Source organism: Erythrolamprus reginae, chromosome 1 (assembly GCF_031021105.1).
Source record: "Erythrolamprus reginae isolate rEryReg1 chromosome 1, rEryReg1.hap1, whole genome shotgun sequence".
NCBI classification, from domain to species: Eukaryota; Metazoa; Chordata; class Lepidosauria; order Squamata; family Dipsadidae; genus Erythrolamprus; species Erythrolamprus reginae.
Genome location: NC_091950.1, coordinates 357910770 through 357982858, shown reverse-complemented (window position 1 = coordinate 357982858; position 72089 = coordinate 357910770). Strand labels below are relative to the sequence as shown.

Sequence of the window (72089 nt, the reverse complement as noted above, 5' to 3'; positions counted from 1 at the left end):
CCTGTTGATGCAGCTTAGGATGGTGTTGGCTTTTTTGGCCGCTGCTGCACATTGCTGGCTCATGTTTAGTTGATTATCCACCAAGACTCCAAGATCTCTTTCGCAGTTACTGCTGCTGAGTGGGTTTTTTCCCAGGCTGTATGTGTGTCTATAATTTTTTCACTCATCTGCAAAATAATGGGGCCAGATGAAATGCACAGCTCCAGTTGAGTCTGATGTGTTTTATTATCACAGAGATGGAGGTCTCTCTCTTCAAGATGGATAAACCCTAGCTGGATCAAGTTGATGGGAATTCAAGAGGAAACTTCAGGAAGATGCTATTGTCCTGGTTATCATGCCAGAATGATATGATATAAAAATCATGAGGCCCCTAGAATTGTTTGAGGTTTTTTCTTCCCTCTCTTAGAACATAATTAGCATTGCTCAAAGAGGAAAGGTTTTGGGATTTTTTAAGATTAAGATGGAAGAGTTTATCTGAAACTTAAGAACTTAAGATGTGTGGATTTTATCTCTTGGAAATCTGGGAGTTGCATCTTAACATTGCCAAGGTTAAGAAACCCTAGAATCGGGAGTACGCAATAATAATTTTCCTTTTGTAACTTCAATTTTGAATAGGCTGTTTTTATTAGAAATAAGTGCTTCTCAGATCTGTTATGGTGAATCAAGTGTTTCTTCCTGGACCATTCCCCACTTACATCTTATGACAGCACAAATATGCCCTGACAACCTCTTTTTTGTCATGTCCTACTAATTACTTTCATCTCATCTCCACCTAAGACTGAGACAGGCTTAAGTTGCCTTTATTTGTGCTGGTATTATGATAGTGTTTTCCGTTTATAGTTTACCGTTATTCAATGTATTATTACCCAAAATATATCAAATCTATTAAGTTTTGTCACTCATCACTTTGGCACTTTGGCAGGTGATTGTAGTGACTTGAAACAGAGGCAATAAACACATGGGATAAAGATTGGCATTGGAGAAATTCCAAGGTAGTATAGTTTTTGATTGACTCAGGGATAGCCCTCACAGAATCATAAAATTAAAGTGTTGGAAGGATCTTGGAGATCATCTAGTCCAGAGTTTCCAACCTTGGCAACTTGAAGATATCTGGACTTCAACTCCCAGAATTCCTCAGCCAGCATTTGCTGGCTGTGGAATTCTGGGAGTTGAAGTCCAGATATCTTCAAGTTGTCAAGGTTGGGAAACACTGATCTAGTCTATGAAGTGCAGGAATCTTCTACTAGCATCCATGACAATTATCTTTTAAATGTTTCCAGTAAAGAACAAATTCACCACCTCCTGAAGCAGTCTCTTCTACCGCTGAACATCTCTTAACCATTACCAAATTGTTCTTGATGTCCAGCTAAATTATACTTTCTTATTTCTTGCTTTTATCTACTGGAACAACACTAAGTAATTCTGTCCCACAGCAAGATCCTAGAGCAGTGATGGTGAACCTATGACACGGGTGCCACAGGTGGCACGCGGAGCTAAATCTGCTGTCATGTAAGCCGTTGCCCTAGCTCAGCTCAATGTGCATGTGTGTGCCAGCCATCAGATTTTTTGTTTGCACAGAGGCTCTGGGAGGGTGTTTTTAGCTTCCAGAGAGCCTCCGGAAACTTCAGATCGTGCAGAATGCAGCTGCGAGATCAATCATGGGCTTCCCTAGGTATGCCCATGTTACACCAACACTCCGCAGTCTGCATTGGTTGCTGATTAGTTTTCGGTCACAATTCAAAGTGTTGGTTATGATCTATAAAGCTCTTCATGGCATCTGGCCAGAATACCTCCGGGACCATCTTCTCCCGCACAAATCCCAGCGACTGGTTAGGTCCCACAGAATCGTCCTTCTCCGGGTCCCGTCGACTAAACAATGTCGTTTGGCGGGACCCAGGGGAAGAGCCTTCTCTGTGGCAGCCCCAACCCTCTGGAACCAGCTCCCCCCAGAGATTAGAATTGCCCCCACCCTCCTTGCCTTTCGCAAGCTCCTTAAAACCCACCTCTGTCATCAGGCATGGGGGAATTGAGATATTCTTTCCCCCCCAGGCCTATACAAGTTATGCATGGTATGTTTGTATGTACGTTTTGTTTTTTAAGAAGGGGTTTTTTAATGATTTTTTAATTATTGGATTTGTAATATATTGTTTCTATTGTTGCTGTGAGCCGCCCCAAGTCTGCGGAGAGCGGCGGCATACAAATCTAATTAATAATAATAATAATAATAATAATAATAATAATAATAATAATAATAGGGGAGGGCGTTTTTACCTTCCTCTGGCTCCAGGGAAGCCTTTGGAGTCTGGGGAGGGCAAACACCAGCCTACTCGGCCCACCAGAAGTTGGGAAACAGGCCATTTCCGGCCTTCAGAGGGCCTCTGTGAGGACGGGGGAAGCTGTTTTCCTCCCCAGGCATTGAATTATGAGTGTGGGCACTCACGCATGTGCGGTAAAAAAGGTTCACCATCACAGTCATAGAGATTCCTATAGAATGACATCTTCCAAATGTTTGCACAGCTCTTCTTTTCCAGCCATTTGGAATGATTTTCACTAACCAGTTTTAGTTTTGCCACCATGAGTTATTTGTAAAAATAATATTGATGGAATATAAATAAAAAAATTAAATTAAGATCAACACAATTAGAGTCCAACACATTTATATCTCTAAACTATAGAAAAGTCTGAGTCTTTGAATATTTTTTACAGGAAATATTTAAATTGAAGAAAATTAAATTAAATTAAATTAAATTGAAATTAAAGGTCTTTTTCTGCCGTCAATCTTCTGTTTCTTCTATGTTTCCATGTTTTCTAAAGCAGATGATAATAAAGAAGGGATAGAAATCAAATCAATCAATGAGTTTTTTTTAAAGTCTACATTCTATTTTGGATAAAGAGTCTGTGGAGAGGGGCGGCATACAAATCTAATAAATAAATAAATAAAGTTCCAGGAGCATCATGCAATAACCTTACTAGGACACATAGCTAGAAATTCCCATGAAACAGTATTTGATAAATCAGAGCAATGTGATTGATTTTTGTTTGTGTTTCACAAATATTTTGACAAGACTAACTTTCCCTTTTGTGAGTAATTGTAATGAAAGACAATAATTCCCTCTAATTCTGTTAGTTCAATAAGTCTCACAATGTAATTTTATACTTTTGCTACCAGACACTTGGCAATACTATAGAAACAGAATTTGCAGAAAAATGACTACTATTTGGGACAGTCAAAACCTTAAATTAATAATAAATAAATAATTTATCTATTATTGGCTCCCAAACAGATGTTTCAAATTCTTTGATTTGAAAGTAAAATATAATTAGCCTTATGGAAGAATATTACCATTAAAGTCTGTATCTTTAAACTTGCAACATCATAATAAATCTATGACTCTATTCACATAGCATGCAATTAAAGCCAAGCAAAAACAATGTGATTTATTGTGTTATGCAAATCCACCTAATCTGTTGTGTGAACACTATCTACAAATCAACAGCAACATAATACATTAGACAAAACCATGCTTTGTCTCCATTATGGTTCATCAAGCCACACTAGACTATTTATTAATAATTGTACCATCTGCACAACTCCAGATTATGTGTTCTCCCTGTCACACCACCCAGCTGCTTACTACATTGTGTATCGTATCTAACCTTGCTATCTGTTTTGACTCCTTGAAATAATTTCTCAGGATTATTTTTATACGTCTGTTTGTTAAAAGGTGAGCTGTGAGATGGTTGAGATTTTATTTTATTTGTGTGTAAAAGTTGTAAAGGGGGAAGAAAACATTGACAACTGTGGGGATTGTGCACGTACAGTGGTCTGAGCAAGCTCTCAAAATGACAAACAGAATAATTTTTAATTTTTAATAATCAATACCCCCCCATCCTGCAAAAGGTCTGGCCAGTTAATCATTTTAATTTCAGAAACGTCACTATTGATTTGCTACAGGGTATCGTTTATTCTTTTTTTATTATTTATTGCATTTGAATAAATCATAGTGGGTGATTGATAACTAGTGTAATGTCACCAGAGATGGGAGGATTAGGAGACATTTAAGTGCAAAACAGAAGTGTCAAATTTTAGTCAAGATTAATAGATCTATTTTGTTCCTTGATAGCAACAAAAATGAAAAATTGCACTGCACAAAATAGGTGGATTTCCATTAGGTTTTGAGAGGATTGGTTTAGAGGGCAGCTGCAGTCCGATATCTTATTTCTACATTGATATTGTCACTAGAAATCCTTCCAATGCATTTAAGATTAAGCCCTGCTAGTCTTGACTTGCCTTTTTTCATAATTTGATTTGCCAGTTTATCCTCCATTTTTCAATGAAAAGCTACCTTTCTCCCTGAGTTTTAGTAACTTAAACACACTAAAACCACTTGCCTTGGTTTTCCTCACCCAAAATAAAATTAAATATCATTGGGGAAAAAATCAACAACAGTTATGTATATTAAATATACAGCACAGTTATATAATGTAAAAAATATAACATAAAATAAAGTTTCCTTGGTAAAATTAGCTGCCTCCCTACTAATTCCCAATTATCCAAAATTATAACACAATACAGATAGTCCTTGACTTACAACCACAACTGAGCCTCAAATTTCTGTTGTTAAATGAGTTTTGCCCCCATTTTATGATTTTTCTTGCCACAGTTGTTAAATGAATAATTGCAGTTGATGCATAAATCAATCCGTGGTTGTTAAATGAATCTAACTTCTCCATTGATTTTGCCTGTCAGAAGGTCGTAAAAGGTAAATCCACATGACCCCGGGACACTGCAGCCATCAGAAATATAAGCCAATTGCCAGGCATATGAATTTTCATTATAATTACAGAGAACTACAAAAGACTACCTCAACAAATCTTCAGCTTATTAGTATTTCCTGTGGCATAGAGGTGGATTTCTGCGGGTTCATTTTAGTACTATGTACATAACTGACTGGGTTTGGCAATATCTAAACAAACTAACAATGTATGCTTAAATGTATTAAAACACTATAGCTTTAAGAGTTAGTGTTACGGATTGCCATAAGATAGAGCCAGAAACGCAATTCTCTTTCTCTGCTATTTCTGTTATGTTCTCTGTAGTAGAAACTATATGTTAAATGCTGGTTTATGTATTTGTAAGCTGAACAAGTAAGACTTATAGAATTGTATATGTATTGACTGATTTAACCCGTGTATGACTAGGACTGTTCTTGACTATGATATTTGCCAAAGTAAATAATATTTTATACACTTAATGTATCTGGTTTATATGACTGAACCATTATTCATATCTCTGGGTTATCAGCTGGATATCTGCTGGAACTCCGTGTTTCCTCTGTGTATTTGTATCTTTGACAACTCAGAGATCACTCATGCATGTCTGTCACTCATTCAATCCAATTTACCTAATGGCTGTAGTTGGGAGTAGGGATGGGGTGGATAAAGAACTACATAGGTTGCCTTGAACTCCTGGACAAAATAAATAGTATATAAATCTAACAAATAAGTAAATAAATAATAAAACTATAATCAATCTAAGCAGGAAAGATGATTATATTCTTTCTTCTTAGATAGTGGATTTAATTTACAATTCTTAATATATTGCTTAAGAAGGAACTCTGGGGATTCAATGAGAGGAGCTGCTAATTAGCTGGTATCAGCCATAGTTTTTCAAGTACAGAAAGTTCTGGTCTTTGTAACAGGAAACTTTATGTTAGTTTTTATAAATATTTGGCTTTCCTGTCTCGAAAACCAGTAATTGTTTTCTATGGAGTCAAGATGGAGTCAAGGCGCTATTCCCCCCCCCCAAAGTTATATAGAGGACGTCTCTTAGTCTGGAAATCATCATTTCTTAATATTGTTAGCATTAAATATAAACAAGCTACCTTCTACTAGAACAGAGGGTTAGCCATGCCAGCCGGTGAAGAAATACAACCAGTCTTAAAAGACTAACAGTTTAGGAGGTCAGTTCATTAGAATCATGAAATTATGAGGAAGACATGAACAACTAGAGGCTTGGAAGGGATAAACAATGAAGCCAGAGGGAAATTAGATACAGAAAATGCAGATTGATGCTACTGCACTATTAACAATTGCTATTCTCAAATATGTAAATATTAACATGGTTTGAACTATGTTAATTACCGACAAACTAGTCTATTGTATGATTTATTTATTTTTTTAAACTTTTTCTGATTCATATGCACAATGGAGAGTTCTTAGATTGGACAAAAGAAATATTTGTGGAAAGTTTTTCCGTAGGACTCAGGGCGGCTTACAACAATAAAAACAATAAAATGGTACAAAACAACAATAAATAAAGCCCCATGACTCTAACAAACCCAATTATAACACACACACACCCAAAAAATCCCAAACAAACATGATTCGGGGATGTCTGGTGTTAAAGTTCATAGTCCCCAGACCTGTCGACAGGTTTTAACAGCTTTTTGAAAAGCCAGTAGAGTGGGAGCAGTGTGAACATTGGGGAGGAGTTGGTTCCGTAGAGCCGGGGCAGCAACAGAAAAGGCCCTTCCCTGAGTTCCTGCCAACCTACATTGTTTATTCGACGGGACTGGAGGAGGCCGATTCTGTGCGATCTAATAGGCCTCTGGGCGCTATGTGCAGAGGTATGTGGCATTCCAGAAAAGCAATTGCAGTCATAATAAAATGGAATATTTTAATACCTATGATATACATGTATGTAAGAGTCTTCGGAGAGGGGCGGCATACAAATCTAAGTAATAAATAAATAAATAAAGAGTGGCATAAATTCATACATATAGTAATACATAGATACATACATACATACATGTGTGTGTGTGTGTATGTATGTCCATATAATTTTACATATAATTTTATCTAAATGATATTAAATTAGGGTCACACAACAGTGACCTTTAAAATAAAAACAATTATTTCTTGCCAGTTATTTTACACTCAATTAACCTCTTGCCCTTTTCTTCTTCATTAGTGCTAAAACAGCACACTAACTAAGAGCTTCACCTCCGTAGGAAAAAGGTTGCGGATTAGTGTTCTTTTTCCTTCACTTTGAAACTCTTGTACTTCAAGGGAACTGAAAAATAAAGGAACAGTGGAACCTTCTTCATTAAGTCCTCAGCTACCTAAGAAAAACAAACTAACCAAGGAAACAAAATAAGAAATCACATGAGCACAACTTTTATATCCAGCTTCCTTTTTGACTTTGCTTGTCGATAGTTGGTTGTACAATGGGCAAATGACAATCTTGTGACTGTGGTAGAGGTGGGTTCCTTCCAGTTTGGACCAGTTCACCCAAACTGGTAGCATCTCTTTGGTCACATCATGGTGATGTCATGAAACTGATCTGTGGCCGCTGCCATCTTGATGTGTGTGTGTGGGGGGAAAACACAGTGGGGTAGTGAAAATGGAGCTCCACCCTAGAGCACCCAATTTGCACTGAAAGATGTTGAAAGAAAATGCAGGGCGTCCTGCATAAGCCACGGCCACAGTGTGGTAGTAAAAATTTTGGTAGCCCTTCACTGCTGTGATGTATATCTGAAAAGAAAGTTAGAGAGAACATAAATATAAGAGACACAATCCAACTTCCCCAGGAGACAAGTTGCAGCCGGCCGCTCAAGGTGGGCAGACATTTGCTGCTGGGCCAGAAGCACACGGCCACAGCCGCAGGCAAGGGAGGAAGGGTGACCGCACGATAATGTGCGCGATCACCCAGGAGACCCAGCACATGATGCTGGGCAGGATAGGCCAGGGCGCGGAGCGGTGAGTCCCTGTAAAAGGGACAGGCTCATCACTCCTCCCCCTTTTGGATTCTACTTGTCGGCCCATGTTGCAACCCCTCCATTGCTCAGCAGGGAGCTTTCACCCATAGTTGCCCAAGAATGTTTGGAACAGAAGTTGGTTTACTCTGCAGGTCCAGATTTGAATGAATAAAGTGACCCATAAAACTCAGCTTTCTGGTCCGTGTGCTTATTACGCGTCCGGCACAATATATATATTTGTACAATAATATACAAAGTTTATGCTTTGTTGAAAGTTCAACTTGAATTTACAATATGGGGAAGCACTGCATGCCAAAAATGTTCATAACTTTTTAGAGGAAGGGATAAACGCAGGGGAAAAAACCTCTTGATGCTGACTGTAACAATGCTGAAGTAAACATTTCAACTATATGAGTTAGAATAGAATAGAATTGTTATTGGCCAAGTGTGATTGGACACACAAGGAATTTGTCTTGGTGCATATGCTCTCAACGTACATAAAATAAAATATACATTTGTCAAGAATCATGTGGTACAACACTTAATGATTGTCATAGGGGTCAAATAAGCAATGAAGAAGCAATATTAATAAAAATCTTAGGATATACGCAACAAGTTACAGTCATACAGTCAACATGGGAGGAAATGGGTGATAGGAATGATGAGAAAAACTAGTAGAATAGAAGTGCAGATTTAGTAGAAAGTCTGACAGTGTTGAGGGAATTATTTGTTTAGTAGAGTGATGGCGTTCGGGAAAAAACTGTTCTTGTGTCTAGTTGTCTTGGTGTGCAGTGCTCTGTAGCGACGTTTTGAGGGTAGGAGTTACATCCCAAAACAGCAAGTAGTTAGCTATAATTTATCAAAAATATGTTTAGAGCTCAGGTTTAATCATTATAAGGTACATGGATTTGAGAAACCCAGCAACAATTCTGAAACTCTTCTGCAAATTAATTGTTCCAAATTTTTAAATAATATTTCCTGCTTCTTCATAGTTTTGTTCATGCTGTTTAAGATGTCCTTTTCTAACTTGGTATTTTCAGTGTCTCTGTAGTCCACCATATATGAAGAGTAACAGAATAGAAAAAGTGGGGGTTGATGTTGCATTTGTTATCTTTGTGTTGATCTTAACCATACATGTTTTAATTGGTAGCAAACAACCATTGCTAAAGTAATCCATCATAGTTTATAACTTCGAGAGTGAACATCTTTGCCCCTGAAATTAAATAGTACCTGGGAACCTTTCAAAAATTTGATTTCTGCAACGCAAGGATTTTGTTCACATGGAATAAACTGCGAAACACTGCTATTTTTAGTTCCATGGCACATTTCTGGCCAGTTTTAGCTTTGACATTTGCAATTCAGAATGATTTAAACCAACATGGAAAATTTCTAATACTCATTTCCACTTTCCAGGATCTCCAAATCCAGCTTAGATGTAAAAAAATGCTTCCTTGTGTATTATATCTTGTTTAACCAAAAACTGTTGTTTCCACTGCAGTTTTACTAGCATCTGGCACCAGCACATTCATATATATTCACAAAAAACAAATAAAACAGATGTCCTTCAATTGCATGTCTCTGACCCTTCACCCATTGTGAAATGGCAGAAAATAATATCTACTGTACAAAAATTTGCAGCTCCCCATCATTGATTCCTATACTGTCTCTGTTGCACAGAATGCCAAGTGGGGACTGCCTTACTCTTTGCCAACATAATTTATTTTATTTGTCAAACAAGTATAGTATTATAGTATATATTAACATAACATAAGTAGAACGTAGTAATAGGAAGGATAATAAGACAGTACGACAGGGACATTAGGCACAAAAGTGCACTTATGCACGCCCCTTACAGACCTCTTAGAAAAGGGGAGAGGTCAATTGTAGATAATGTAAGGTTGAAGATTTTGGGGTTGGGGGCAGAGTCAGGTAATGAGTTCCAGGCGGTGACCACTCTATTGCTGAAATCGTATTTTCTGCAGTCAAGTTTGGAGCGATTTACATTCAGTTTGTATCTATTACGTGCTCTTGTGTTGTTGTTGTTAAAGGTGAAGTAGTCACTTCACCTTTCACAACTTCTCTCAATTGTTCTCTGTGCCTCTCCTTTTACACTCATCCTGTTACAACACAAGTTGACTAAAGTGCCATAGGAATTGCAAGGAGAGAATCAAGTCATTGGCAGATATTCTCTTTTTCTAAAGTTTTATTTATTAATTTTTGCAAATTAAAAATAAATACATCACAATAATTTTTTACAGATCTTTTCCCCATTTCCTTATATTTCTTATGTTACAATATTATTTACAGTATATTTATTTACATCTAGAAAGATAGATAAATAAGTAGATATACAGTATATATATATATACAGATAGATAGATGAATATTTATCTATCGATCTATCTATCTATCTATCTATCTATCTATCTATCTATCTATCTATCTATCTATCTATTGTATTTATATGCCGCTCATTCCAAAGCGGACTCAGAGCGTCTGTCTGTCTATCTATCTATCTATCTATCTATCTATCTATCTATCTATCTATCTATAGATAAATAAAGAGATAGATAGATGATTTTGTATATGCCCATCCATTGTTATGTATTATATATTTCATATTATTATTATGTATTATATATTTCATATTTGTGTGTGTGTCTGTTTTTGTATGCCCTAACACATTGTATCACAATATTTTGTTTCTTTTCTCTATTCACTTGTACCAGTTATTCTGTGTCTCATAGTATTGTTTCCTTAATTTCCATAGTCATTTTATCCATTTCTGCGCATTTATAGATTATGTCATTGGCAGAGATTCTCAAGGGAGAACACTTTTGTCTACTACATAGTCAGAAGAAAGACACCATCTATTGTGTCCAGAGGACAGTTAGGCCTTGTACCCGCCCCTTATTCCTTGGGCAGGAAAACACTGTGATTAGATTGGTTGGCTTAGCCTGGCAGCAAGCAGTATAAATAGCTGTCAGGCACAGCCATTTTGTCTCTTCTATTTTGAACCGGTTACCGTTGTATGTTTTTACTGTTACAATAAATCAATGAGTGATCCAGGCCTACCGCTGTCTCATTCCTGAGAGTATTCAACACCATCCATAATCGTGTGGACTAAGGTAATGGTTTCTCCCAGAAATGGTTGCACTTTTTAGACTTCTCTTTAAAAGTGGAGTAATTTCTGGGAAGAGACATTACCTTGTCCCACACGATTACTCTGAAACGATGCAGCATTGTGATCTGATGTCTTCTGGCAACGTAGTACTGTGGGAATGGTGTGGAGGAGGACACTTAAAAAGCTTGGGCAATAAAACAATGAACAATCTATTGTTTTGTTCAGCACTGCAGGAGGAGGAGGAAAATTAAATTCCCTTGCATTGCTTTTTTTAAAAAACATAACTGTAGTGTACGTACTTGTATTGCTGGCAAAAAAAAAATCATTTCCAGCAAAGATATCTCTCTTTTAACCTTAGCTGCTGCACTTTTTTTAAAAAAAGTAAAATTTCTGCCTAGATAGAAATCGAGAAACGTATTATTTCCTATTCAGCGGAGATACATAATCTGAATCCTAGAGTAGCATCTTTTGTGTTTGTATGCCAACGTCTTCAATACATGCCCCAGCAACTCTGCTAAAGCTGTTACTGAATTCTGGTTTTTAATATGAAAGAAGAAGAAATTAAGTAAGATTTTACCAATGGGAGTCAATTGCTGTAAGGTTATTGCGACAGGAACAATTGAGCATGGACTACTGCCACTTGAAAGAAAATGGGTTGATTACAAATTTTCACTTGTAAAGCTAACCAATTAAAATTATTATTGGCATTCATTCATATTTATACAGTGTTCCCTTGATTTTCACGGGTTCAAACTTCGCGAATAGCCTATACCACGGTTTTTCAAAAAATATTATTTAAAAATACTTCGCGGGTTTTTTTTCTATACCACGGTTTTTCCCATCCGATGACGTCATACGTCATCGCCAAACTATTAATTTTTGCAAATAAATAACAAAAAACATAATTATTGTTAATAAATATTTATGTTTATAAATATCAGGATCACTGTCTTATTCAATGGTGAGTACCAGTAATAATGGTGAGTAAATGGTTGTTAAGGGAATGGGAAATGGTAATTTAGGGGTTTAAAGTGTTAAGGGATGGCCTGTGATACTGTCCATAGCCAAAAATGGTGTATTTACTTCCGCATCTCTACTTCGCGGAAATTCGACTTTCGCGGGCGGTCTCGGAACGCATCCCCCACAGAAATGGAGGGAACACTGTATTAACTTACGTAATTTCATTTTTTTTCTTGAATGCACTTTTTGCTCTCTTTTCTACACTGGACAAACTGTATGGATTGATGCAGGCTTCTTAAATGTTGAAATGTAGAACATTTTTTCCTAGAATAGATGTCTCTCAAGGGGCAAACCAGAACTCCCTAATTTTAGTTTTTCTCCTGAGCAAATAGTTTTGTTACTCATAACTGATACTGTACTGGCCACGTTACTATATATATATTTTCAGCTATATCAAATCTCCCCATGAGCAGAATAATTAACTTGCTCCATTAAGAGCAATCTAAAATTACAAAAATTAGATCACTGATATAAATATCATAGCAATGGGATACAGTAATTACATATTTATGCCAATACAAGTGAAAATGGGATAGGACAAGTTAGGATAGGATAAGCTAATCTTTTAAGAGCCTTTTTTCTAAACATCATTCCAAATTTGTTTTACATTTTGGTCTATTTTGGTCTCATCTCTGAACTATGTAAAATGGCCTGGTAATCATTCAAGATTTGTATACAGGATGTGTGATTTAAACAGATATTACCCAGAGCAGAAGAAAGTTTAGAAGAAACAGAATAGAGTTTACTTTCTCTAAAACAGCACCACTGGGGACTGATGGTGCCAACTGTGTATATATTTACATAAAAACAGGAGTGAAATGCTTCTGGTTCGCTCGTGCCTGTTGATTATTAGAGAGCCTGTCACGAAGGCAGTGTGAGGCTCTGCCCACATACCCAGACCTCACCATTTGGGTTCTTTTACCTTCTGCGCATGTGTAAAGCATTCTGTAGGCGGAGCCTCATGCTGCTTCGCAACTGATTCTCTGATGACCAATAGGCACGAACAAACTGGGAGTATTTCATGCCTGCATAAAAGCAAGTGTAAGATGTTGGGAATCAGTGACCTGTTCAAAAAGAGTTGCACAGACACAGACCCACCTTACATCAAGGTTTCAAAGAACAGATGCCTTACTTTTTGCCAACTCGTACAGTGTTCCCTCTAATTTTTTTGGGGGTGGGTGGGTGGGCGGAAAAGTATAGTGTCTGAGCGGCAGTCCCTTCGGGACTGGGCGGCACAGAAATATTAAATAAATAAAGAAAGAAACAAACAAACAAACAAATAAAAAACCCACCCTGTTTTGCCTCAGAGAATTTCAAAATAAAATACTGTACTGTGTGTCTATAACAGTGAGCTCATAATAGGGCAACTCTATCAATATCAAAATGCCACTTAAATAGTTGAGCTAGTTTCAAACTAGATTTTGATTTTCTTTCTCTCTTCCTTACTCCCATTCTTTTTCTTTCTCTTTTCCTTCCTCTCTTTTTTCTATCTGTTTCTCTCTCTTCTTCTCTTCCTCTCTCTCCTTCCCTCTCACTCTTTCCCTCTCGGCTTCTGGGCAGGTTTGGAAAACTCTGAGTTGATGATGATTTTTAAGTGAGCGATTGCTCACTGCTCAGCTTAGAGGGAACTATGAACTCGTATTAACATTTTTCTACCATATTCAATCTGCCCTATTTTCTGCCATTGCCCATTCCAACCATGATGGTATGTGGGAATGATCATGGGAGACAGAACCTTAGTTAACAGTCTGATAAAAGAAATGTGAGTGCAAAGGACAAGGGGTGGCAAAGTATATCCGAAGGGACCCTTCCTAGTTTTTAGGAGAATAAAAGTGAAAGATGGGGTGGTACCTTTAGACTTGAAAGCTTCTGTTTAAGGTAACTTCACCATAGAGAGCTAGAACTCCTGGTTGTGGTTCTTGCAAGGTTAACACCAACTAACAGAACAGTGATTGGATCTAACCTTTACTGTCCTCCTTGAATAAAGTACAGTACATCATTTTTGCAGTTGGTAATACAATACTGATCAAGATTTTTTTCAATTGATTTACCAACTGAGACCATACTGTAAAGCAGTGTTTCTCAATTATTTTCTCTTTAGCCCCCCTCCAGGAAAAAGTAAACATTTCGTGTGCCTCCAACTCTCCGGTGGGATGATTTTTTGCAATATCTAACATGTTTTCCCTGAAAAAAATCAAGCGGCTTATCAGCGTGATTGGGATTTAATGTGTTTAAGTGACGCCTTAATTTATTTTAAGTGATGATTTAATTTATTCTTCATGCTATCCACTGCCAACATTTTTAGACACAGTAAACATACCGGTCTTTCCTAATCTCCCACCATAGTCACAGTGAAGCCAAGCACTACATATGTTTCCTTCGTCATATTTCCTCATCTTAGCTTTCGTGAGACTTACATTTGTCTCATTGACTCTGTTTCTCTTCTTCTTTCTTTACATCCTGGTTAAATATTTTTCCATGGTGTCTCTTAAGGGTTTGTGATATACACTTCATATCTTCTACTCTGTGCTGTGCTATTGTTCGGTGTAAAAAAAACCCTACTCCCTGTGGCAAAAAAAGAGCACATTCCCCGGGGTCACATGCCTCCCCCTGGCATCTTTCCATGCTCCCCAGCAGGGGCCTGCCCCACTATTTGAAAAACACTACTATAAAGCATGAATTTGGTTTTAATTATCTTTGTTTTAGTAACAACAAGCCGTAATATTAACATGTGGCGGCTTAAATTGGTCAGATCACATACCCATTACTGTTAAAATTGCACTGAATACCCTATTTCACCCAAAATAAGACCAGGTATTGTTTTTGTTATGTCCAAAAAAAGAAATAAGTAGTAAAATCACTGATTGGTTAAGATGCGGCTTGAATAGAAAGAACCGCCAAAATTAAACGGTTATCTAAAATGTTCCCGCCTAAACAGAAATGTATAAATAGGGCAAGGACTTTTGAGGTACATTCCCCCTCCCAATGTAAAAGAGGCCCACTTCTTCTTCTTCCTTGTGATGGGGCAGGAGGCCAGGCGACACACCAGTGCCACTGCTTACCTCAGGGCCCCTGCATCCGGGTCACCCACACCCCGACACCTACCTTATCTTGCGGTAATGGCTCCAGTAGGACCACACACAACTGCCAGCCCACTTCTGCTTGCTCATGGCCGCGATGAAAGAGGCCGAGCAACGCGCTGGTGCCGTGGCCATGAGGTAAGTAGAAGTGGGCTGCCAGCCACATGGGCTCCTGCTGCACATAGTTGGTGGTGTTGCTGCTGTGAGGTGTTGGGGCGTTGATGGGCTGGCTGCAGGTACCCTGAAGTAAGCTGGTGTGGGGCATGTGGGGCAGCTCCCCCCACCCCCCACAGTACTATGAGCAACCAGATAGAATGGTTTATAGAATTCACTTGGTTCATGGAATTCACTTCCAGAAGAGGTCGTGACAGCTGTTAGCCTTGATAGCTTCAAGGCAGGATTAGACCGATTCATGGATGCCAAGGGTATCGGTGGCTATTGAAACGGATGTTCATGTGCCACCTCTATGTTGGTTGAGGCAGGCAGGATTCCCTTGAGTACCATTTGTTGGGGGTTAAGGGAAAGGGAGGGATTTGCCTTCTCTTTCTGCTCAAGATCCCCATGGACAATTGGTGGGCCACTGTGTGACACAGAATGCTGGACTCAATGGGCTTCGGCCTGATTTGGCATGGCTCTTCTTATGTTCTTATGGAGGATTGGTTGGTTGGCTCTTAAATAGGGCTTATTTTTGGATGGAGTAGGGCTTATATTAGGTACACACATAAAGCATGTTAGGTCTTATTTCCAGGATAGGTCTTATTTATTTATTTATTAGATTTGTATGTCGCCCCTCTCCGTAGACTCGCGACGGCTATTTCTTAGCCGCCCCAAGTCTTATTTTCAGGATAGGTCTTATTTTCAGGAAAACAGGGGGGTAGGTATTTTTGTCCCTCTGATTATTGAACTGCTTCAATTTATATTCACTGAACTCAACATTGCAGGATTTCAGGCAGACCCCCAAATCCTCAGAGTCCTCAGAAAGGGGCGGCATATATAAATCCAATTAATAAATACCCAGCTCTTTATTTTGACTTACAACTTGGATAATTTTGATGTTTTTATTCTGTTCTTACATTTTTATTATTGTGATAATGAAGCAAATTTATGCAAATTTAAATGATTAATTAACTAAAACAATAGACTGTTCATTTCGCCGAACCTTTTTAATGGAAATGTTTTGAATACTTTAAATTGATTCAGAATTCAAGAAAAATTGCCTTGAGTTAAATGGAGCCAACTTTATTCTGTAATGTTCACATGTGTACATTTTCCCTTCTGATTTTTTGTAATATTTGCTTTGATTATTTTACATGTTGGATCACCACTGTTGTCGCTATTCCAAGCAACTGGCACGTCTATTAACATTCTACACGGTAGATTGCAGAATGAATTACAATTACTCATCGTCTTTTAAAAGGTTTTTACAACTCACAGTATCAAGACATGTCCATAATTCAAAGACAGAAAAAAGGAACAAAGAACCATAAGAAACTGGAGGGACATGTTTTCACTCATTGTATAGGAATCAAATATTTAATTCTATTGCTATGCATTGGAATCAGTTTTCATGCAACAAACAAATAATACTAATAAAACACATTGTTGCTTTGTTTTATAATTTCCCTTCTCTTTTTCAATTGCTAGAGTATCTGATCTCATGCAATGTGTGTATATATGAAAATGGAATCTAATTTATTATATAATTGATACATATATATAACACATATTTTTGCTGATAATGAAAATGAAGGGTGTGTGTATATATATGTACTGTAGATGTATACATACATACATACATACATACATACATACATACATACATACATACTATATATAAAATTGTTATATATACTATATGGAAGGGACCTTGGAGGTCTTCCAGTCCAATTACTTGCTCAAGCAGGACACCCTATACTAGTGATGGCAAACCTTTTTTTCTTCAGGGGCCGGAAGAGTGTGCACACGCGGTATTGTGCATTTGCGAGTGCCCACACCCATAATTCAATGCCTGGGGAGGACGGAAACAGCTCCCCCCATCCCTTGGAGGCCACGAACGGCCTGTTTCCCAACCTTGGGGCGGCTGAGTAGGCTTGTATTTTGCCTTGCCCAGCGTCCAAAGGTTTCCCTGGAGCTGAGGGAGGGTATAAACACCCTCCTCCATCCCTCCAGAGGCTTCCTAGAAGCCAAAAACACTCTCCCAGAGCCTCTGTGCAAGCTAAAAATCAGCTGGCCAGCACACACATGCACGTTGGAGCTGAGCTAGAGCAACGGCTCACGTGACAGCAGGTATGGCTCCACGTGCCACCTGTGGCACTCATGCCATAGGTTCGCCATTACGGCCCTATACCAATGATGATGAACCTTTTTTGCTTCATCTGCTACAAGGGAGGTTGTGCATGTGCTAGCATGCATGCACATGTCCACACCCATTCACTTCCCCCCACATGCTCAGCCCCCCCAACTGCCCCTCCACAGGCGCACAATCTCCCCCGGCACCTGCACACAGCCTTACTGAAGCTTGGGACAGTGGAAAAAACAGCTGAACGGGCAAACCAGAAGTTCAGAAAAACGGTTAGCCCTGGAGTGTGAAAAACAGCACAATGGGCAAAGTGGAATTCCATTTTCTGAACCTCCGGTTTGCCCGTTAGGCAGTTTTTTGTAATTCCGGGGCTTCAGGGAAGCTTCTGTAGCATGCCATCACAGTCCTATATACCAGTGTTTTCCAACCTTGGCAACTTGAAGATATTTGGATTTCAACTCCCAGAATTCCCCAGCCAGCAAATGCTGGCTGGGGAATTCTGGGAGTTGAAGTCCAAATATCTTCAAATTGCCAAGGTTGGGAAACACTGCTATATACCATTCTAGACAAGTGGTTTTCCAGTCTCTTCTTGAAAACCTCCAGTGATGGCACTCCCACAACCTCTGAAGGTAAGCTATTTCACTGGTTAATTATTCTCACTGTTGGAACAATGTATTTATTTCACAATGTATTTGCATTATACAACATATTTACATAGTACTGTGTATTTATTTACTTATCAATCAATCAAATTTAATTGCCGCTAATTCCATTTTGACTTGTGGCTTATATCAGTTAAAATGCCCCTGAAATGCATGACAGTATAGGCAACAAAACACCCACACCTACAGTAAAAAGCAAAACATTAAAGTATTCACTAACACGTTCATGGAAAATAATCTAACAAAGAGCACAAAACGGTATAATGCCCTACCATTATAGTTAACCAAAATATACCCCTAAATGCAGCAACAATTTTATGCAATCAAACAATTTAAACTAGCAAAATAGAAAGAAGTCCACAGGCTCTCTCTTATGGCTTGTCTTTCTTGCTTTCCAGAAGATGCTCACAGTGGGGGTTTACTTAATTCTAAAGGAAGCTGTGGCATAACTTTGATGTTACAGCAGAAAAGCATCCTGTCCTAGCCTGATCCCCTTTATGTAAAAAAAATGTGGGATTAGTCAGTTTCTCCCGTAATTAATACATCAATTGGTTCTAATTGGAACACAGCCTGCTTCTTACAGCAGAAAGACTGACCATTTGTTGAAGTCATGCCTCCATCTCACGGTCAGCTTGCTGTTGAGCTGGACAAAAGCTTTCTGGCATGAAAATAGTATTTTGTATTTTAATGCTATGGTAGTACCAGATGTCCTTTGTTGTAGATTCTTAGTTTGTTGAGGATCTTTTTGGAAATTGATGATTTGCTGAAATTTGGCTGTGCCAGACCAAATTAAGTTACAATCTATCAGTACGGTGTTTAAGGGGTGACTTGATCGAAGTGTATAAAATCATGCATGGAATAGAAAAGGTGGATAGAAAAAAAATATTTTCTCTATCACACAATACTAGGACGAGGGGGCACTCCCTAAAGCTCATAGGTAAGAAAGCGAGGACAAATAAAGGGAAATATTTCTTTACCCAGAGGGTCGTTGATTTATAGAATTCACTTCCAGAAGAGGTTGTAATAGCTTCAAGGCAGGATTAGACAGATTCATGGATGCCAAGTGTATCGGTGGTTATTGAAACGGATGTCCATGTGCCGCCTCTATGTTGGTTGAGGCAGGCAGGATTCACTTGAGTACCATTTGTTGGGGGTCAAGGGAAAGGGAGGGTTTTGCCTTCTTCTTTCTGCTCAAGATCTCCATGTACAATTGGTGGGCTCTGTGTGACACAGAATGCTGGACTCGATGGGCTTTGGCCTGATTCAGCATGGCTCTTCTTATGTTCTTATGTTCTTACTTGAAAGTCACGAATTGCTAATATTTGAAAGAAGATGAAGAAACCAAGCCAAGGGGTTGCAATCTCTAACATGGTATTTTTCAGCCTTGGCAATTTTAATATGTGTGGACTCAAATTTGCAGAATTCCCCAGACAGCATTCTTTGCAATGTATGGACTCCAACTCTGCACCTGGGGTACTATGGGAGTTGAAGTCCACACATCTTAAAATTGGCAAGATTGGAAACACTGGTGTAATCCAAACCCTATTGGAAGCATGCACAACACTTCACTGATTTATTATTTCCACTAGCTGCCTTTTTTTTCTATGGTGTTCTCTATGGAACTGATCTACGTTATGTATTTTTCTTAAATTTGGAAGACAATAAAACTGGTCCCATTGTCCTGATAGTCAGGACAAAGGATAAGGGAAGAATTATGATACCAGGTGGGCTGCTTCACAGTTGTAAAAGGTCATAGTATTAGAAATGGCATCTCCTTCTCAAGACAAAGGAAAGCCACGGCTGAGATAGGAACAAGATTCTGGATTGAGGATCCAGAGTGAAGAACGAATAGATCCTCATATCACATGGCAGTGAATATGGTTATAAACTTCTTTGGTGGATGTAAACACGAGACACACCTTGTAGTTTATATGCAAGGAAATGAAAAACTGAAGGAGAGTCAATCAAGAAAAAATATGAAAATGGAGAGGTGGATGGAAACTAGGAAAAGTATACTTTCATGTGCACTAGAAAATGCATCAGAAAATATTTTGGTGCTTTGTTTCTAATTTTAATTTATAGGAAGATAATACCTACACACTTCTGAATTTTGCCATTGCAAAAGCCTCCAGTCAGTTCAAACACCTAAACAAATGCAGGTAGTCTTCGTGTTACGACCACAACTGAGCCCAAAATTTATGTTGTTCAGTGAGACATTTATTAAGCGAGATTTGCCCCACTAAGGATCTTTTTTGCCAGTTATTATGTGATTCATTGCAGCTGTTAGGTTAGTAACCTGGTTATTAAATGAATCTGGTTTTCCAGTTGACTTTGCCTGTCAGAAGTCTGCAAGAGCGGATCATATGACCCCTAGGACATAAGAAATAGGTGTCAAGGGTCTGAATTTTGATCCTATGACCATGGGGATGCTGCAACAGTCCTAAGTGTGAAAAATGGTCATAATCACTTTTTTCTCAGCACTGTTGCAACTTTGAACGGTCACTAAATGAATTCTTGTAAGTCGAGAACCGCCTATAACATGAGCACTCAGTGGCCCGATCAGGGTTAGAGCCTCTGTTTAGAGGCGGGATTGTGCAATGGTTAGAGGGCAGGTTACTTCAGCTGTAGTTCAGCAGGTCAAATCTCACCACCCGCTCAAGGTCAACTCAGCCTTCCATCCTTCTGTGGTGGGTAAAATGAGGACCCAGATTGTTGGGGGCAATATGCTGATTCTGTAAACCACTTAGAGAGGGCTGTAAAAGCATTATGAAGCAGTATATAAATCTAAATGCAATTGCTATTGCTAAGATAAGAAACATTGGTTGGAAATTAACCAAGGAAAGAAGCAACCCAGAACTAAGTAGAAAGTTTTTAATGAGGAGAACAATCAACCAATGGAATAGTTTGCCTCCAAAAGCTGTGGGTGCTTCATCCCTGGAGGTTTTCAAAAAGAGATTAGACAGTTACTTGTCTGAAATGATATAGGATCTCTTGCTTGGGCTGACTCTGTAAATCGTTTAGAGGGGGCTGTAAAAGCACTATGAAGCAGTATAGAAGTCTAAATGCTATTGCTACTGTTTACAAGCTGAAAAGAAAAGAAAAATTCATTCCTTTCTGCAGAGGCAGAGTTGGTCTTCCGTTTCATCTTCAGACAACGCAACAGTTACCAGGACAAAACACTTCATCGTTGCGTGTGTGGAGTGCATAATAAGTTGTCCCTTTAAAACTACTGCGCTCTCGGAATGTCTGTCCCCTGGAAAGGGAATCAATAGCGGGCACTTCATAACTTTTAAAAAAAAATTACTCGAGGGGGGGAACCCAACAGGTGACAATAAGCCAAGTTCCTTCTGTTAACGTGGTGGTCGGAGGCAGCCCGTGAAGACGGGACCTGAGGAGGAGGAGGAGGGGCAGATAAGCGAGGCCATAAATCGACCCCTAGCCTTCGAGCGGGCGGGACAAGCGGGCGCGCGGCGAGGACCAGCGAGAGGCGAGAGCGTGCGCAGCGCGGTCTCTCCAAGCGGCGTAGTTGGGCGCTCGGGCGCGTCTCGTCTCGGAGATCCCTCCACTCAGGCGCCTCCTCATCCTCAGGCGGACCGACGCCGACTCCTGCTCAGAGCTTCACTCAAGCGGGAGAGGCGCTCTGGGGGCGCAGCTGCTCCTCGCTGCTCCGGCTTGAAAGCGGGCGACCATGGAGCATGGCCCCAAAGAAGGGGACGCTGCCGGGCCGACGGCTGGCGGTGCCGCGAGAGGAAATAATGCCGCCGCCACCGCCGCCTCCTCTTCCTCGGGCGGCGTGGTCGTGCAAGTGCGCGAGAAGAAGGGACCCTTGCGCGCCGCCATCCCCTACATGCCGTTCCCCGTAGCCGTCCTCTGCTTGTTCCTCAACACCTTCGTACCTGGACTAGGTAAGCCGCCCCTGCCCTTTCAAAATGGAAGCACCCGCCAGGCGGCGCTCGCGTGACTCCGGTTGCAAAGAAAAGGAGGGGGGGAGAAATACCCATTAGGCGGGAACCGGGACGTGCCCAAAACCAGAGGAATTCCTCAGTAAGCGAGGCGCAACTTTAGGCGCGAAGGTGCAGTCCGGCGAAGCTGCAGGACGGGATATTCCCTCTTGCGTTCGGTCTCTTCCCTTTACGGGCTTATCGGGGAGCTGCCACTTAGGCAGACGCCTTCGCTGTCACTCTCGGGCAGCTGCTTGATTCTTCCCCCCTGGTTATTATTCGCGGTTACTTGAGAGGTGGGGAAAGCGGGTCTGTATTATAAACGTTCACTTGCAAACGAGTCGAGCTGCCTGTCAGGCTAGTGCGGGGAAGTCGTTTGAAGAGAGAGGAAAGTCCGCACATGTTTGACGGCTGTAATGACTCTTCTTTATAGCTGCACTTGAAGGGAAGCCTGCAGGATTTTCTTATAAGGGGAAAGAAAAAGACACATAGAAACATAGAATCATGGTCCATCTAGTCTGCCCTTATACTATTTCCTGTATTTTATCATAGGATGGATATATGTTTATCTCAGGCATGTTTACATTCAGTTACTGTGGATTTACCAACCAAGGCTGCTGGAAGTTTGTTCCAAGCATCTACTACTCTTTCAGTAAAATAATATTTTCTCACGTTGCTTCTGATCTTTTTCCCAACTAACCTCAGATTGTGCCCCTTTGTTCTTGTGTTCACTTTCCTATTAAAAACACTTCCCTCCTGAACCTTATTTAACCCTTTAACATATTTAAATGTTTCAATCATGTCCCCCCTTTCCCTTCTGACCTCCAGACTATACAGATTGAGTTCATGAAGTCTTTCCTGATTTTATGCTTAAGACCTTCCACCATTTCCACACATTCTGGACTGTAAGTTTATGTGGTCTAGGACTGTCTTTTTCTTTGGCAGTGATCAAATATATAAGCCTAAAACCATTTTTTAAATTGATGACAATCATTAAGTGTGTATCTCATGATTCTTGACAAATGTATATTTTTCTTTTATGTGCACTGAGAGCATATGCACCAAAAGACAAAATCCTTGTGTGTCCAATCACACTTGGCCAATAAAGAATTCTATTCCATTCTATTCTGCATTGGTAGAGCTGTATTCAGTTTGATTCTGCAAAGTTCTGGAGCTAAGGACTATAATCATCTTTATCCTCTGTTAATTTCTTTCCAACAAACTGCTGTTAAAAATAGTACTAATTGAAGTTGGTAACTGTTGCTAAGTAGTGGGGTTTTGAATTTTGTAAACCGATTTCAGCGTTGTTTATCCTGAGTTCATTGTGATGTTTTAGAATGGAGCCAGGAGAAGTCTATTCTGAGAATAATGAATTCAGAACCCCAAATAAAAGCCGAGGAACGCCTTTGGCTTGCTCAAGTTCTGGCTTTTTTGTTAGGACGTGAACAACTACAGGTGGGGAAAGAAGTGTTAATCGTCTTTTGCTTTAATTGCAAGAATGTATATAGTAGCAATAACTTAGGCATTCTCTTTTAAAGTTGGTGAGGTTGATCTGTAACCACCAGGCAAAACATTTTTGTGTTACATTATTTGCTTTTCCTTTTGATCACCAAGTTCTCTTCAATAGCAGCCTCCATTCTCTACAAAATTTCCATTTAGTGGAAATACAAAACTATTTCACATGATGAAACAGGTCCCTCTCAAGTGGAAAAAGAGTGGTGAAAATGCTCTTGCATGGGCATCAGAGTGGGAATATTTAGAGGGGGGGGGAGTCAATATCCATAATCAGAAGTCAGTTTTATCAGAGATAACATTACTGAAAAATGTTTAGTGTCATCTCATAGCTGAATGATACCTCTTCTGATATAAAGATTCAGAGAAGCAAAAATCCCATCTGTTGTATTTCTCTTTCTTGCATTTGATATGACAACCTGTAAAAAAAAATGGGTTATTTTCTTTTAGCTATATTGGCTATTCATGAGCAAAATTTCTCTTTCTTTGCCTTTCCTTTGAGAAATGTTACATTTTCCAATTATTTAAATTTATAATGTTAGTATAGCTAGAATGATAGAACTAGAGGCTGTTTGTTAAGAAAAAAACCCACAACAACCCAGAAGATAAATTGTGATAATGTCTCCTTAATTATGAAGAAATACTATGGAAAATACTAGCAACTGTGTGTGATTGGCAAGATTCTTGAGTACAAAATAACAGGGTAATGTGTCCTTGAACAGCACTGAGTGAGATAAAACTTTACATTGTTAAATTGTTAAAATAGCATGCTGTTTAATCCTACTGTAAATCTCTTAAAAGCCAAAGGATATTGCCATGGAATTGGCTCTAGATGTTCTTTTGCATGGTGTGATATTACACCAGCACATTGTTGATAATAATTCATTTAAATAGTTGTTATATTTTAATTACGTTTTAACTTTATGAAATGCCAATCAGCTTAAATGAGTTTCCCAAATATTATATCCCTTCTCGATAAGGTGCTGTTGCTTTATAAGACTACCTTCATATCTCTCTCCATGATGCATGGCATATATTCCAAAGGAAATACGGTGAAGAATATTTTGTATTGTTTCCTCTGGAGATGCATTAAAGACTCTTTTCCATAAATGATAATTACCTTGTCTTACCAGCTAGGACTTCCCCTTTCCCCTTGTATCAAAATTGTATCATAGAAAACCATGCCATTCGAATCGAAGATTATGCCCTAAGCTACGAAAGCCAGCAGTTAAAGCTCTGTATTTGAAAAAGAGAGCTGATTGATCTGTCCCTCTGCCTCTCCATTCATTATAGAGACTATTTGGAAGCATCCTGCAAACAGGTGCTATTTCAGAGTGACCACAATTCATTGCAGCTGCTTCCAAAATAGTGCCCACTTCTGGTTCAGTGCCGCACTGCCTCCATGTAAGAAGGCTATGTGGCAGAGAGGCTATTTCCCAATGACATCTATAAGTGACCAAGCTGTGATGGAGATTGGGGAGGAGGGTGTGAAATCCATCAGGATGAGAAGCAGGCTCAAAGCCTGCAGGGACCTGGCAGGGTGGGATGTGGAAGGAAGATAGGCAGAGGAGCTGCTGCAACATATCTGCAATTGATCGTAATAGTAGGTGAATTCAGAAGCATGTTAATTCTGCTCATGTCACCATAGGGGACCTTCAGGCAAGGCCATCGTAATTTTAAATGGTCACTGAACGAAGAGACTATTTATAAGGCATGACATCACACACAGGCTTGATTATCAGATTCTGCAATAAGTACAATGATACACCTGACTGTAATTTCTCCTCCAAATGAATCGATCTTAGAGATTCACATCCTTTTGCTATACACAAATAAAGTATATAGCTGGGATCATTTTCTTCAATAAATCAATGAACAAATACAATGTTTTTGACTCATTTGATTAACTGTGCTCTCTTTATTGAGATTTTAGGATTTGCATGGAGAATACATAAGATTTTAGGTCACATTTATGCAGAAATATTAAAGATGCTCACAAACTTGTAGGTACCACTTTTTCCAATATGAAAATGAAAAGGTACTAACCAACCAACCATTCCGAAAATCCAGAGCATAAAAGCATCGAATTGGGAAAATAAATATTGCCATTCAGTAATTTTAGATAGGTTATATATTCTTTTCATATCATTCCCAAAGTCTTAAAAGTAGTAGCAGTGATAAGCTATTTAAAAGTGTTAACTTTTTAAAAAGAATACTTTACATGCACTATCTTTAATTAGGAATTATTTCAGACAGTCAATTTCTCATGAGAAGTATCAGACTTAAATCTTATTCCTAGTAATATGTTTTGGTGTCTGTTATTTTCAATACAGCTAATTTCTAAACTAATTACAGCTGAATGCCTGTCAGAATTTCAAAGAAGCCCAAATAATAGTTTTCTAGTTCTACCCATAGAGGCTCACATTCAAAATAATTTCCATTCCAAAGAAAGTCAAAAGTTAGTGTATATACCGAATGGTATAGTTGAAAATCTGGAAAATTAAACCCACTATTTTTAGCTGAGACATAAAAAAGAGATAACTGTGGGTTCTTTCATCCTGATTTCTTTATTAAAAATCCATCAATTGTTGATTGATTTGTGTAAAATATGTACGTTGGATGGAATTAACATATTCTTCTTAAAATCTATTGAACTAAATATTGAAACAAAATTCACTTTCACAAGATTTATTATTTCCCAAGGTACTCAGAGGTATTTTCAATGATTGTTACCACTGATACTATTAATATAATTTATAGTAACCACATCTAACAAAAATATTTTTCTTGGAATTATTATCCCAAATATTTAAGAGGTCCAAAACAAAGAAATCATAGTGTTTATATATTTTCATAAAAATCTGTTATAGAGTAACACAAATATAATCTTGGAAGTAAATATGCAACAACTATGATTCATTTTTATTTTATTTATTAAATTTATAGGATCCCCCCAACTTACACATAGGTGACTCCAGACAGAGTTATTATTGCTAAAACATTAACTTAGCATTGGAAAACAGGAACACATGATTGCTTCGTTTTCAGTATCTGAGGAAAGAAAGGGGAAATGCTGACAAGTTTTCAATATTGTTAGTATAGCTTATATTAATACATTACATATTAACAAAATATTACATGACGTGCATATCCTGATCTAGTTTTCCTTAGAGCGCAGAGGTTATTATATAATTGATTACTATTTTTATTTCAATGAAACTTTTAAGGAGAAGCTTAAAAGGTATTGATTATACCAAAGTGTTATCAGTATGTAATTACAACTTGTATTTAATTTCAACTAAGCCTTAAATACCTATAGATTGTCTATCGAAAGAAGCCAAGGATTCTAAGGCGATGGTAGATACGTTTTAACATTCTTGATGGATTTTATAATAAGGCCGCCCAGCATTTTTAATGACAAATGTCCAATAGAATAAGATAATTTTACCTGTATTCTGAAAGCTCAGTAGGGGGATTAGCCAATTTAGTAAGATGGGGAGGGGGAAGGCTGCATATAACAGCTGAGCCACAATTATAGGTGGGAGTCAAGATATGTAAACCTTTTAAAATTATCAACAGCACTTTGAACTGCATTCAGAAACCAATTGACAACCAATATTCAGTATGCATAGATGGGTTGCAGCAGAACAATACATCAGGCTTAAACTGCAGGGATCTTGGCCCATAATAAGTATTTTAACAGCAAAAAGCATAGGAAAATAATTGGAGGTAAGCTCACCCATAGCTTTACTTTGCTTTAGTCAATTGATCTAGCAACTCTTTTTTCAGTAGAATCTAATCCCAATATTACAATTTAGCAAAGAGAAAATTATTTTGAATGGATGCTACATATATATAATTGATTTCCTTTATCCACTACTTTGCCCGCCTCAAACAAGAGGCGAAGGGAGGTGAATTTAGAATCAAGTAAAAATGATGCCAGGATTTGAGAGTTGCTTGTTTTATTCTATTCTCCTAAAATCTTTTTTATTTCAAGCATGGTGATAACATTAAGCCATAGTACAATTATAATAGAGATAAGCTGCCTCAAAGTTGTAGTTCATATTTTGCATACCTATTGAACACATTATCCTTCATTCATCCACATAATTGACCCATGGGAATGCAGGATCATTGGCTGAGTGCCAAGTTGTGCTGGTATATGTTGGGGCAAATTCTTCCCTAGCTGTTGGGTTACTTGTTGTTATGGCATTCTACAAATTGATCATCTGTGCATCCGCATGTTGCTGGTGTTTCATGAATGCTACTCCCAGATGCTCAGCAGATAATAGAGTTCCTTGGGAAACGGTGGCCATTCATGAAATCCTTCTCTTTGGAAGACAATAGGAAAGTTGCAAAATTGACTTTGATTTCATGTGAGATAAACCTGGCAGGAATCGTAATCAGATTATTGACTTCTACTTTATTATAAAGCTATACTGACAAAATCTTTCAACTTATTTCAATTCCCTCTAGACACAAGAACAATTTTTTCCCGAACGCCATCACTCTACTAAACAAATAATTCCCTCAACACTGTCAGACTTTCTACTAAATCTGCACTTCTATTCTACTAGTTTTTCTCATCATTCCTTTCACCCATTTCCTCCCATGTTGACTGTATGACTGTAACTTGTTGCTTATATTCTAATATTTTTATTAATATTGCTTCTTCACTTCTTATTTGACCCCTATGACAATAATTAAGTGTTGTACCACATGATTCTTGACAAATGTATATTTTATTTTATGTACGCTGAGAGCATATGCACCAAGACAAATTCCTTGTGTGTCCAATCACATTTGTCCAATAAAATTCTATTCTATTCTATTTACAACACAAGAAAGTGGAGAACTGTGCAGTTGTGAGTATGCTATCTCTTATTTAACTGTTGCCTTTCTTGCATATCTTTGCCCAATCTCCCAAGGTCTCTTTCACATATCATTATATAACTCAACAGGAAAAATGTTACCAGTTCACTGGCATTGGATGGGACTAACAAGCTCAAAGTACAAAATGCAAGAGGGAAATTAATTGAGGGATGCCTCATATAAAAGATCCATTAATGGAAACTCAATGTCATCAAAGACTATAGAAAAGAGCAGTAGGAATTTCCCTAGCATGGATATGAGGAGTAAAGAAGCACTGGTCTTGGTAATCCTTGTCCAAATAAAGCTCCTAGCTAGAGCTTTTGAAATTTGCCAGTCTGTAAGTGTAAATAAATAAATAATCATGGTTGCCAAAGCTAAAAAGATTAAAATCTAGATTGCAATTTCTTAAGCCAGTTTCATTTCCAATGAGTTTCTGAAGGAGCTGCTGGGTGTGGAACGATCCCTTAATTTAATGTTATAGGTAAGCCAACTTGTCCAACAAATTATTATTAACACAAATGATGAATTAGTTCAGTTTTTGAAGTCAGGGTTTTTTTTATGAATAACAAATGTTTCACTTACACTATTGGAATGCTTCTCTCAATTTTGTGCCTTCCTGTAGGAAATTTTTAATTAACAGCCATCCTCATCATGTGTGAAATTTATGTAGGCATTTCTGAGATTTGGATTAATTTATTTAGAGTTCAGATGTTAATATTAACTCATCATCATAGCAAGAGAGCAGTGAACCAGGCTTCCTACCTGTGTTTTTATTAGACTGATCAAATCTGTCTTCAAAAATATTATTTTGCTAATATAGTTCAAAATATTTGTATGAATGTGAATATTTTATTCTTCAGCAAGAATTTTTAAGTTGCTAATTAAAAATTCTGGTATGATAGCTTTATTAAAAATGCATCTTGAGCTTGGTTTTGCAAATCATTTGTACAATTTTTATCTGTTGATTGCAAAATATGTACTGTAATGCAGTTGTTACTAGAACTAGAGATTTTGTTTTCAAGCTGGTAATAGATGGCATGTAATTAGTAGTTGCAGAATTGTATTTGTAATGGTGTTACAATCTCTCATGAATAATTTATTTGTATTAAAAAAAACTATGCTCAAGCTAACTATTACAGTCATTGATGATTATTTAAAAGTAACAAGTATAAATTACATTTCATCTGAATCTGATAAATGTGTCCTATAGTGGAACCGGGAGCTGAAGTGAGGGGAGAAGTTAGGAGACTGAGTAGCCTGGAATTCCTGGGAGAGCGAAGGAAAGCATACCCTCCCTAAAGTTTGTACTGTTTATCTAGAAGTTTCTCTAGTGCAGAGGTCTTCAAACTTGGCAACTTTAAGACTTGCGGACTTCAACTCCCAGACCTCTGTATGAATCTGGTGAGGTTCCTGTTAATAGGCAAATAGCAATAAACACACTATTCTGATCAGCTGCCTATGTCATCCTTGTTCCTTGCACCCGACAGTTCAATAATATTTTATAGCTGTAAAAATAGAAACTTTTCTTAGAAAAATATGTCAGGATTAAGCATATGCGGAGTCATTCTGAGGCAATTAAGCATGCAGCAACCTCATCAGGTGAAAAGTATTTAAATATGCTTGCTGTTGTTCCGTTCCTTTGCTCTCTCTGATATCTGATCCTGCTCTGTGTGAAGTGTACTCTGAAGTTGCTATATTGATCTGTTGGTTCCTGTGAGTTATTATAACCGAGATAGTTGTAGTGAGATACTAGTAAGATACTAGTGTAATGTATGTATAGTAAAGATATTATACATTAGTGGTGTAAATAAGAATTAAATATGTTTTTCCAAGACTTCCTACTGCTGCTGTGTTTCATTGAAGACTTAAACTCCATATCTATTGGTCTGTGGCTGGCTGGTTGGGTTCATTAGCTGGATGGGCTGGTTTGCTGCTTGCACTGGTTAGCTTCCGGAAGTGCAGCTCTGATAAAATATAACAATAATTGTGAATTGCAGTTCTTGCCTAAGTTGAAAGTTACAATAATTGCCCAAGATACTATGCATAACAGCATAAAAATATACTTTAAAATGTGGATAAAAAAATATTTATTTATCCAATAGAATCACATGCCTTGAATTAATCTTAAATGAGTTTTAAAATAATTTAAATGCATGATGCGGCTGTCCTTTCTGCATACAGGAAAAAAGTGTTTAAGTGTACTTGTAAAAGAATATATTTTGCATAAATGGTTCCTGTTAATTTGCTATTTTTAAAATATTTCTGAGTTCTTTCTTGTTGCCATGACAATTCCATTTTCATAAACACATTTTTGTGGTGTCTATGTCTACTCCTATCTGACATTCTGGAAATTACATAAATTGAAGAAAACAAATGAGTAGTTTTGATATTAAGGAGATAATGCTAGCAATTTTGATTGATTATATATTTATGCATTTTATTAGGGTAATTATACATTGCTTTTTGACCCCAAAATACTTCTTCAGAGTAGTATACTCTGTAGTAAAAATAGCTCAAATGCTAAAACCAAATGGCAATACTGTAAAATTGAAATCAATATAGAATAATAACTTACACAAAATACATTTTCCTAAAATTAAAAGCTGGGAAAAAAATCTTCACAGTTAATCCGAGTCTCCAAAGAGGGGTGGCATACAAATCCAATAGATAGATAGATAGATAGATAGATAGATAGATAGATAGATAGATAGATAGATAGATAGATAGATAGATAGATAGATAATCCAATACAGTGGTACCTCGAGATACGAGTTTAATTCGTTCCGGACCTGGGCTCTTAAGTCGAGCAGCTCTTATCTCGAACGACTTTTCCCCATAGGAATTAATGTAAATAATTTTAATTGGTTCCAGCCCTCAAAAAACTCACAAAGTTAGTCTAAATTATGCAGAAAGACATGTTTTTAATGAAGAAATGTACATGTACATATAAATGAATAATGAAGTTTCTTTCACTTAACTTGTAAACTTTCTTAAACTTTTAAATTTACATATGTTCAACTTCTCTGCCACCCAATCCTGTAGGACAGAGGTCCCCAACCCTTTTTGCACCAGGGACCGGCTTTAAGCGATCAAGAGAGGAATGGGTGAATGAATGGACGGAGGGTGGGAAGGAAGGAAGGAAAGAGGGAAGGGACAGGAACAGAGGAAGGAAGCAAGGAAACTTATGAAAGGGGAGAGTAAGAGAGGAATGAGTGAAGGGAGGGAGGGAGGGAAGAAGGTGGGAAGGAGAAAGAAAAGAAGAAATAGAGGAAGGGAAGGTAAAAGAGAGAAAGAAAAAGAGCAAGAAAGAAAGCAAGAAAGAAAGAAAGAAAGAAAGAAAGAAAGAAAGAAAGAAAGGGGGAAGGGACAGGAACAGAGGAAGGAAGCAAGGAAACTTATGAAAGGGGAGAGTAAGAGAGGAATGAGTGAAGGGAGGGAGGGAGGGAAGAAGGTGGGAAGGAGAAATAAAAGAAGAAATAGAGGAAGGGAAGGTAAAAGAGGGAAAGAAAAAGAGCAAGAAAGAAAGCTGCAAGCACCCCCCCCGAGCCCCCCAGGCCGGCTGCAACCTTTTAAAACACGTGCGCCGCTTCGCAGCTGTCTCCTGAAGCCGAACGCAGAAGTTAGCGTTTGGCTTCAGGAGACAGCTCCTTGGCGCTTGTATCTCGAATTTGGGCTTGTAAGTAGAACAAAAATATCTCTCCCCTCCCAGCTCTTATCTCGAGTTGCTCTTAAGTAGAGCAGCTCTTATGTCGGGGTTCCACTGTACTGTACTCAGAAACTGCTACCTGGAATCAATTGCTGCATGAAACTTACAATCAGTTGCATTGAAAATGCTCCCCACCTCCTATGGTACCAGAGTCTTGCACAAGTTTTTCATAAGTGTGAGAAAAAGTGATTGGGCCCTCGTGCCCAAGGCAGGCTTTGCTAGAAGCTGAGTCTGTTTAAAAAGGAAGCAAACTGGCAGTGAGGTAAGTTAGAACCCACCCCTGATATTAATTACTACCATTAGTTTCAGAATCTTGCAAGTCGGAAAGTGCTTCCCTTTCCTCTGTCATTACAATCCAGAAAATTACGGAAGGTCATCTCTGAGACACTTTCTCCACCTCCAATTTTGCATTCAGATTTCTCTTATCAGATCATTGTCTAGGCCAGGGGTGTCAAACGTGAGGTGTCACATTGTCGTCTTGTCACTTTTCCCCTTTCACTAAAATGGGGGCGGGCATAGCCAGTGTTTGGTGCATCTGGCACATGGGCCATGAGTTTAACACCTCTAGGCTGTAGCCCTCCCTCCTGTCTCTCAAGATTATTCTGACAATCCATTATAATTGCATAGCTAAGAATTAAACAGATAAACGATATCTGTGCCCAATATATAAATTGTGTCTTATCTGAGTGGCTATTTTATAAGCATGCACTGAGACAATAACATGAGCAATCATGCATGTACATACATCATCCCATTCTGTCCCATGGACACATTTTAAAGCTTTACATAAAAATCCAGAGTAGGTATTATATGAACTTCAGGGCAAATACTGTACTACAGGAAAAGTGTAGCTACTAAGAAGATACATCTCCAAAGCTATAAAGCATTGTCCACAAAATGACAATGCTTTATAGCTGTGACCCGGAGTGTTGTAATCATAGGTTTATAGGCACTGAAATTTGGAATGGAATATTGCTGAAGAGTGATATTTTAGCCTAATTGAGTGCTGAATAAAAGCTTACCGTATTTTTCGCTCTATAAGACGCACCTGCTGATAAGACGCACCTAGATTTTAGAGGTTTGGGGGGGTGCTGGGAAGCCCCCCAGGCCGGCTGCGATCTTTTAAAACAGCTGTCTCCTGAAGCCAAACGCCAAAGGCGAACTTCCGCGTTTGGCTTCAAGAGTCAGCTGGGAAGCGGGTTCGGGGGGGTGCTGGGAAGCCCCCCAGGCCGGCTGCGATCTTTTAAAACAGCCGCGCCGCTTCCCAGCTGACTCCTGAAGCCAAAAGCGAACTTCCACGCTTCAGGAGTCAGCTGAGAAGCGGCGCGGCTGTTTTAAAAGATCGCAGCCGGCCTGGGGGGCTTTCCAGCACCCCCCCGAACCCCCAACCCGGGTTCGGGGGGTGCTGGGAAGCCCCCCAGGCCGGCTGCAATCTTTTAAAACAGCCACGCCGCTTCTCAGCTGACTCCTGAAGCGCAGAAGTTCGCCTTTGGCTTTTGACTTCAGGAGTCAGCTGAGAAGCGGCGCGGCTGTTTTAAAAGATCGCAGCTGGCCTGGGGGCCTTCCTAGCACACACCCCCGAACCCGGGTTGGGGGTTCGGGGGGGTGCTGGAAAGCCCCCCAGGCCGGCTGCGATCTTTTAAAACAGCCGCGCCGCTTCTCAGCTGACTCCTGAAGTGCGGAAGTTCGCTTTTGGCTTCAGGAGTCAGCTGGGAAGCGGCGCGGCTGTTTTAAAAGATCACAGCCGGCCAGCACCCCCCCCCCGAACCCCCAACTCGGAACCGCGTTCAGACGATTCCCCCCCTGTCCCCGTCCCCGCGCCTACCGCGCACCGCTCGCCTTCCCGGGCAGCCCGACACGCCGGATCGCTCGCTCCCTCGCGCGTCCCACCCGCCGCCAAGCCCCGCCCGCCGCCAGGCTCCTTCCATCCACTCGGCCCGGGCGGCCGCTTTCCCAGGACGCAGGCGGAGCTGCTGCTCCAGTTCGCTGCCAGTACTGTAGTATCCAGCTTGCACGCATTAATCGCTTTTCCATTGTTTCCTATGGGAAACAATGTTTCGACATACGAGCTTTTCGACTCACGAGCCTCCTTCCGGCACCAATTAAATTCGTATGTCGAGGTTCTACTGTATATCGCCGCCCCCCCTCTGCTCCAGCGCCTCCCCCCCCTCCCTGCCTGCATCTTCGCTCCATAAGACGGGGCTGATTTTTCATCCTACTTTGGGAGGAAAAAAACTGCGTCTTATGGAGCGAAAAATACGGTAATTCTTCCTCTATGGAAAGGCAGCAAAGTCCAGGCTGAGTAAGCAAGCTGCAGAATCCATGACCATGTATGGAAAGCAATTAACTTGGTATGCAACATGAAGAAAACCTATAGCTAACTTCCATATAAGGAAATATATGCCTTACTCTCATTTCTTTGCTAATCACCAGTAAACACACAATCCAGGAAAAGGCTTCCGTTAATTATCTATAGGGAAGTCATGAGAAGAAGCCTTATATGGTGTAGGAGTGAATTGTAGTTGGAGGATGGCTTAATGTATGTGGCGTTCGCGAATTGGTTATTCTCCATTGCATCTGGAAGGAGAGTCCAATATGGGTTATTCTCAATCCTATTGGTCGAGACTGAGTTTAAAATTAGCATAATATTAGGCACCGCCCCTTGCCTGCCCCCAGTGAGCTCAGTTTTAAAAACTCAGTCAATGTAACGAGACGTATGAGTTTGTTGTAATAAAGAAATGTTTTATTTTAAATTGTTTTTTAACTGTTTTAACTATTTCTCTTCTTGTTTTCCTGTTTCTTCAGGTACTACAGAAGTTGGAAGGGGTCTCTACCCTCCGTGGGCAGATTCCCCCATCGAATTTCCCCAGGAGACCTCTTCCCTCATAGAGGGTACCGTCCCACAAGGGGATCAGCCTGGTGTCACTGGCCTCCGTGGCCAAACTCGGCTGGGAGCCGAAGGTGGGGGGGTCCGCCCCCCCCACTGGGAGGCTCGGGGACACGGAGTTCCCCTGAAGAAAAGAGAATTCCCTGGTCAAAAGGCTCACAGAGCTAAAGTGAATACCGAGAGGCGAATTCAAACGGAGTTCAGCGCCGCAGCCGCTGCCTTCAGAACAACGCGGCAGACTTCAAAGAGCTAATTGCCGCCGACCATATGTTCGGCGGCCGAGCGCGCGCGCGCAATTCAAAGGCCGGGTGACAGGAGAGACAGGAGAGCGAGCACCCTACTTAATACCTGTTTGGCGGTCACCCGAGCCAGGGGGAATGCGAGGGCATGATCTCCCCCACGTTTTAAGGCGGCAGTAGAGGCTGTAGGGCAAGCAGCCCTTTTCGCGCCTCTTTTTAATAAACGGCAACCCGCGCCCGCCATTTTGGACGGCTGGCGGGAATGACTCGCTCCCCCTCCCAACCTGTTTTTCTTCAACGGCCTCATTTAGGCGCGAGGAGCAGTTGGGAGGGCTGGGTCACGCATGCGCCCTTCAGGGCAGGCACCGGAGGCCATTTTGAGGTGTTTTTGCAAGTGGTAAAAAGCAGCAATAATTAAAGCTCCGTGCTTTCCTTGCCTTTCGTTACCATCTTCTCTTACCTCACCGTGAGTACAATGGATGTCTGTGGCAATCCAGATCCAGCCCCAGCCTCGGGTTCTGCCATTTCTGTTTCGGTGCCCAAGCCCAAGGAAAAGGGGAAGGTCAAAGCAAAATCCTCCCAATCATCTTCCTCAGCCATCAAGGAGGCCGAGAGGCGAATTCAGGCCCTTGAGCAAAGGTTAGAGGCAGCCCTCAATAGTGCTCCTTTGGCCAAACCAGGACCACCACTGGGCTTTGATGTAGCTGCTGACCCACATACCCCAAGGGAGAGGGTGGATAGAGACTGGTCCCCTGATCATGCAACTCCTGCTCAGCTGCAGGCACCCAGAAGCAGGCCGGGATCAGTGTGCCAGGAGAGACCAGTGTGGGGTTTCTCCCCTCAGGCCAAAGCGGTTCCAGCAGCTACCTTCACTCCTACAGCTGCCGGGTTCAGGGATCAACCTGATATGTGGCAGGATATGCCACCGGCCTTTCAGGAGCTACTAACTAATGTCTATACAAAGGGCATAGCGGTTGGAGCTCAACAAGGGCCTCAACAACCAAGACAAGCACCAACCCGGGACCTCTGGTCTGCACCGCCCCTTTCAGGTTTAGGATCAGTGACTGAGGAGCCTGTATTAATGGAGGATAGTGACAAAGACTACGATATGTCTGAGGATGAGGCACCTCCAGAACAGCCACTGGTAGCTGGACTGTTCAAACAATCCTCATTTAGAACTCTGTTATATAAAGCAAAACAGACAATGGAGTTGAAGGATCCGGCCCAACCATCTCAGGCCGTACCATCAAGATCCTCTACTCTATTAAAAGAGCCTAAGCCTGAAACAGACCATGTTCCGGCATCTGAAATTTTTGTGCAAAGTATCAAGAGACCGTGGCAATATCCAGCTGCGGCCCAGGGACCATCAGTGATAGAGAGGAAGTTCTACACGTTTGACGACGAAGTAGAGGCCCTCTTACAGTTTCCTCCCATAGATTCACCAGTAGTGACACTGGTTTCCAACGCTCTGGTCCCTGCCGAGATGGGAGACAATTTGAAGCCAGAAGACAAGAAGGCTGAGGTTCTCCTCAGGAAGACCCACATGATGGCCGGATGGGGGTTTAGGGCAGCAGCGGCTGCTTCCTTTTTTAATAGAGCCTCCATCGTCTGGATCGAGGATATGATGTCTCGCGTAGGGCCAGAGGACGGTCGGATGCGCCAAGATCTCAGTAAGTTGTTGGCTGCAGCAGAATTCTCAGCTGATGCCACCTTACATGCTGCAAAGTTCGCGGGTAGAGGGATGTCCGCCACCCTCGCATCATGCCGACTTCTATGGCTACGCAGCTGGCAAGCAGACACGAAATCTAAATGGCGCCTGGCATCATCGCCTTTTCAGGGGTCTCAACTCTTTGGAGACATATTGGAAAAAGTCCTCATAGAGGACAAGGACAAACGGAAAATACTTCCAAGGTCCAAGAGGGGTCAAGATCGTCGTCAGACTCCGTACAATCGACGTCAGTCCTTTCGTTGGGATACCTCACGGTCAAACCAGCAATTTAGGTCCTTTCCCCAGGGCAATTACAACCAAAATGCCTATAGGAATGACCGTACCTCCTTCCCAGACAGGACCAGAGGTTATCAGTCCAACAGACGCCCCTTTCGTGGCTCCAGCCAGCGTGGGTTCAAACGACCCAAATGACTTTGCCTTGGCACAGCCAGTAGGAGGGAAATTACACCCTTTCAGCGCCTCCTGGCTAGCCACCTCCTCAGACAAATGGGCTCTATCAACGGTGACTCAAGGACTACGGTTGGAATTCATTCAGCCCCCGCCCAACCGATTCCTACACTGTCCAACACCAAAGAACCCCTCCAAACGGAAGGAACTATTTCAAGAAGTAGGTCACTTCCTACAGATTCAAGCCATAGAGCCTGTGCCAAACACGCAGAGGGCACGGGATTTTACTCTATGGTTTTCGTAGTCCCCAAAGCATCCGGGGGCTGTCGATTGATTCTGAATCTGAAACAGTTAAACCAATTCATCCTGTACCGGAGATTCAGGATGCACACCCTGCACACCATTCTAGCAGCAGTGCGTCCTCAGGACTTTCTCACTTCCTTGGATCTGAAGGAAGCTTATTTACACGTACCGATATTTCCACCACATCGCAAGTATCTACGATTTTGTGTGGAAGGGACGCATTATCAATACCGGGCCATGCCATTCGGCCTATCATCGGCTCCTCGTACCTTCACAAAATTGCTCGATGTGCTCACAGCTCATCTCCGTGCACGGTCCGTCCGCCTGATGGCATACTTGGACGACATTATCGTGTTGTCCAAGTCCCAGGCAGGGTCACTCCGAGACCTCCACCTTACGATGACCTTTTTGGAAGAACACGGCTTTACCATCAATGTTCCCAAGAGCCAATTGATCCCCTCTACAAGACTCCTACATTTGGGATCGGTGATAGACACCGCTACGTGCAGGGTGACACTTTCACCAGACAGACTGGACAATATCTTGGCTCTGATAGCTTCTATCCGGAGACAGCCAAAAGTATCTCTGGCCCTTTTGTCCAGGGTACTGGGCACCATGGTCTCCTGTATAGGGATTGTGCCATGGGCCAGGCATCACATTCGCCCATTGCAAGGATTTCTGCTGCCGGCACAAAAGGCGAAACTCAGCCAGTCAAACCGGCCGGTCAGACTGCCACACAGTGTCAAGATCTCCCTGGATTGGTGGACTTCACCAGCACTGTTCCAGGGCTGTTCGTTCCAGGCTCCCGACCAGCTAGTCATGACCACAGATGCAAGTTTGTCGGGTTGGGGCGCCCACATCGGTCCCCAGGTGACTCAAGGACTCTGGACCAAGGAGGACCTCAACCCTGTGAACATCAGTCTCCTAGAGCTCAGGGCTGTGTTTTTGGCGCTCCAACATTTCGTGGCCTTGGTTCGGGGACGTCACGTCTTAGTCCTGACGGACAATATGGCAACAAAGGCTTACCTCAACCATCAAGGAGGCACCAGATCACCTCGCCTCATGAGGGAGACCATGGCCCTCTTCAATTGGGCCGAGTACAACCTGGCTTCTCTATCTGCGGAGCACATAGCAGGCGTCAACAACGTTCAGGCCGACTGGCTCAGCCGAACAACCTTGGACTCCACAGAGTGGAGGCTGGACCTGCAGCTGTTCCGCAAGATCACACGGCGATTCGGGACACCGCTGTTGGACTTGTTCGCCACTCACAGCAACACACAGCTCCCCAGGTTCTATTCACGGTTCCACTCTCCTATGGCAGAAAAGATCGACGCCTTACGGTCGAGCTGGCCGCGCGGTCTGTTGTACGCTTTCCCTCCGACAAATCTGGTACAGAGAGTGATCGACAAGATTATAGTGGAGGAAGCGGAAGTGCTACTTATTGCCCCACATTGGCCACGCCGCCCGTGGTTCTCGGACTTGGTAGCGTTGTCGATCTCCCCACCTTGGAGGATACCGGACAAAATAATCTCCCTCAGTCAAGGGTCAGTCTTTCACCCAGACCCTCAATGGCTCCAATTAGCCGTTTGGCATTTGAAAGGAACAAACTGAGGGAGCATTGTTTACCGGACAGTATCATTGCCACAATGCAGGCCGCCCGCCGGCCATCCACGTCCAGAATTTACCAGGCCACATGGTCCGCCTTTTGTAAGTTCTGCGACGGGAAGGACATACAACCAGGACAAGCCCAAATACTGACTGTCCTAGAATTTTTACAATCAGGCCTTGAAAAAGGACTGTCTCCAAATACCCTTAGGAGACAAGTGGCTGCATTGGCAACCGTCATCCGGCTACCAGAATTTCGCTCCTTGGCAATTCATCCTTGGATACGGGATTTTCTTAAAGGAGCTTCTAACAGTCACCCGCCACCTCTTCATAGGTTTCCATCGTGGGACTTATCCCTGGTGTTGAAGGCCCTCACTGGGCCTCCCTTTGAGCCTCTGAGAACCGTGCAACTTAACGTCCTTTCCATCAAGACGGCCTTTTTAGTGGCTATTACTTCGGCCAGACGCGTATCGGACTTGGCTGCATTATCCATCAGACCAGACCTTTGTATATTTTACCCGGACAGGGTAGTTCTACGTTTAGATCCATCATTCCTTCCTAAGGTTAACTCGCTTTTCCACAGGAAGCAAGAACTAATTTTACCGGACTTTTGCTCGCGCGGGAGTCACCCTACAGAACTTAGGTGGCACAAACTAGATGTTAGGCGAGCAGTTAAGATCTACATTAGAAGGACCGAGGCCTTTAGAAGGTCCGAGTCATTGTTTGTTTCATTCGCAGAGCCAAAGAAAGGTCTGGGCGTCTCCCCCAGTTCAATCAGCCGATGGATCCGGGACTGCATAGGGGAGGCGTATAAGGCTAGAGCTCAGAATCCACCTCAAGGAGTCACGGCGCATTCTACTCGCAGCGCAGCCACGTCAGCGGCTTGGAGGACTCAAGCCTCGATTGAGGACATTTGTCGGGCTGCGACGTGGAAGACTCCTTCTACTTTCACTAAACATTATAGACTGGATGCCTATGCTTCTGCTGAGGCATCTTTTGGGAGAAGGGTATTACAGAGAGTGTGTTCCTCTCCAGCTGCCCTGCCTTAACAATCTCCCTCCCATTTAATTGGAACTTGGGTATATCCCATATTGGACTCTCCTTCCAGATGCAATGGAGAAGAACCGTTGTACCTACCTGAACGGTCTTCTCAGTGCACTGGAAGGAGAGTCCAAACCCACCCAGTATTGGATTGTTTCAGGGAAGCTGGGTTCGTTGAGTTGATTGATGTTATATATATTAGTTCAATAAAATAGTGTTGAATTATATTACCTGTCGTTTTTAAAACTGAGCTCACTGGGGGCAGGCAAGGGGCGGTGCCTAATATTATGCTAATTTTAAACTCAGTCTCGACCAATAGGATTGAGAATAACCCATATTGGACTCTCCTTCCAGTGCACTGAGAAGACCGTTCAGGTAGGTACAACGGTTCTTCTGTACCACATGTCAGAAGAATGAAATACAATAAAAGGAGCGATCCTTATTTAACAGGGGTCATCTCATTGAGAAAACTTTCTCTCTGTTGCTTCATTCTGATGTGGCAATCATGGCATGCTGTACCTCCCTAGAGGTCGACCCACTGAAGGAGGGCTGCATGCTTTCAGGAGTGAGCCAACTTAGTAAATCTTACTACCAGTCAGTCCTATACGTATTCAAATTTTAAGAGAGCAGCTTGAGTTGAACACGAGCTCATGTCTTTCCCCAAAAACTTCACACCTCCAGGCATCAAGGCAGGATCTCCATGGCATTCCCTAGCCACCCAGGGATCAAGATTTAAAACTGAGTACCATTTGTATATTGATGATGTTTAATGGGTGACCTTACCCACTTGCCTCATGTTGATGTTGAATTGGAGTACATAAGGAAAATGTCAAGCTCTGTGGAACTCTATATTGCAAGAACTTTGCATTGCATCAGTCCCTGTCAACACCAACTAAAACCAGCCCCCCAAAGAGAATCGCTATAGTACAGTGCTCCCTGCTCCTAACTCTCAACCATGGCCCGAAGGATGCTTTGATTTTATTTTTATCCTGCCTCCCTTTTTAGAATTTAGTGCTTCTGAAATATCAAGGAGAAACAGGAGAGTCATGACACTCCAATTCTGGTCCTGCCAAATAAGTACTGTACAACCAGAGCTAAACACAGACAGAAGGCTTGATCAAAATGGTTTCAACTAATCAGTTTCCTCCAAGCTCCACTTTATCTGTTGCACAAAAAACCCAGAAAGTTGGAAATTGTTTCTAAATTATCCCACACTGTCAGTGATGGCTTTATGATAATGGGATGTGCCATTGCCTTATTCAAGGCAGATAGTATAGGCCACTTAGTCTAGAATGAATGCATCACTGCTTGAGCCGAGCCATTTATCACCACCTAGGAAGCCTTAACAACTAGAAGGGGGAAGGGCTTAAGACACAGTTGACAACACTAACATCCTCAAGATCCTATGTCTACTTTCTCAACAGTCATGATTGTAGAATATAGGACCTACCTGACCAGGATCCGACTTCATTGAATCTGAATGCTTTTATCCATCAGATTTATAATGTATTTATGATAGCAACTCTTCCTATATTCACCCTGTCCTTTAATATCCATGATACTCACCCATGCTTTCAAAAGGACTATTGGACACTGCCACTGTTCTACAGATTTTTTAGTTTCATAAATGAAATGTGCCATTTCTTAATGAATCTCACATGCTAAATTCAATTATAATGAAATGAAATTTGTTAGTTGGTTTTAGTTTTTATGCAACAGTCTCTTGATATAATCTAATTCTTTCTCACGACTGTCCCATTCACAAAGGAAGCAGCAATACTTATATCCACCTTGAAGACTAAATAAGATAGCAACCACTCTCAAGTCACCACAGATGGACCATTGATGTTAACTATAGTTCATGCATCTTAGACACAAGAACAGTTTTTTCCCGAATGCCATCACTCTACTAAACATATAATTCCCTCAACACTGTCAGACTTTCTACTAAATCTGCACTTCTATTCTACTAGTTTTTCTCATCATTCCTATCACCCATTTCCTCCCATGTTGACTGTATGACTGTAACGTGTTGCTTATATCCTAAGATTTTTATTAATATTGCTTCTTCATTGCTTATTTGACCCCTATGACAATCATTAAGTGTTGTACCACATGATTCTTGATAAATCTATATTTTCTTTTATGTACACTGAGAGCATATGCACCAAGACAAATTCCTTGTGTGTCCAATCACACTTGGCCAATAAAATTCTATTCTATTCTATTCTATTCTATTAAGAGCTCTTTCAAGTTTTCATGTTTCTTTCATTGCAACTGCATAAGCAACTGGAATGGATGGTAGCTGATTGCCATTATGCAGCAATACATCTTTAAGACTAGTCTTGGAAGCATCAATAAACAACTTACACTCAACTGGATTATAACTTATGTTGATGGCTGACATTAAACCACAGATGCTGTGGTTGGCTATTGGCTAATATTGCATCATCTTGGTACGCGTGGCAGTTTTCTGTTGGTCATCAATACTGACTATGGTGTAAGATGCATCATGCATTTTATAAACCTTACCTCTTTAGTTGGTTGCTTATATCATGGAAACTAGAACCAATATATGTTTTTTAATGTTATTTTCGTTTTTAGCACCCTAAAGTTATGTAAGGACAGCTGTTTTCATGCAGCTGTTTTCATGCAGTATAATTATATACTGTAATCGTCATCACTATATAGGCTGTAATGTGGTATTTAGACAGTTCTATTTAGACAGACTTATTTTTCATCTTTCTCTAGTGATAATCTAAGCATCTCTTCTGGCTACTCTATTTTCCTTGAAATAGAAAACCAAGGGGCTCAGTGTGATTAGCCACTGCTCATATGCAGTCCCATATAACACAACTGACACTTCCCCATTTGTGAAAGCAACTAGGGTTTCTGGTGAACTGTCCTCCAAAGACTCAGGAGAATTTCCAAATACCATCTGAAAACTAGTTGGGTCCATCATGCATCTATTGCAGACAAATTTAAGAAGGTTCATATTTCTTTAAAATGGAAGACATCAGAAAGTTTCAAAGGAACCAGTTTCATTTCTGAACTATGATCAGAAATTGATCTGACAATGACAAGGCAAAGGTACAGCCCCTTGCAGTATTCAGAAGCCTGGGTTGATTATCTTATTATCTAGGCAGAATTTCTCAAATTGTGGTTTGCAGAATCTCTCTCATGTAAAACTCAACAATGTGACTCTGGACATCATACACAAAAATAAACATTTTTCAAAAGTAACCATATATCATAAATGTAACCCAATATATAAAATGATGAATGAAAAAAAGACAATAAAAACAACCAAAAGCCAGGTTTTTAAGATAAGTAATATATTGACTTTTGATCAGGAATTCTGGATTCTTAAAAAAAAAAAAACTAATAGATTCCACATCCTGAGAAATGTTTAGCTTCTGATTTAGATAATATGGTAGGCTTAAATATTTATTTATTTTATTTATTCATTGGATTTGTATGCCGCCCCTCTCCGTAGACTCCTGGTAAACATATTAACTATGAATGTAAGAATATAGCTAGAAAAGAGCAGATCAAGAGGCATCATCCTTTTATATTGTCCTAGATTTCTGCTCCTGAAATTTCTGAAAAGGGGAGAAAAGATGCTTTTAAGTCATTAATTCATCCTTCCTCCCATTCACCTGTACAGGTGAGTCATATGATGTTGGAGTGATTTCTTTTCTTTGGGTATAATGTCTTTGTGCTGTGACAGGACTTCAAAAAGAGCTATGAAGTCTGAATACTGGGTAGAATAACATCAAAATATAAATGAAGGTACTGTGCACACATATTCACTCAGAGAGCTTTTTAATGGATGGAAAAGCAATATTTTCCTGACAAGTTTGTTTTTAAAATCCTGGGTTTAAAGGCACAGTTGGGATTTGTTCCCTAGCAACATTGAACATTTAAGGCTTGTGAATGATTGCCAATATTGTGAAAAGCTGCACAGAAATGTGAAGCAATTGGGAATGTGTGTATGTGTGTGTGTGTGTAGGGGGGGGTGAGAACAGTTAAATAAAAAGGTAGTATAGTGAAATAAATTGTTAAAGAATTTCTGGAGCTGAAAGCATTTCTAAATAATAGTCAGGTACATTAAAACTTAAGGTTTGGAAAATAAATAATTATTTCATTGACATTTATTCAAATAATCACTTTTTCATAACCAAAAATTAATATATTGTCGAAGCAACTGTGAATATACAGAATTGTATACATTGAAAATCTAGCGAGAAATGAAAGTGGGCTATGCCAGTATTAAGCAAAGAAAGCAATTTCTTCCTGGAATGATCCTGACCTTGATTGAAGGATCTTGAGAATGGTTCCAGAAAGCAAAATGCAATTTGAAGGAGTAATATTATTTTTTGTATGAGAGGTATAAAGAGGAAGCTTACATGCAGTTTGAAAAGAGTCTTAGTTTAGTTTCTTACTTTTATAGATAAAGGAAATTAGATTCAGAGATCAAGTAAGGGAAAAGTATGAATTTTTTAAATATAAGTTTTAATCTTCCATTTTCAAATAGTGGAGATGATGCTTCTGGGAGTAGTTTCTTATGATGTTTTTTTGGGGGGCTTGGTTCTATTTCATACATTTGACAAATTTGTCTAATGAGATGAAACACACATGCTGTTAAAAAGCAAACTTTCTCAAGTTATTTTAAATATATATTTTAAAAACTGTATCTGCAGATTTAGAAAATAAGTGATGGCTTTCCCAAATTTGCATATATGTATTCTGTTATTCCCTTTCAGGCTTTATAAATCACAGAAGGAGAGTTAGAAATAGTAAACCCAATAGAAATAGATAATACATAAATAGTGAAACTCTAGATTCCACTATTGTATAAGATTATGATCCCGCTGTATAGAGTGCTGGTGAGACCACACTTGGAATACTGTGTTCAGTTCTGGAGACCTCACCTACAAAACGATATTGACAAAATTGAACGGGTCCAAAGACGGGCTACAAGAATGATGGAAGGTCTTAAGCATAAAACGTATCAGGAAAGACTTAATGAACTCAATCTGTATAGTCTGGAGGACAGAAGGAAAAGGGGGGACATGATCGAAACGTTTAAATATGTTAAAGAGTTAAATAAGGTCCAGGAGGGAAGTGTTTTTAATAGGAAGGTGAACACAAGAACAAGGGGACACATTTTGAAGTTGGTTGGGGGAAAGATCAAAAGCAACATGAGAAAATATTATTTTACTGAAAGAGTGGTAGATCCTTGGAACAAACTTCCAGTAGACGTGGTTGATAAATCCACAGTAACTGAATTTAAACATGCCTGGGATAAACATATATCCATCCTAAGATAAAATACAGAAAATAGTATAAGGGCAGACTATATGGATCATGAGGTCTTTTTCTGCCGTCAGTCTTCTATGTTTCTATGCACCCTTTTCCTCAAACTGACTACAGAAATGATTTTGACCCAGCCCCCTTCTGTTTACAATAAAAGGCAAGCAGTATTGGGTTGCTAGCCGGTACAGGCCACACTGCGCGCCAGTAGTAAAACCAGCAATGTGTGCGCAGTTCTGGGTGATGAGCGCTTGTGCGCGCCCTGGTAAAATTTTCCTTTTGCAGATGAGCAGAAGCAAAATCTCGCCAGGACCAATGCGCCCGTTCGTCAGTAACCTAGAGCTGCACACACATCATACTGGTAGTGGTGGTAAGTAGGAACCCCCGTCTGCAGGCAAGTGTTCATAACTATTGTTCTACAATACAATTACTAGTATAGGTAGTTCTAAAAGGCGTTAGAGACCAACAGGACAGCAAGAAAATATTATATTTTATTTTACAGCTGGTGTGCCTGTTTATGTGTGTGTTACCTTTGTGTGTATGCATGTACTTTCTGTGTATATGTATGTAACAAGACATACTCTACCTCCATGAAGTAAAGCACGTGGAAATTGTTTTTCCTGAACAGAAAGCTATACGGCCGAGCAATGGGTGAATAATTCAGTTGGAAGACAAGGCAATTATTTCCTGGATTGAATATGTCACAAATTCTGCCAAATTATCTCAATCTAAACAGAATTTTCTTAAGCATACTTGGAGACAAATTATCCTGAACACAATACAAGAGCCGCTTAAGAATGCAATGTGCTCAGAGGCTAAATTTCCTTAAAACATTCCATTCCTATAGATACTGTTGTGGTTAGCTCTGGCCCAGCTCCTGCCCCAAGGAATATGGAGGTGGATGTGGGGGAGACATCCACATGCCACAGGCCTGTTTTGCTCCCAGTAGAATCTGCTGACGAAGTCTCCTCTGACCAAGGAAGCTTGAGTGACAGGGAAGAGGGGAGTTTGGCAGACAGCCCAGGAGGAGATCAGTCATCTGTATCATCCCTGGATTCTGAACAAGAATAAATGACACATCCACGCATGCGTAGAGTGATGCATAGGAGACAACAACTGAAGGATTATTACAAGAGAAAATGAGGCCACCTGTGGTTGGGTGGAGCTGCTGTAATTAGTGCTACAGATAAAAGTGCAGCCTGGTGTTTTAGCCTTATGGCAGTTTATCTGATTCATTGTTTCGTCAAGATCGTGGTTTTTGCTGTTCAGGATTGTGTGTGTGGACTCTCTAGACTTTAGAATTGGACTCACTTTCCCAGTTATTGGGTGAGCAATTGGACTGCATTTAACCTGTGCCTTGTGTGTACCAGAAAATCCCTTTGATATTTAAAAAGGGAGCTGTTTCTGTTTTTCCGTTCATAAAAACTTTTGGGTTTTCCTTTTATCGTGTGGTGTGTGTCTTCCTGGACTAATTATCCTGTAATTAAGGGGGGGTGGAAACACGCCAGCAGAACAGACACTATAGCATTTTAGCATGTAAAATAATATATTCTGGAACATTTCTAATTCATTTTCTTATTAATCAAATTGTTTTTGTTTCTGTAGGCACTGAACGTTTCCCAGAAAGTTGAGACAGCTATGTTTTATAAATATATACCGTGCTCCAGGTGCTGTGTATAAAAAACCCCCAAAGTGATGACAATAATATTGATTTTTGTTTTTTATTTATCTTGAATGTAATCCTTTTAGAATATTTTAATACCGTTCCTTAGCATGGGTTTTCTTTTGTTTTAGTATCAATAGATGGATTACTATAATTGAGCTGCATAATAAGCATATGTGTTATGAAGCTAATTTTACTTCATACATCTGTACCATTCTTATTATATTTTTACCCTCCAAATTCATACAATTGAAAATTAATACATTTACACAATGAAAATATACAGTAGTTTTATAAAGCTTTTTTCCATATATTTTAGGAATGGTATCAACTGTATGATTTTGTACATATCAACAAGCGTGGCCAAAAAGATTGTAAAATTGGCTACAACTGATTAAACAACTACCTTCCTTAGCAATGGAAATTCTGGGCTCATCTGTGATCTTAAATCAAGGACTACCTGTATAGGAAGAATACAGTAGTACCTCTACTTAAGAACTTAATTCGTTCCGTGACCAGGTTCTTAAGTAGAAACGTTCTTAAGTAGAAGCAATTTTTCCCATAGGAATCAATGTAAAAGCAAATAATGCTGCAAACCCATTAGGAAAGAAATAAAAGCTTGGAATTTGGGGGGGAGGGGGAGGAGGAAAAAGTGGAGGAGGAGAGTCGCTGCCGAAGGAAGAAGGTAAAGTGAGGGGAATCAAAAAAATCCAAAACTTTAAGGCTTTAAAAAAAAAAAGAGGGACTAGGAGGCAGCGAGAAGGAGCACGCGCCTCCCATACACCCGGCACGAGGCTGCCTCCCATACACTGGCTGCTGCTGCTGCTACCTGCTGCCTCTTCCTTCCCATGCCGGAGGGCTCCCCTCTCCTCTTGCTCACTTTGTAGTCGGCGCCTTTCCTTTGCTGTGGTGACTCCTCCGCTGCCCAGAGCGAAGGGAGCATTTCTTTTTTCTGGGTGCTGGCAAAGGTTTATTCCCTGTCCAAGCGCCCAGAGAAAGGAAAATGCTTCGTTCGCTCTGGACTGCCAAAGCCTCCTTAAGTGCCACCAAAAGGCTCCTCTGGCAGCCCAGATAGCCAGGATTAAAGGGGGAATGGCCGGGCCTTCGTGCCGCTATAAAATTTCCTGGGAAATTTTTCCAGGCTTGGGTTCTTAAGTAGAAAATGGTTCTTAAGAAGAGGCAAAAAAAATCTTGAACACCCGGTTCTTATCTAGAAAAGTTCTTAAGTAGAGGCATTCTTAGGTAGAGGTACCACTGTATCTCCTCTTACCATCACCATCATTCCACATATTCCATTTCTAATATCTTAGTTGATAATGTGAGGATATGTATTGGCAAAAATACAAATAACTTTCTATGCTTTAATATTAATCTTGAAAAAAAATCTTTTCTTATAAGTTACCCTGTTTCTAAAATATCTGTGTAAAACATAAAGCCTTTGCCTGACAAATACAGTTGGATAATGAAATGTCTGCAAGCAAACAATCAAGTTCAGAGAGCACCAAGAACTCAAAAATTCAACCCTGAGCTATAAAATATTCTCTTCCACTAATAATGCAGCTGTATTGGAAGACTGGAATACTACTATGTTATCCAGCATCTTTAGGGTTTTTTTTCTGTATGGGTTTAATGAGAAACCCTCTTTCAAGTCCTTCTCTGAGAAATATCAGGGGTAGGAGCTTTATCTAGTAATTTATCTGTACTTTATAATGTAAAATACTACCTTTTAATGCAACTAACAATTTATTATTTTTATCATTTGTATGCAACTTGAGAAAATATTATTTTATTGAAAGAGTAGTAGATGCTTGGGACAAACTTCCAGCAGACATGGTTGGTAAAATCCACAGTAACTGAATTTAAACATGCCTGGGACAAAGATATATCCACCCTAAGATAAAATACAGGAAATAGTATAAGGGCAGACTAGATCAGTGTTTCCCAACCTTGGCGACTTGAAGATATTTGGACTTCAATTCCCAGAATTCCCCAGCCAGCAAATGCTGGCTGGGGAATTCTAGGAGTTGAAGTCCAGATATCTTCAAGTCGCCAAGGTTGGGAAACACTGGACTAGATGGACCATGAGGTCTTTTTCTGCCGTCAATCTTCTATGTTTCTATGTATATTTTAATATTAATGACATTATTCACAGATGAGGTTTTCATTGCTTTTCTGTTAACACTTTTGATCTGCTTTCACCATTTATCAGCTTTAAAGCTTTTATTTAGCTATGATTAGATGTTGCCCTGGAAATTGGTAATCAGACAGGTCGTATATTTACTTCAGTGCAGAATCTGTGGAAGCTCAAGGTTGGTCTCTTAGCATTCTCTTGTTTCTTTTCTTGTAGCACAATTTGAAACTCATGGGGAGCATGGCATGTCCATTTTGGAGGAAAGTGCCCTGTAGATGTCTGTGTATTTTGCATTTCAGAGCGATGCCTTTTGTTTTTCTACACAACATAAAATAATGCACTTGGGGAAAAGGAATCCTCAATCTGAGTATTGCATTGGCAGTTCTGTGTTAGCAAAAACTTCAGAAGAGAAGGATTTAGGGGTAGTGATTTCTGACAGTCTCAAAATGGGTGAGCAGTGTGGTCGGGCAGTAGGAAAAGCAAGTAGGATGCTTGGCTGCATAGCTAGAGGTACAAGAAGCAGGAAAAGGGAGATTGTGATCCTGCTATATAGAGCGCCGGTGAGACCACATTTGGAATACTGTGTTCAATTCTGGAGAGCTCACCTACAAAAAGATATTGACAAAATTGAACGGGTCCAAAGACGGGCTACAAGAATGGTGGAAGGTCTTAAACATAAAACATGTCAGGAAAGACTTAATGAACTCAATCTGTATAGTCTGGAGGACAGAAGGCAAAGGGGGGACATGATCAAAACATTTAAATATGTTAAAGGGTTAAATAAGGTCCAGGAGGGAAGTGTTTTTAATAGGAAAGTGAACACAAGAACAAGGGGACACAATCTGAAGTTAGTTGGGGGAAAGATCAAAAGCAACGTGAGAAAATATTATTTCACTGAAAGTGTAGTAGATCCTGGGAACAAACTTCCAGCAGACGTGGTTGGTAAATCCACAGTAACTGAATTTAAACATGCCTGGGATAAACATATATCCATCGTAAGATAAAATACAGGAAATAGTACAAGGGCAGACTAGATGGACCGTGAGGTCTTTTTCTGCCGTCAGTCTTCTATGTTTCTGTTTCTAACATTTCTCCTGCTGTGCAGATTTTCAGAGAGTTTTTTTTCTTGCAAAAAGTACACGAAGTGGGCAAAGTATTGGCTACAGTAGCTATTAGTGCCAAGGGGGTCGTGTTTTAACTGTCCCATTAAGAAAATAAGCAGTTGCCTTTCCAAATTAACTGGAAAATCTTTCTGGTCAGAGGAGAAGCAAATTGCACATTTCTACTCCTTAACTCAATCCTATATTGAAATGGCCCTGGAATAATAATAATGTTGAATCTATTTGTTACATTGGCTTGAACTTCTGTGCAAAAGACAGAAAAAAAATCTGTTTTAGACTTGTTAAGAAAAAGGGATGTTACGTTACTGTATGTGAAGGCTGGATTACTTTAACACAATTTTCAATTGACATCTGTAGGTTTGTGGTAAAAGCAAAGAGGTTTGCATTCTTTTCACAAAATTTAAAGGATTTAAATAAATGAATCACATAGCAGCAAGGGCTTCTTTTTTTGATGCTGAGACTATTCTGTGGTGTTCTTATATCAGGACAATTTAAGAGTGTAGCAAAATCTATTGATGTTTCTATGCCCTCAATAAATCAACCAGACTAACCCCAACAGTGTGGCCAGAAAGGTTAACAATTCATTTCTGTCCATTCACTTTTAATCTGATCCAGAAATAGTAGTTTCAAAAGAGTCTTTGGATAGGATGCATTGCAAAGATATAGCTTGAAAGATAATGCCAGCATGAATGATGGCTGTTGAATCTGAATGGAAATACCAGTTACATTCTCATTAGAGAAAGCAGATGAAAAGCACATTGTCAGCTATGGCTTGATAACAATCTGATGCACTGAGTATCTCATGTTCTTATTGGGCCGAATTCCAATAGCTCACTGGGCAACGCATATATTATATTTTATCAGTAACCCTTTGATTCTAAGATAGTTGATATGATGAAGATGAAACCTTGGAGCCAGTATTGTGGAATGAGCAGGTAAAACGTTTTGGTCCATGCCTTTCCTTCCCTGCATATTTAATTACCATATTTTTGGAGTATAAGACGACCGGAGTATAAGACGCACCTTAGTTTTTGAGGAGGAAAATTGGGAAAAGAATCTGCTTACCAGGTATTCATCTGGCTAGTGTCCTTAGCCAGCACATTATTTTATCCTCTGGTTAGGGTTTTAAAAAAAGACTTCATTTGGAGAGAGTAACAATGAAAGAGCTTGCAAGGCAATAAGAGCTGGGAACATCATTAGCACCTGGAAAGAAACTTATTCGGAGCAAGTATATTAATGGGAAAAAGCTTGCAAAGACTTAGGGCTTGGAAAACATTCTTCACAGAGAGTAACAATGAAAGAGCTTGCAAGCTGGTAAGAGCTGGAAACATCACTACAGCTAGTTAGTGCTGGGGGGGGGGAAAGCTACATTCAGAGTATAAGACACAAACTATCAACCTCTTTTAGGGAGGAAAAAGGTAATACAGTAGTACCTCGTGATACGAACCCCTCATCATACGAACTTTCCGAGATACGAACCTGGGGTTCGGAAAAATTTTGCCTCTTCTTACGAACTTTTTTCGCCTTACGAACCTGCCCGAACGCCGAACCCAAAAGTTCGGCAAAAGTTCGGGTTCGGGAGGCTGCCGAGAAGCCCCGCCGCCCAGCTGTCGCCTTTTGAAACAGCCGGGGGGTTTCTCCGCGTCCTCCCGAACCTGAACGCTGAACCCGAACTTTTGCTGAACTTCCGGGTTCGGCGTTCGGGAGGCCGCCGAGAAGCCCCGCTGTCCGGCTGTTGCCTTTTGAAACAGCCGTTTTTGCGTTTGTTTGTTTTTTGCTTGCACACATTAATTGCTTTTACATTGTTTCCTATGGGAAACATTGTTTCATCTTACGAACTTTTCGCCTTACGAACCTCCTCCCTGAACCAATTAAGTTCGTAAGACGAGGTATTATTGTACTCCGAAAAATATGGTATTACTTCTTATAAGCAGAGAAATCTGTAGGAAATCAGTAGGGCGAGGTAGGATTTGTTAATTGATCATCTCATTGTGATGCTCCTTCATTGGGGTGCCAAGTTCTTTAGGCTCTTACAGAAAGTTGGAAGGATTGCAAATGTTCTGACCCAGCCTTAGCAGAAACAGGAAACAGACTGCTTAGCACAAAAACCCCCTATTTATTTACCTCTTGTGAATTAATTGATTCACCCACCGAAAAGACTGGGAAGTGTCAGACATCTCTGCTGGCAGCTGGCGGGCCACAACAGTAAGATGCTCCAAAGGGCAGGCCCAACAACCGAGAAAACTCTTCTCCTGGACTCGGGCAGACAGAATACTTAGGGCAATGGGATCTGCAGCATGCCTACTCTAATGGCAGGGGTGGGGCAGGCCAATCCCACTGGATGAGATAGTAATTGCACTTAGCACTTAGGCTTATATACCGCTTCACAGTGCTTTACAGCCCTCTAAGCTTCCAACAATCTGAATCCTCATTTTACTGACCTCGGAAAGATGGAACACTGAATCAACCTTGAGCCTGATGAGATTCAAACTGCCAAATTGCAGGCAGCCGGCAGTCAGCAGAAGTGGCTTGCAGTACTGCATTCTAACCACTGCACCACCTCGGCGCTTCTACTTGATGGTCCCTCAAATAGCTTGCACCCATGCCAAGGTGGCCTTTAAAGGTGATTACCAACACCATGAATTGCACCCAGAAGCAGATCGACAGCCAATGCAACTGATGGAGCAGTGTTGTTTACATGGACCACCCTTGGGGCCTCAGAAATTGCCTGCACCACCACACTTGCTGTAGCTTCCAAATGCTCTTCAAGAATAGATTGTAGAAACTGTGGAATATGGAATCTCTCAAGGTTTAACCTTTTAAAAATAAATGTTTGGAGGAACCCACACCATTTTATAAGATCACAGCTGACACCCACTTCCTGAAAAGGTTGCTGATCCATGCCATGATAGCAAGCACTGTGTTTAAATATCACCTGTCTAACAACATTAAAACATAAAGGGTTAGTCCGTAATCTCTTTTACCATTATCTTCCACTTGCTCTTACTAGGATATTTTTGTTATAAGAAAAATATTGTCATGAGTTCAGTATTATGGAAAAGAGAGGTTTAATTAGGTAATATCAACATTCTGGATTTCGGAAGTTTTTGTGTGAGGAGCCTTTTGTAATGTGAGACATACTACAAAAGAAGATAATACACCATTCTGAAAAGTGCTTTAGAAAAAGCCCTTTGAATCTAGTAGCACCCAGGCAGTCTTTGTTATTCTCTCTCTTGTGTTATTCTGCACTCCAGTTTGATTCATGGTGTTTGAAATTTAAGTGGGATTGTGAAAAGACTGTTTGACATACAGGACAGCTCCAAAGAACTTGGTATTAATATCTGCTTTTTAAAGAAGTATAAGAATAAGATCATAAGTACTGTGGACATGCTCTTGGCTAGCTTTAATTTCCAAGCCACTTATTCCCCTAATCTGAAAAATAAAAGTCCAGGCAAGTTGTATCTCAGTTTCAGTTCAGAATTTCTTTATTAATTTAATTTTGACTGGTCCTATTTAGAAAAAAATTCTTACATTTATATCAAAATTGCAAGTACAGGTAGTTCTCAACTCGCAATTATTCAATTAGTGATTGCTTGAAGTTACAATGGCCTGAAAAAATGAATTGTGACTCTTTTTCACACCTATGACCATTGGAGCATCCCTACAGTCGTATGATCAAAATTTGGATTCAATTAACAACTATATTACTAACTTAACAATTGTAATGATTCACTTAACTGTGGCAATAAACATCCTAAAAATGGGACAAAACTCACTTAAAAACTGTCTTGCTTAGCAACAGAAATGTATGACTCAGTTGTTGTCGTAAGTTAAGGACTACCTATATCTGTTTCAGTAACAACAATTGGAATCCATCACATCTACGACACTTTTTTTCTTACTTTATTTTTCCCCCCCTTGGTTGCCAGTATTTTAAGTTATTTTTAGATCCTATATTTTTACCATAACTATTAGCAAATGAAAATATGTTATTGGTTTTAGCTTTCATTCCTTCTATGATATTTTGATTATCTTTGCCATGAAAATAGTTCATTTTGTTGGTTCTTATTTACATACAGTATTAGGAGAAGTAAACCATCTTAGATTTCACACAATTTAGTTAGTATTATTGACAGACCAGCAGTAGGAATCCAGGATTCTATGTAAGGACTCTTTTCATCCATGATGCATAAACTGGCCTTCTACAGTTTATTTTTTGTATCCTTATGTTGAATCATCTTCCATTAATAAATAAAGCAAGATAGATGGATTCAAGTTAAAACAATGTTGGAAGAATTGAAGGACTAAGTTGAAAACAGATTATCATGGACAAAATATATACTACCTATGGTTAACTTGATAGTATATAATCCATTTCAGTCAAGATCAGGCTGTGTGTAGAATCATGTGTTTTATCCTTAAAGGTCTTGTAGTGTTGTTGTCACTGTTGTTATATTTTACACCTGTCAGTCTCAGCAGAATGCAGATTGAGACTAGTGGCATACAGTACTGTTTTTGTCCGTGGAAGTGATGATGAAGCTTTTTTGGCTCGGGTGTCAAAGGGGAGTGTGCATGTGCGTGCCCACTTCCACAATGCACCCCGTGCACATGTGCATAACCCCTCATGCTGCCTCCCCCCATGCATGTGCACAGGCCTTCCTGAATTAGGGGTGGGTTCTGGTTTTCTTTACTGCTGGTTCGATCCTTGATGTGCTGTGCAGGCGCAGAAGCTGGGGATGGCAAAAAAAAAGGCCAAGCTGGCCCTGGAAGTTCAGAAACTTCCACCTCTGTCACTGGAAGTCTCTAGACTTCCAGTAGGCCCATTGGGCCATTTTTTTGCTGCCCACAAGGTTCAGGAAAACCTTGTGAAGCCTGGGCACAGCGAAAAATGACCAAGCAGGCCAACCAGAAGTTTGGAAACTTCCACCTCTGTCACTGAAGCCTCTGAGCTTCTGGTTGGCCCGTTGGGCCATTTTTCGCTGTCCCCAGGGTTCAGGAAAGCCTCTTGAAGCCTGAGGAGAGCAAAAACAGCCTAAAAGAAGGCCGAAAATCAGAGAGCTGATATAGGGCAATGCCTCACGTGACCTCAGATATGGCTCTGGGTGCCATCTGCGCCACCTGTGCCATAGGTTTGCCATCACTGGTCTACGGTATATTTAGAATCTCACCTGAAAGTAAGATTCTCTTTTTCCCTTTCAGCTCAGTTAGGAAAGAATGTACTGTATATTTTATTTGGCTTTCTTCCCTGCTTGTTGCAAGAGAAAAAACAAACAAACTTCATTTTGAGCCAAAATTAATCAGAAATGTCCATACAGTAATTTGTTAGCATTAGCAAGTAAAATAAAAGCAGTAAGTTTTAACACAAAGTGTGAATTCTGGTTTTCTATGAGACAAATTTCTTCCTGTCAAAAGATGTCTACTTTTAAAAGGTTTTGTGAGTGTGTGTGTGTTTGGCATGGATAAATACATTCAACTACTGTCTGTATAAAGTCTTAGTCAGCCTAATTTGTATCTTGTTGGAGAAGTGTGGGAATGAACATTTGGAACCCAGCATAGTATCAAGCGAATGCGGAGATACTGAGCCAAAATGCACAGACCAGGCTGAATGCCAGCGCTTGAATCATCCAGCCACTCTACCACTATATTAATAATTAGGTACTTTGTTTTGTGTTCCATTGACCTCTTTATTCTTTTAAAGGTATAATTGCTTTATTTGCAAAGCAATGCACTGGCTAATTAAAAGTCTGAGACAATAGTGAGACTTTAATCTGTTTTTATTTTTTCAGTCCCTTTTATTACTACTTTTTTGCTCATGGGAGGAATAGCTATTTCCTTATAAGGTTAGGAATGATGTGGTGCACTTTAAAACTTAATTTCTTGTCCTTTTAACAAAGCTTCCCCATGACTTGTTACATTATCCTCAGCAGTTTGTGGGCTGAGATCCATGAAACCTGGAGGGAGGAGAATATTAAGAACAATGACACTTAGTGGGTAGACAAGCTTAGGAGCTTTTTTTAAGGCTTTTAACTGTGTCAAGCCTTTTTTAAAAGGACTTTTGCTCCTTCGAAAGAGTGGGAAAGCAAACTGTCAAATGTTTGACATTCTCTGGTTCTAGGGTTTCTCGAACAGGCTTTGGGGTGGGATAATTTTTAACTTGCTACAATGATTCTTTAGAAACTAGGCACAGAATAAATTATTCATTTTTTCGATTTTGAAATTTGAATTTTGATTTTCATGTTTTGATGTACTCATCCCATTATAGAGGCAGATTGATCTGTACCTGTTTTAAATTTGGTTTGGGGGTTTGCCATTTTTATTCAATTATGGAATATGGGGGAGTTGTCAAACCAGAGATTTCCCTGGTAACTCTAGTTTTAAATATTGAATTTCAAAATAGTATATTTATAGTTTTATTAAGAATTTTGATTAGAATAGAATAGAATTTTTATTGGCCAAGTGTGATTGGACACACAAGGAATTTGTCTTGGTGCATATGCTCTCAGCGTCCATAAAATAAGATATACATTTGTCAAGAATCATGTGGTACAACACTTAATGATTGTCATAGGGGTCAAATAAGCAATGAAGAAGCAATATTAATAAAAATCTTAGGATATAAGCAACAAGTTACCGTCATACAGTCAACATGGGAGGAAATGGGTGATAGGAATGATGAGTAAAACTAGTAGAATAGAAGTGGAGATTTAGTAGAAAGTCTGACAGTGTTGAGGGAATTATTTGGTTAGTAGAGTGATGGCGTTTGGAAAAAAACTGTTCTTGTGTCTAGTTGTCTTGGTGTGCAGTGCTCTGTAGCGACGTTTTGAGGGTAGGAGTTGAAACAATTTGTGTCCAGGATGTGAGAGGTCAGTAAATATTTTCCCCGCCCTCTTTTTGACTCGTGCAGTATACAGGTCCTCAATGGAAGGCAGGTGGGCAGAAATTGTTTTTTCTGCATTATAATTGTAAAATCTAATAATTTTCTCTTTATAGGTTTTTACTATCTCTTTCAGTTTCTTTAACCTTATAGTTTTTTAAGCTTATAAATAGTTTTTCTTTTGTTCCAAGCATAAAATATTTGAAGCTTTTTATTCTGAAGGTCTCTAATAGCTTTAAAGTTAATAGGAAATTTCCAAAAGTGATTTTAAAAGTGAGATTTGCAATCTTAGTGTCCTTGAAAAGGCTCCTCTGCTCTTGTGAGCAAGATGGGTTATCCTTTGTCTCCCAGTGCTCCAATTCATAGAAAATCTACAGTTTTTAAAAAATAATAATAATGCTGCTTCAAAAGTATTTTTAGCACAAATAAGGGAGTGGCACCCATTCTTTCCACATTATGGAATTATCAATCAATGGCAGGATGTTTTATTTTTATTTTTCAAATAAATTTTATTAATTTTCATAAAATAGACAAAACTGACGAACAAACATTTAACATAAAGGTGGGGTTGCAATTTCCCCGCTTATTCTAGAAGATACATTTCAATACTGTACAGAAAAAAGAATACATTGTTGATATTTTAAATTTGCTTATTACTTTAAATGAAAAGAAGAAATTTATTTAACCTTATATAATAAATCTTCATATATAAACTACATCTGACACAAAATTTAAAATATATTCATACTTCTACTATTCTCCTATTCTTTTCACTTTTACTTCTTCTTATTGATCCATATATACACTTTGTTCCAAATTTCATAAAATTCTGTTTCCTCTTGATCTTTTAACCGTCTTGTCATCATATCCATTTCAGCACAATCCAAAATATTATTAATAAGGTTATTAATGGCAGGATGTTTTAATTGACTAGTCACCACAGTAGTAATATTAAGTAATGCCACAACTATACAGTTCCTCATCTTGTGGTGACCCCCAACCATAAAATAATAAAATTATTAGGAAACTCAGGGGTGGGTTCTAACTTACCTTGCTACTGGTTCGCTTCCTCCTGTGCTGCAGGGCCACACCTTGTGGGTGTGCACGCACTTTGCGCAGGCATGCATACACAATGCCAATTTTTTTAAATTGCAAAAAAAAGCACCAAAACCAAGATGGCGACTCACAACCAGTGCCAGAAATTCAGCTTCTGTGCATGCTCAGAAGTTCTCATGATACAGATTTTTTTTTTTGCAGTAATCTATTTGCATGTGGGTGGATCCACCTGGAGACAGATGGCGGAGCCGTGTTTAGTTCCTAAGACCATCAAAAATATCTTGTAAACTATCTTGTAAAAAAATCTTGTAAACTCTCTTGTAAACTATTAATATGTATTTTCCACTGATCTAGACTTTGCTTTTACAATGTGATTTTGTTTTATTTTCTGCACTGTCATTGCCTATTATAATCATAGTTGGTTTTGTTTGGCTATGTTGACCTTCAGAATTTGCTCCATCCAAAAGGTTAATTTCTTCCAGGCATACATAATAAGAGACAATTCTGGTGTGGTTAAATAAATGAGATTTGTATGGTATTTGATTGACCACATGTTCTATTTTAATTGTTTTACTTGCTTCAAAAGAATTCATTGTATAAAGTGGACTTCTCTTTTAGAGTGGCGTATTTCCCTCTTTGGCTTTAGTAGCTACTGATTCAATACAGTAATACAATAATGACAAATAAGACAAATTGATTCAATAGGAAAACAAGGACCACAGAAAAGTCTGGCATTGTAGGAAAACTTTTCCTGTCTTTCTTCTTCTGTGCTCACCACTTTCAATATTAAGTTCTGTTAGCATTCCACACTGGGCTTATAACAAATGTTAGAATCCTAAACTAATATGAGTATAAATACCATTTACAATGTATACAATAGATTAATCAGTAAACAGTCAACTACATACACAAGTCAAGCAATCATATACAAACCAGATATGAGAATATATAATTCTATACAGCATCTAACCAATAATATTCCCATACAGTTCCATACAATACCATAAGTATAATACATAGACCAATATTTAGCACACAGCAAATATTGTCACACAGACAAAACTAGCAGAGAGTGAGATAAGGGAATTAGCGTTAGCAAGAGCAATAGAGCAATAGCACTAACAACACATCTGTCTCCGTTTCATGGCTAACTGCAGCCCTAGCTCTTAAAGTGACATTATACTAATTCCTCCAAATATACATTGCGGGTTATTTCATATACAGTGGTACCTCTACCTAAGAACGCCTCTACTTATGAACTTTTCTAGTTAAGAACTGGGTGTTCAAGATTTTTTTGCCTCTTCTCAACCATTTTCCACTTACAAACCCGAGTCTCAAAAACTGTAACCGGAAAAGACAGAGAGAAGACTCCGTAGGGCCTCTCTAGGAATCTCCTGGGAGGAAACAGGGCCGGAAAAAGTGGGGAGAAGCCTCTGTGGGGTGTCTCTAGGAATCTCCTGGGAGGAAACGGCTGGAAAAGGCAGGGAGAAGCCTCCGTGGGGCCTCTCTAGGAATCTCCACCTTCCCTGTGGTTTTCCCAATCGCACGCATTATTTTAAATTTTATTTTATATTGATTCCTATGGGAAAAATTGCTTCTTCTTACAAACATTTCTACTTAAGAACCTGGCCATAGAATGAATTAAGTTCGCAAGTAGAGGTACCACTATGTTGGCAAACCCAACCGATGAAGTAGGTAGTACTGACAAGTTGCTTTTCTGGGTCTTAGCATCTCTCTCCCATTCCTGCTGCTCCCTACTTTCCCTTTAACTGATTCTGGACATCCATGGTCTTTGGAAGATATGTATAAAAAGATGGAAGGGTGATTTTAGACACTTGAGTGATAAACAAGATAATATTTAAATAGTAATGCGTAAACTCTTGCCTACTTTCCACATTAGTATCCACAAAATCTACTTGTGTTAGGAAATGGACTCTGAATTTTCAGAAATGAATCGAAAGAATATAAAACTGAAATCTGGTGTGCTCTATTAAACAAGCAAGTGAATCTATAGCTTATATTAGCCTAACAGCACATATATTCCAGGACTGTTACTGAATTTAATTAGCACCTAACTTCTAGATATTTTCCCCCTATAACAATATTAATGATTATGTGGGCTGATCTGTAGAATTGGTGATTGTGATTTGCTATGTAGGAGGAGTAGGCTAAAATTTAGTGGATTTGTTCCTCTCCTACTCTGGGGTCCTATAATAAGCTTTTTCTAAGCAGTAAATAATATGCTTTTCAATATATTAAAATGCTGCAAAATGGTTTCAAATGTGGATATTTTTATTTATTTATGTATGCCTCTTGAAATAAATGCAGATGATTTCAGAGGCTATGCCTTACAGTTATTCTACTGCTTCATGGTGATGTGTGTGAGCTTTGTTTTCTTCTGAGTTTTTAATGCTGAACTTCCTTCCTACAGGGACATTTGTATCAGCTTTCACAGTATTATGTGGAGCCCGGACGGATCTCCCTGACAGACACATTTGTTGTGTGTTCTGGTTGAATATTGCAGCAGCTCTGATTCAGATTCTCACAGCAATTGTGATGGTTGGCTGGATCATGAGTATATTTTGGGGGATGGACATGGTCATTCTTGCCAGTAAGTTTTTGTTCATTTTTGTTTGTAATAATTCTGATTATTAAGAATTAAAGTGAGCTTGTAGGAAGGGGGATAGAAGTGGGTCCTAGTTAAATCAAATAGTTATCTAAGAGCTGAAAACTCTTTTGTTTGTGTGAGTTGATACCTTGATGGAATCTGTTTTCAGAAACAGGCTAAAAAAAAATAATTGCTTCCTTCACTTTTTCCCTAATATTTCTTTGAACAAAAACAACATTAGGATATAGAGAACAGCTTTTGTCATGTGGTGACCTCTAAAACCACCCCAACCAAGTCTACGGAGAAGGGCGGCATACAAATCAAATAGATAGAGAGAGAGAGAGAGAGAGAGAGAGACAGACAGACAGACAGACAGACAGACAGACAGACAGACAGACAGACAGACAGACAAACAAACCACTATCCTTCACATTCTACTGTACTTGTTCCCTATACTAGTCTAGCAGTTGGCTCTCAGTAACCATAAATGGTGCATACAGGCAATCACAATTTATCCATTTTTTGAAAAAAATAATCACTTTGGCCCTCTCAATTACCAAAGGAATTCTAGGCAGTATGCAGCAATATAATAAAAATCGCATTGTGACCAGGGCAGCCCACTCAAAAAGAAAATGACTCGTGAGTTTGAGAAGTTTGATTTGAACTTGCGAGACATTTTCTTTTAGAATGCGCGGCCCTGGACACAACACTGTGGAACTCGACAGAGGTACCAGTACAAGTGTCAGGTAGGATGCACGTCCTACTCCCTGCAGCAAAAAAAGCACGTTCCCTGGGATTGCGCACTTTCCTGGCATCACTCCGCATCTCCCCAGGGGGGCATGCCCTACTATTTGAGAAACACTGATCTATGGGATCTGGAGCTTGCTAACTCTATAATATTTACTAAATAACCAAACCATAGAAAGAAAAAGATACTCATATAGGTAACTAGACCCCAGCTAGATGATGGTGTCAATTAGCAGGTTGAATTGCAACTGGAAGCCAACTGGTAAGCAGCGCAGCTTGTAAAGTAGAGGTGTCACATGGATGAAATAGTTTGCATCTGTAGCTACTCAAGCTGCTTCATTCCCATGGCAGCTTCCAGGAGCAACATCAGCATGTTGAGCATGTTGCAGCAGTACTATCTAAAACCTAAAAGACTATGAGAATGGCCTCCCAAATCAGAAAAGAGAATAACTGGCTAATCAAATATATTTGTGCAGATTGCTCTCTTAGCCATAGTTGCCACTAACCCCCCAAATTCTGCATAAGTTACTGCAATGCAATTGAGAACTAGGGTAATATTAGAAAATCTCTAAAACAGCAGATTCTTGCATCATCAACCATTTAGTGCCGCTAGGCTTGTGAAGAAAACTCAAGAAGGCTGAGAATGAAAACAAAGTATTTCAAAACATAACTAATAAAGAGCAGATGGTTGTTTCGGTGTCAGGCTTATCTGGGGAAAAAAGGGTGGTTAGTGCTTCAGTTTCACAATCTGGGAAAAAAAGGTTCAATAATTCAAGGATCCCACCTTAATGAATTCATTCCTAAATATAGGTAGGAATTTTCCTTATTTGGTTTCCATGGTTCTATATTCTAACCCCTTATTTCCTGACAATAATTAAAGACATTTTGAGTGACTCTTGCTTCCCTGGCTACTAAGTACTGGGCAGGTGTGAACCTGATCCTGTTCCTCTACATCCAAATCCAACATCCTTGAGGCACTAGGACAGTGATGGGGAACCTATGGCATGGGTGCCACAGGTGGCACATGGAGCCATATCTGCTGGCACGTGAGCTGTTGCCCTAGCTCAGCTCCAACATGCATGTGTGTGCCAGCCAGCTGTTTTATGGCTTGCACAGATTCTCACAGAGGATTTGAACTGAGAGGGGCCTTGTCATTACTGTTGTGCCCAGTCCCATAGGTAAACGTATTCTGAGCCCAGACACATTTTATTAATATCCTAAGAAGTTGCCAATTTATAATAATCTTAGTTGGGAACGGTTATCACATGATTTAAAATTTGATGGTTTTAACAATTCTATGATAAAAAATACACTTTTAAAAACTCCACCAGTTTAATGCTAACTCCTTATATATAGGATAATTTTCCTCCCTCTATACAATACAAGGCTGAGAATGAAAACAAGATGTTTTATCAATCTGTCATGTTCTCTGTTAAATCCCCCCCCCCTATGCTAGCTAATACAATATATTTTGATAGCATATTTAATCCATTAATTCCTCATTTGGATTGCCATTTTAATACTTTTTAGCACTATAACATTATTTTGGAAAGATAGCAATTAGAATTGTACTTAGGGTACAAAGTATGGTCATATTGTATTAAATGAAAACATTGTGATGTTGACAGTTTTATTTATGATATTATCATTTTTGCTTTTGTGTTGAATAAAGATTTTAATTTATCGGATCCTTACAAACCCAGGGTTATTTTCCTTCTCAGATTCTCTCAATGTATATTCTAGAAACAAATTTAAATTCTTGTTAATTAAGGATTTGCCAAAGAAAAACAGCTGCTTCAAATCTAAAATACCATTCTTTAATAAAGAGAGAGTAGCTAATCACCGTATTTATGCTTTTCTATTTTGTCCTTTTTTGACCAATTTCTTATAATTATGGCTTTGTTTTTCTCTTTTATGTTTCTTTCACTTCTTCTGAATGATCAACCAAGTTTCACAAGGTATGTTTTTTTCTGATATTTCCCTCCACAATTTAATCAATTTAAAGATAAACACTTTTCCTCAGGGAAAATGTTTTAAACACTAAACTAAGCCTGCATTCTTAAATTGATTTAAATCATAATGCAATTGGTTTGTGTGGGACTTAGGATATTGTGAACAATATTACTAAATCATTTTTAACTTTGCTAAAAGTAATTTATTCAGTAAACCATGATAAAGCAAACCCTACCATAATACACATAAACTCCATCTTTAAGTCATTGGCCAGAGATCACTGAGGACAATGATTGCATTGTATGGTTCGTAATGATGGGTTTTTAAAATGTTTTGTTTTGTTTTTAAATATTGGATTTGTATATTGTTGTGAGTCGCTCAGAGTCTCCGGAGAGGGGCGGCATACAAATCTAATAAATTAAATTAAATTAATTCTATGATCCACATATTTCAATTTCTGAATCTCTGAACTAATTTTGCTTCTTCACATTATGAAGCTTGAAACAAACAGCTTAAGCTTAAAGAAAATCATATTGCAAGGGTTAGAAGCATGGGGGGTTTGAGACATCTTTCCCCCAGGCTCCTTATAATTTATGTTTGGTATGTATGTGTTGTTTGGTTTTAATATGATAGGGTTATAGTTATTTCTTTTAATATTAGATTTGCGCTACTATAATATTGTTTTCATCATTGTTGTGAGCCGTCCCAAGTCTTCGGAGAGGGGTGGCATACAAATCTAATAAATTATTATTATTATTATTATTATTATTATTATTATTATTATTCAGAAAAAAATCAGCAGAAAATTTAGGTGGACAACCATTTCATGAAATATCTGTGCAGGGAATTATTTTTTATATGCTAAATGTTGCATTCAAATATGTCCATTCCTCCAAATCTAATATTAATTTGCTTTCCTATCCAATTCCACTTAAGTATAGATATATACCGGGATGCTGTTGTACCTGACACATATAATAATGGCATTACTTGTAAATTAAATCAGAACTCCTTTTTTCTGTAATTTCCCCACATCTGATTTATAGGCCCAGACAAAACCAATAGCAAAAAATAAGTCCTATTAAAATGTATTTCCTTGAAGTGAGTAACAATTGAGCACAATTCTGAAGGGAAGAATATGTGCCAAGCACATACACAGTGTCCCTCTGAGCTTCTGTCCTCATTTATCAGCATGCAGGCTAGAATGCAAAATATGTGTCAGCTGTTATTTACATGATGTTCCTTGTATTAACAGAAAAAAAATATCCTTAAGCTGTACAGTGATACCTCATCTTACAAACCCCTCGTCAAACAAACTTATCGAGATACAAACCCGGGGTTTAAGATTTTTTTGCCTCCTCTTCCAAATTATTTTCACCTTACAAACCCAAGCCGCCGCCACTGGGATGCCCCGCCTCCGGACTTCTGTTGCCAGCGAAGCGCCCGTTTTTGTGCTGCTGGGATTCCCCTGAGGCTCCCCTCCATGGGAAACACCACCTCTGGACTTCTGTTTTTTTGCGATGCTGCAGGGGAATCCCAGCAGCACAAAAACGGGCGCTTCGCTGGCAACAGAAGTCCGGAGGTGGGGATTCCCAGCGAGGGGAGCCTCAGCGAAATCTCAGCATCACAAAAACACAGAAGTCCGGAGGTGGGGTTTCCCAGCGAGGGGAGCCTCAGCGAAATTGCAGCATCACAAAAACACAGAAGTCCGGAGGTGGGGTTTCGAGGACTTCTGGGTTTTTGCGATGCTGTAATTTCGCTGAGGCTCCCCTCGCTGGAAACCCCACCTCCGGACTTCCGTTGCCAGTGAAGCACCCATTTTTGCGCTGCTGGGATTCCCCTGCAGCATCACAAAAACACACAAGTCCGGATGTGAGGTTTCCCATGGAGGGGAGCCTCAGGGAAATCCCAGCAGCGCAAAAACAGGCGCTTCAGCTGGCAAAAGGGGTAAGTTTTGGGCTTGCACGCATTAATCGCTTTTCCATTGATTCCTATGGGAAACATTGTTTTGTCTTACAAACTTTTCACCTTACAAACCTCGTCCCAGAACCAATTAAGTTCGTAACACGAGGTATCACTGTACTTAAATTTATTCATGTATGTTTTAAACCTCCTTTACATGTAAGGAACTTTGGAGAAATAATGCTTGCTACTTCTTGAGACATAGTTATTCCAGACTCCTAGTTATGCCCCAGAATGTAGCAAGTAGCATGTGAAAACACCTTTAGAAAATGAATGGAAACACTATTGGCTGTGTAAATGAAGTTTTAATTTAATATATTATGCCATGGATGCAGCGCAAGGGTACTTCTTGAATGCCCTTAACCATTAATTCTCTAAAAACTCGGATATGTATCCTGAATAAAACCAAGGAAATCTTCTACATAATTCTTTTCTTATTCTTTCACGTTGTCCCGAAAGGCAAAAATTGCTTGAAATCCTTACCCTCTACCCAGGGTTGGGCAGCATCTGGAATGGCATGGAACGCCATTGCACCGGTGGAAATGAAACTGCGCGCGCAGCTTCGTCACCGCCGGTGGTGCACATGCTTGCACACGCGTGCACGTGAGATTCACCACCTCGCCCAGGAAGGACAGCAGCTCGTCGGTGAGATGACGTTGTGCCCGCTTGCCAGAGTCTCCCTGATGAGCTGCTCTCCTTCCTGGAACTCATCGGGGAGACTGGCAAACGGGCGAAGCGGAAGCAATGTCGTCTCCCCAATGAGCTGCTCTCCTTCCTGGTGGATTTCTTCCTGCTGGTGCCTCCTGGGTGGGACTGCTCCGGGCCATGATTCTGTGCATGCACAGGAAATTGAAAGGTGCATGTGTGTGCATGCATGCTCGCGCATGCTCTCCCCCCCACTGGAGCATTCTAGTAGGGCCGTGAATGGCCCTTTACTGCCTCTCCTCTAGTTATTTAATATCCATCCCCATTCACGCTTGTTTTTAATCAAATATTGTTATTATTATGGTTGCATTTATACTTTGCAAATCTAAGAGCTAAATAATTTTCAATAAAATAACATTGATAGAATTCCCGAGAGTCTCACTTTGATTGCTAATATTCTTTTCTACACTCTTACGCGCAATCACAGAAGAATATTCTCCTCCTATTTTGCATTAGCTTTGAGCAGTAATCCAAAATGTTAAGATTTATCTTATTGCTAAAACAGTGCAGATTGTTTAACCTTCCTTTTCCACCAGAAACTAAGATACTGTTGGATTCCAATGGAACCCAACAATAACTTTATTTCCATCTTCTTTCTTTCTTTTGTGTGTGTGGTTGAGTATCCAGCAGAGCGGAGGTGCAGATCAGCAGAGAGTGACCTTCACTGATCACCTGGACAGCTAAAACTGCTTATGGAGACTCTGACATGTGGATTTTAGAACTGGCACAGTCAACAATCCAGGATGCCAGGCAAGCCGTTCCAAAAAGTGGGAGAAAGCCACTGGTTAGGTAGGGAAATGGCTGAGGAGGAAGATAACATTTGAGCAAACATCATTGAAGAAGTTGCAATTTTTTCCATCTTATGGGATGAACTACAATGGAAATATTTTCACTTCCCTTGTGACGTCTTGAGGAAATGTCCTGATATAAATATCAAGAAGCAGAGGAAATATTGATAATGTGCAATGTATCAAAGTAAACATTTGAAGGGAGATTCCCCACCCACCCAAGACATTTTTCGGTGCAGGAAAGTTCAAGTTTCCTCTTGTGTACGTACTTGTGGGATTTTCTGGTGCTTGTTGAATAACTGTTTTCTGCAACCAATTTATGACTCTGCTTGCTGCTTTTGTAAATCCTGCCACTATTGCTTACCTGTTCATGCATTTTGCCACCTTTACCTTCCGAGTGCTGGAAAGAAGTTGTGAAAGAAGCAAGAATTTGGCTTTGCTAAATTTTATTATCCACCGTTACTTTTTACAGATGTTTTTATTCTTAAGTTGTGAAGACTGGGTTTTAAGAGATTATAATATAGAGAACATTTTATTGTGTACTATGAAAAATGAAAGAAGAAAAGAAGTAATCTTTTCTGCGCCTTCAAAGAAACTGTGCCAGTAAATGTTAATGTATTTTGGATACGTTGTGCATATAAATGATGGATAGTATTTGTAGCTGAACTGCAGTAAAGGTGTGATGTCTCTCTTTCCTAGTATATGTGCCCATAGGGTTAATTACAGGTAAAACAAGTTAATACTTTTAAGATACATACAAAAATAAGGCTGACAATATACTGAAGTTAACAGAAACAAAGCCCTGTTGTGGAATTTGTTGAGCAGAACTCTGTTGTGTTGTTACTTATACATTCCAAGACCTCATAAGAACTTAACTATTTTTGACCAGCATCCATTCAGATTCTTGGTTATGACTACTGGCATCCTAATAGATCGTGTGTCAAGGGGCCGGTGCAGAGGAAAGGTGTGTGGTTCACCTATTTAAGGGCCCTGGGAGGCGGACGTTCCCAGCGCTGACTTTACATCAAACAGACTTGCTTAACCCAGATTTTGCTGACTGCTGTTTTGCTGCTGAAAGACGTCACTGCATCCCAGAATCCAGCTGAATAAACCCAGTTTGCATTCAAATGTGTGGCATTTTTCCTACTGGTGTCGGTCCGGAGCTTCAACCTTTGAATCATGATGAGGAGTCCAGTCCAGAGCGTAGATCTTTAAACCATGATGAGAAGAGTTTAATAGACAGATTTCAGTCCTTGTTTTAGCCACGATGACTTTGGTTCTCTTGCTTTTTCAGCCAAAATGTCATTAGCTTCTTTTGAAAGAAAAAAAAATAGGTGTCTCTGTTTGAAAATCATTAATGCTGCCTGAATGGTAAAATAAACGCATAATATTGTGAGTGAAACATGATGCTTTTTTCTGTCCAGGAAAAATGCTTTCAAGAGCTGGAAGTCAACTACCATTAAGTAGGTTCAAGAATTCTGTCGATTATATGACTGCTAAACTGTGACTTTTTCCAGCTAACACTTTAGACAGCTAACAACATTCCACAGACACTGGTCGGTTTTTCTAGTGCCAGATTTGAATTACTGCCACGGTATTCAAAATATTCATTGCCTATTATTTTAAATGTATTATTGGTTTGCTACCCAGCTCTGATTCAGTTAAAACGCTTAATGGAAGTATCTTCATGGCATCGGACCAGAATATCTCCGGGACTGCCTTCTGCCGCACGAATCCCAGCGACCAGTTAGGTCCCACAGAGTTGGCCTTCTCTGGGTCCCGTCGTTTGGTGGGACCCAGGGGAAGAGCCTTTTCTGTGGCCACCCTGACCCTCTGGAACCAACTCCCCCCAGAGATCAGAATTGCCCCCACCCTCCTTGCCTTTCGTAAGCTCCTTAAAACCCACCTTTGTCGTCAGGCATGGGGGAACTGAGATATTCCCTTCCCCCTAGGCCTATACAATTTATGCATGGTATGCTTGTGTGTATGTTTGGTTTTTTAAATAAGGGTTTTTAAAAATTATTTTAAATATTAGATTTGTTACATGTTGTTTCATTATTGTTGTTAGCCGCCCTATGGAGAGGGGTGGCATACAAATCCAATAAATAAATAAACAAGCAAACAAACAAATAAATAAATAAACATCTTGTCATAAATGAAACAGCTGACATATGCAGAAAAATCTAGGAATCTGCAATTTTATCACATAAAACAAGGTGGGGCCAATTCTGATACTGCAGCCCACCTTCCACCAGGTTTGTGAAAACTCTAATTGTAATTCAGGTAGCCCTGAAAAGCTGTGCTATCTCTGTGCCTATGACAAGGGGGAAAAAGGCACTGTGGAGGCATTGGCTTGCATTGGTTGTTAAATTCCCTCCCAATCAAAGTGGATCCTGGGTGCTGTGCTGTAATGTTTGTTAGAGTTGAAAGGGACCATGCAGGTCATCAAGTCCCACTCCCTGCCTGAGCAGGAAATCCTACAGCACCCCAGCCAAATGGTAGTCCAATCTCCTCTTGAAAGTGTCCAGAGTTGGGGAGTTCACAACCTCTGCAGGCAGGCTTTTCCACTGGTTGATCATTCTGACCGTCAAGAAGTTCTTCCTTATTTCCAGGTTGAATCTCTCCTTGGTCAGCTTCCAGCGATTGTTCCTCGTCCGGCCCTCTGGTGCCCTGGAGAATAGAGTGACCCCCTCCTCTCTGTGGCAACCCCTCATATACCTGTATACTGCTGTCATGTCCCCTCTGGCCCTCCTTTTCTCGATACATATGGTGGAGCTGTAGGATGAGGATGTGCCATGCCTCACATGACAGCCAACCTGACCCTCACTGAACCGGTTGCTAACGTACTTGAATGAATCCCACCACTGTGTAGAGGTTATGGCTGTCCATAGCCTTTGTAAGTGAGCTTTTCAACATAACAAGAACAAGTTGAACTCTTCCTTGCAAATAAAATAGCCACCTCTTTTATTAAGCTCAGCCACTTTTCTTTAACCCAGTGAAGTCACTGGGCAACAACCCAAATATACTTCATAAGGAATAATCACAAATATCCTTTTTAAAATTCATCTTATCTTTTATTTTTGCTTGTAAACAAAAAAATCTAATTAATCTCTTGCAGTAAATCAAGGGGAAATTGTTTAACTACACCTTCAAGTATCACGGCATTGCCACAGATGGATTGACCCACCAGCCTCAATTTCTAGTCCTTAATGGAACTGCATCTACATGGAGGGAAACATGCAGTGAAGTATCTCAAGGTTCTGTCTTGAGTCCCGTCCTCTTCAACATCTTCATAAAAACTGGTGCACCAGTTGCGGCCCTATTTGGACAGGGAGTCATTGCTCACAGTCGCTCATGCCCTTATCACCTCGAGGTTCGATTACTGCAACGCTCTCTACATGGGGCTACCTTTGAAAAGTGTTCTGAAACTTCAGATCATGCAGAATGCGGCCGTGAGAGCTATCGTGGAGCTTCCTAGATTCGCCCACGTTTCTACAATACTCCGTGGCCTGCACTGGCTGCCAGTCGGTTTCCGGTCACAATTCAAAGTGTTGGTAATGACCTTTAAGGCCCTTCATGGCATTGGACCAGAATACCTCCGGAACCGCCTTCTACCGCACAAATCCCAGCGGCCGATAAGGTCCCACAGAGTTGGCCTTCTCCAAGTCCCGTCGACAAAACAATGTCGTTTGGCGGGCCCCAGGGGAAGAGCCTTCTCTGTGGCGGCCACGGCCCTCTGGAATCAACTCCCCCCGGAGATTAGAACAGCCCCCACCCTCCTTGTCTTTCACAAGTTACTCAAGACCCACCTATATCGCCAGGCATGGGGGAATTAAGACATCTCCCCCAGGCTTTCTTATATTTTATGTTTGGTATGTATGTGTTGTATGGTTTTTAAACTGTTGGGGTTTTTTACTGTAATTTTATTATTAAATTTGTTCCATTGTTATACTGTTTTTATTGTTGTTGTGAGCCGCCCCGAGTCTTTGGAGAGGGGCGGCATACAAATCTAATAAATTGAATTGAATTGAATTGAATTTTATATGAGGGGAGGAAAGAGGAACTCATCAAATTTGCAGACAACACCAAGCTGGCAGGAATAGTCAACGCTCAAAAAATAGGCTAAGGTTCCAGTTACGATCTTGACACATCTGAAAACTGGGCTCTATCAAACAAAATGAAATTCATTGTTGAGAAAAGTAAGGTTTTACACTTAATCAAGAAAAAACAGGTAAAGAATAGATGATACCTGGCTCAACAGCAGCAACTTTGAGAGTAATCTGGGAGTTTTGTTGGATAACCTCTTAAATATGAGCCAGCAGCGTATTGCAGCCACCAGAAAGCCAACATACTCCTAGACTGCATTAACAGAGGGACAGAATCAAGTTCATGTGAAATGTAAGCACTGTATTATAATGTCTTGCTAGTTGGAACCAGTTTTGGTCATTACAATGTAAAAAAGATGTTTAGACACTGAAAAGAATGCAAAGAATAGCAACAAACATGGTTAGGGGACTGAAGGCTAAAACATTTGAAGAATGGTTGCAGAAATTGGATATGTCCAGTCCAATGAAAAGAAGGACTTGTGGTGACACGATAGCAATCTTCCAATATCTAAGGGGATGTCACAAAGAAGAAAGGGTCGATCTATTCTCCAAAGCACCTGAAGACAAGACAAGAAGCAATGGATGGAAGCTAATCAGCAAAACAATCAGTAGAATAGAATAACAGAGTTGGACGGGACCTTCTAGTCCCGTGACGGCGAATCTATGGCATGCATGTCACAAGTGGCACGTGGAGCCATATCTGAGGGCATGCAAAGCCCTTGTCAGCTCCATCATGCAGGTGTCTGCTGGCCAGCTGATTTTTGGCTTTCTGGAGGGTGGGAAGAGACTTTTTTTGCCTCTTCAGGCTTCAGGAAAGCCTCCGGAGCCTGTGGATGGCAAAAAAAACAGACACAACAGGCCTAGTGGAAGTTCTAAAATGCTTCTCTCCTTG

At 40.0% G+C, this 72089-nt stretch overlaps 1 protein-coding gene across 1 annotated transcript; it reads left to right on the top strand.

Annotated features, from left to right (window-relative positions):
- The first annotated feature begins 21386 nt into the window (after window positions 1-21386).
- STUM (stum, mechanosensory transduction mediator homolog) lies at window positions 21387-68493 on the top strand. Its single transcript, XM_070734321.1, has 3 exons — window positions 21387-21850; window positions 60760-60939; window positions 66924-68493. The coding sequence occupies exons 1-3, from the start codon at window positions 21634-21636 to the stop codon at window positions 66959-66961; spliced, it is 435 nt and encodes a 144-aa protein (XP_070590422.1). The 5' UTR covers window positions 21387-21633; the 3' UTR covers window positions 66962-68493.
- The last annotated feature ends 3596 nt before the right edge of the window (window positions 68494-72089 follow it).

Bases quoted from the DNA above. Each gene is read 5' to 3' on its own strand.
- STUM (XM_070734321.1), top strand. From the start codon at position 21,634: ATGGAGCATGGCCCCAAAGAAGGGGACGCTGCCGGGCCGACGGCTGGC. The intron at 21,851-60,759 runs GTAAGCCGCCCC...TCCTTCCTACAG, and splicing joins CACCTTCGTACCTGGACTAG to GGACATTTGTATCAGCTTTC. The intron at 60,940-66,923 runs GTAAGTTTTTGT...TGTGTGGTTGAG, and splicing joins GGACATGGTCATTCTTGCCA to TATCCAGCAGAGCGGAGGTG.